The sequence below is a fragment of the Erpetoichthys calabaricus genome, chromosome 13, assembly GCF_900747795.2.
Source record: "Erpetoichthys calabaricus chromosome 13, fErpCal1.3, whole genome shotgun sequence".
In the NCBI taxonomy this organism is placed as follows: Eukaryota; Metazoa; Chordata; class Cladistia; order Polypteriformes; family Polypteridae; genus Erpetoichthys; species Erpetoichthys calabaricus.
Window position 1 is genome coordinate 83,370,982 of NC_041406.2, and position 72,089 is coordinate 83,443,070.

Consider the following 72,089-nt stretch of genomic DNA (forward strand, 5'->3'; position numbering starts at 1 on the left):
TTCTGTGTTCAGAGGGCGAATCTCACTCCCTGCATTACTGTCAATGGACAAAGACGACACTGAGGAGGCCCTTCAGAAATCTGATTTGCTATCTGAATTTCCAGAAGAAGAGGAGAGAGAATATGCCTTTAGACATATTTTTTTCACATATGGAAGACATGCATCTGTTTTTAGATTAACGTGAGAGGAAACAGGAAAATGACTGAGTTTTGTGAGAAAATGTGACAAACATACATGTCCCTCATTGTTCAGTTACAACCTACAATTCTTGTTCTATATTTTATATATTCTTTAACTTTTTTGTAATAAATGTTGCAAACCAAATTCATCTTTACAGTCCATTGTCTTAGTGTTATGTATTAAAATAATGTTTTATAAAGCAGGGCAAGGCAATATTTATTTATAAACCATATTTACAACAGCAGCCAGAACTGAACTAAAGTGCTGTACAAGAAAGGGTAAAAGAAGCAGTTCAAATATACTGTATGTACACATCACAAAACTGCAAGAATAACCAGCCATTACATAAAAGGTAAACTTAAAATACCCATATATACAGTACATATTTATAATCCTGAATGTACGTGAGCCAACATATACAAAAAATGTCAACCTTTTGGAGGGTCAAATGGCAGCAAGAAGAAATAAGACTTTAATGATGACTTAAAAATGGCCTGTGATGGAGCAGACCTAATATAATAAGGAGAGCCATTCCAGAGAAAAGGAGTAGCCACCACAAACACCCGATTCCTCCTTTGCTTCAGCCTCAACCTCGGCACAACTAAGAGCATCGGGCTAGTAGACCACAGGGATCTTGTTGGCACATACAAGTGAAGAGGTTCCAAGAGGCAAGATGGGGCTGATCCACTCAAACATTTGAAAACAAGAAACAGAATTTTAAAATCAATTCTGAAATGGACCAGAAGCCAATGAAGTGAGGTCAGTATTGGTGAAATATGGCCACACTTACCAGAGCCTTCAATAAGCGAACAGCAAAGTTGTGGAATAGTTGTAGGCGTCGTAACAGGGCCTGACCAATACCTACATACAAAGAACTGCAATAGTCCAAACGAGATGCTGTAAAAGCTTGGATGGCCTTTTCAAGATCACAGAAAGAAAGAAAAGCCTTTACCTTAAAGTCTCAGCTGGAAAAAGCTTCATTTAACTTCACAGTTTATCTGTCTGTCGAGTTTGAAGGAGCTGTCACAGATCACACCTGGGCTAACTGAAGCTTTATGATACGTATATGGAAAGGGGTCCAAGAGCAATATCAGAGACACTCAAACTCTCTTAACTCTTGGACACCATGATCACAGTTTTATTATCATTTAGTTTAAGAAGATGCATTGCCATTCAGGTTTTAATATCATTCAAGCACACATGGAGGGTCTGTATTTTCTTGCTTTGATTTTAGTGGCAAATATATTTAAGTGTCATCAGTATAGAGAAGCCATACTTGTTAACAGTGGAGCCTAAAGGTAACATGCCTATCAAAAAGATAGCTGGTCCAAGGATGGAACCCCACAAGTAAGAGGAGCTACAGAGGATGAGAACTCACCCAAATGAATAGAAACGCTCCTATTCCTTAGATAAGATTTAAACCATTTCAGGGCATTACCTTGGATGACTACATACTGTTCAAGGCAGGATATAAGAATCATAAGATCCACAGCATCAAAAGCTGAAGTAAGATCTAGCAGTACAAGAATGGCAGAATCTCCAGGATTAGTAATTGGGAAGAGGTCGCTGTTAACCTTTAACAAGGATGTTTCAGTGCTGCAAGAACATCTGTATCTGGATTGGAATTTTTCCAGAATACTATTTTCATCTAGAAATGTTTGAGTTAGGACAAGTTTTTCAAAGACTTTAGCTAAAAAAGGCAGTTTAGAAATTGGCCTGAAATTTAACACATTAGAGGGTCTTTATTTTGTTTTTTATAATATGTTTCTGCACCACAGCGTGTTTCAAGGCAGCAGGAACACAACCAGAAATCAAGCTAGCATTTATTAAGGTAACAATACTTGGTCTGACAGAATCAAAAAAACCCTTAACTAATCAAGAGGGGACACTTTCAATTGAAGACTCCTCTTCAATGAACTTTACTTCCCTTTGCTAGTACTCAAGACTGTTAATTATATCTAACTGATTTTATTTATGTTTTTATTTTACTTGAACATCATTTTTAACTCAGAATTGCAGTAACTCAAAAATATTATCCTGAACGCAAGAAAACCCCAAAGTCTGCTTTACAGAAAAGCAAATATAAAATCCTTCTCGTTTGACTGCTTTCACATGCCTGTAAGATTTAGTGTTTGGCGCTTTTGAAATGTTCACATGCGTAGTTTCATTGTTTTATTTCAGTTTCCCAAACCATTAATTATTTCACCTCCAATTGTTTAATTAGCTGGTCTTTTTTTCTTCATCATCTCTTATTCTTCTTTCAAAAAAGTACTACAGTGTGAGATTCACATTTATAAGAAACCAGTACAGTATGGCGAATAAATGATTTAAAATCACAAAAAAATTGATTTGTAATTATTGTATCGACCCAAACAAAACATTTTTAAAGTTAAGTTTAAAATCTGTTAGTTCAGTTCCAAAATAAATAAAAACGACGGTTTATGGATGTGCAACTTTCAATAATGCAAATGTTTGCATTTCTTTAGAAAAACAAACGATATAATATCTATTAAGCAATTTGAGAGATTCGCTTCACTTTTTTTGATAAGTACATATTTATAAGTTAGGGTCCCAGGGAGAACCTTATGCATTAAAATTAAAAATCAGGTAAACGTTTGAAAGTTTAATAACTCCACTTGAAATTTATCAACATTATAGCATCAGCGTAGAACAAAATTAAGAAAACACAATTCAAGACAGACAATGGAAATGAAAGTATGAACTGTATTAGTAAGCTGGATCATTTAAAAAATTGTTCAATATAAACAATTTTAAAAGTTTCTTTTGAACTCGAAAGTTTAGACCTTCATTTTCATGCCTGTTGATTGCTTTGTTGTGTTATTGATCATCATTTATTTTGTAACATAATAAATTAATGTCATTAACGGAATTTTCCTTTATTGAACAAGGTTCCAGAAATAATGTCAGACATGCCGTTTAGTACCATAAAAATAATTTCAAATATTTTGAATGATAGAATTCACTATAATAGCAGTTAGAGCATCCACATTCATATTTAGTATGGGGTTTCCTTAATCTAAAAATATGTAATGCCCTCTTTCTTTTAACTATCGAATACTGACTCATAAATTATAAAACTGTTTTTTGTTTCTAAAAGTAAACACGACAGTAATACCATAAAGAGAAACTCGGATTCTTGCCTCGTGATTGCAGGAAGTCATATTAATATCGTCTTTTACGGTTACATGGTAAATCAACGTTACTAGTTTTTCAACGAAAGCGATGTGACAGAGGAAGCACGCGAATGATGGGGGCGTGGTGTGGAAGGCAGGAGGCGCGGAAGGCCGGGGGCGTGGAAGGCCAGGGGCGTGGAAGGCCAAGTCTGCGACCTGCAGCCGGATACTCTTGGGCTCGTTCACGAACAATACATCGGACTAGGATCGTACCATTATGTGAAAGAAGGAAGGGGGGCAGACGCTCCGAAGACAGACGAGGAGCCAGATTTAAATACAAGCGCATCGTGAAGAAAAAAAGAAGAGTGAAGAAATGAGTGAAAGCCGAAAAAGAAGCAGCATCTGGCTGCATTTCAGTGATATTGGAGACTGCAAAGCTAAGTGCAGAATTTGTAATATGAAAATATCCGTTAGAGCAGGGTCAACAACAAACCTGCACAGACATATAAGAACCACCCACCCATCCGGGTGGGCTGGCTCCCTGCCTGAGGTTTGTTTCCTGCCTTGCGTCCTGTGTTGGCTGGGATTGCCTCCAGCAGACCCCCCGTGACCCTATAGTTAGGATATAGCGGGTTGGATAATAGATGGATGAAAACGGAAAAATGAAGACCTGCAGTGTTCGTCTTCAAGACCTTCGAAACTGAAATCAATAAAAACTCATCTGAGATCTTCCATGTCACGAGAGCGTCTGACCAACCTGACTTTAATCAGCATTGAAAAAGAATTCCTCACATAGTAGTTGTAGTAATTGTTTGTACAGTTGATCTAAAGGGGAAACGAACTTAAATGAATATTTAATTTGAATAAAGTGTTTATTTCTTATTTAATAAGCCTTTCTTTATCATATCCACATGCCTTCCTTACCATTCTCTTTGACAGCACCTCACCTAAGGGGGCATACAATCAGAGAGTTTGCCCCGGGCATCTTCTAGCCTCCATGCCACTGCCTCAGTCCTAAATGCACTTTCTCTGGATTCTGCTTCATTGCGTTTAAGAAGTTTGAAGACCTGGATGATTAAACAGGTTTAACTCTCTGAGTCTGTCATACTAGGAAACGTCATCAAGTCCCATTATCAACTTGGTTGCTCTGCACATCCTCAAGTGCCACCATGTCTTTTTTGTATGGCGAGGTGTCCAGAATTGCACATGGTAGTCCAGATGATGTCTTATGGGTGCATTATAAAGTTTGAGCATAACATCCCTGGACATAAATTCAACAGTTTGCATAGTCAATTAGGTTATTGGCTCACCTTCATCTGAAGATAGTGTTTAAATGGAGAGCAAATCTTGGGCTTTTCGTTACAAAAGTAAAAAATAATAATAATAATAATAATAATGGGGCGGGGCGGCACGGTGGCGCAGTGGGTAGCGCTGCTGCCTCGCAGTTGGGAGACCTGGGGACCCGGGTTCGCTTCCCGGGTCCACCCTGCGTGGAGTTTGCATGTTCTCTCCGTGTCTGCGTGGGTTTCCTCCGGGCGCTCCGGTTTCCTCCCACAGTCCAAAGACATGCAGGTTAGGTACATTGGCGATTCTAAATTGGCCCTAGTGTGTGCTTGGTGTGTGGGTGTGTTTGTGTGTGTCCTGCGGTGGGTTGGCACCCTGCCCAGGATTGGTTCCCTGCCTTGTGCCCTGTGTTGGCTGGGATTGGCTCCAGCAGACCCCCGTGACCCTGTGTTCGGATTCAGCGGGTTGGAAAATGGATGGATGGATGGATAATGGGGCGTACTTACTTTTTCATATGGCTGATATACATTTACTTTTCTCCATGACAAATATAGCGTCTTTCGATGGTGATCACCATTGCAAGGCTGCATGAGAGTATTTTTATGGAAAAGACCAGGTAAACGGCGTGATTATTGTCAGCTTATGGTATTACACATGCAAAAAAATTGCATATAGTGCCTTTCAAGAGGCAATGCCTTCCCAAGGCACTTTAAAAGAAAACAAATCTATACCACCAAGCGCTTACTTTTCAAATTCTACCAGGCATTTCTCAGTACGGGAGTTTAGTAATTTTATAATCTCCCGATTTTTTTAAGCAGATTAAAACATCAGCCCTCATGGCGCCACCGTGCCGCCCGAACTAAAGCAATACAATGCAAACCTTTCTAATGCTATTCTCGAATTAATTGAATTAGCTTAACTAATTGGCTAGGGAGAAATTCCTTCTGAGATTTCAAGATTTTCTTCTTAATGTAGAGAAAAGCCAAGCAAAATGACACCTTTTCTTCTTAATAAAAGTTTAAAAGCAGTACTTCGCCGGTGCCAAGCGCGGGGATTTCAGCGACTGACACATACAGATATATTCATGAGTGTAATTGTTGAGTGTCTTTTAATACTGTGTAAGCATACATATTAACAGATGTGCAATTAAACGATGCATTTACGGGGTGATTTCTCAGGCTTAAAGCTCGAAGTGATCACTCGAGTGAAGGCAGCGTCACAAAAAAACATCCTTAACAAACTGTTATTGGTATATTTTACCTCAATTTTAAAAGGTTTTCTTTTCTTCTTCATAAAAATTTAAAAGCAGAACTTCGCCGGGTTGAAATGATTTTAGAAGGAGAGTAATATGGACTAAGTTAAGGACTTCTTGATCTGTTAGTATCTTGCAAGGTTTCATACTATAGGCATTAATGATTTGTTTTTTTTTGTCCCTATATTAAGAACTTTTTCAAAGCCCAGAGAACCAAATTCATATGCAAAAAAAAAAAAAAACCCTGAATGGTTGTCAAGCAAAGGATCTACAAAAAACCACACAACTCAATAAAATGGCATTAAAAAAAAATCATTATTTTTAGAGTGTTTAGGATCAGGTCTGAAGAAGAATCTGCATTTCTTTACAATTTACAGCATACTCAAAATAGTTCAAGTAAGGAAGGCGAAGTACTGCAAAACGACAAAGCAGGTAATCCCTCCGAAAAAACAAAAAGAAAGATCAGAGACCCGATGTTTCGACGTTATGTCTCCTACTTTCTTTTGTATGATTTTAAATAAATTTTGTAACATTAAACATATTGTGTTATGGATTGATGAATCTGCTACATGTCTCATAAACGTGCTGGCATCAATACTGTTGACAATCAATTTTCAGACCAGGACAGATAGCAATTATGTGCGTGATACAACACGAAAGCATACTAAATTCATTTACACTTTTTAAAAATGTAAGCGAAATGTGCTTTCGAATCAGTCCAAAAACACAAACAAATAAATAAATCACAGTTAAACAAAAACGTTTTTTTTGCGTTTTGCTTTTTAAGACAGTTTATAATATTCAAACTACAACATGACGTTTATTTTACGAATTCGCTTTAGGATACTTAGTGAAACAGAGGAAATGCAGACCCTTTTGTATTGTCTTATTACACAAATCCAAATGGCGACTTTTAGCATTCGCTGGTGTCGCGTTAGGCTGCCCCAAGTGACAAGTGTATTTACCGTTGTTGATCGTCATGAAAAAGTCAACGCGCCTTTAAGGGCAGACGCCGTTCAAATCCCGGTACTGACACCGCATGACCATGAGAAAGTCACTTCACCTGCCTAAGCTACAATTGGAAACTAAAATCAACAACTGTTATCTCAGCTGTTGGAAGAAGTCTTGGCTAAAGGCGACAGTCAAAAAAGTAAATTCACATGAGGCTCGGACGGCACGTACTCGGCCAAACGAGGACAGTAGTGATGTACTAATGTTTCAACGTAAATTAGAAAAAAAAATGCTTAGTATTATCATATTTATTAAAATTTGTTTATTAAACGATGGTTATATTTGTTGGTGGCCATATCAAAGCATTCCGTTTTACTCAGTGTCTCACAGATGCCCATCTGTGTGTGCTTGTGCAAAAGGGACATGCGGCTGAAGGTTCGAGATCACCTTGTGCACTGGTACTTTTTGATGTCCAAGTGAGCCTGCAGGTTAGACTGGTCAGCAAATGCCCGGCTACAGTGTTGGAAGATTTTTGCAATTTTCTACAAACCAGGCCACAGAACTGACCAAACTCCCCATACTTGTTCCTTGGCACCAACACTTAAAATGTTAACAACTACAACAGCATTCGTGTGTTTAGAATATTTTATTGAATAAAGCACCAAAAGACAGTTACAACAATACAAAAACAATTCAAATTACATGGAAATAATTAAATAGTACAAAAAAATACAAAAAATAAATAAGGCCCTTTTTTCAATATTCCAATGGTGAGTTTCAAAGCCATTCCAAGTCCATTCCTTCACCTTTGAAGGATTTCCTCCTCACCCCATAATCAAACAGAAGTTCCTTGTTGGTCTCAATGTCGTTTTTGGCGATGAACAGCACAACATCCCTCGGCCCCTCTCCGGTGTCAATGTTGAAACACTGGGGCTGTAGGTTGGCTCGTTTACCTGAGTGGTCAATTAGACGCCCAAACGTTTCCATATCTGGGTGACATGGACAAGGAAATGTCTGGGCGTCGATGCAGAAGGCCTCCTGTCTTGCGTTCTTACAAAAGTAGAGGTAGCCCATGTCACCAGCCTCCACATTCTTCATCTTTGTGAATTTCCCATTGGGATTAATAAAGTATCTATCTATCTATCTATCTATCTCTTTAATTCACCCTCCTTGCGGCTGATGTTCTGTCCATGGTAATCACAGACTACCTCCCCCTTCTGGAACCTTCTGCTGGTGTAAACACCACGTCCTTTACCTGGGATGTTGTCGCACACAACCAGTCCTTTCCATTTCTGGTTGGAGACATACCGCTGAATATATTTATCCCGTGGTATATCCTCCATGGATCCTTCCGGCTTCCACATTTCATTGATTTTCGTAGCGGAAGGGATGTTGTTTGTCCACCCTTGCTGACCTATCCTCTTCTCAATACGATGAAGGGTCGGCAGTCTTCTGCAGAAAGATGCTGAAAAACAGGAGAGAGAGAGAACTGTTACTTTGACTCACACAATTCATGAAATAGTGTAAATTACCAATACTCTAGTTTGTTAAGGACAGAAACAATAGAAGAAAACTTACAAAGAATGTGCTGGCACCGGAGGGCTTCCTGCTCAGCTCTCCAACGGTCATAACAAATCCTGTCATGCAACCCAGTGAGGTCCTTCCTCTGCTTCTTCTTAGGGACAACACCATCCAGTGTCACTGGGAATTGCATAACAAGATTTTGATATGACTGTTGCTCACTCAGCTTTTCATTGAAGAAGACTGCAGCGACCCCTCTTTTCCTGGCTTAAGAACTCTCACATCTGTAAAGAAAAACAAAGAAACAATTTAAGACACAGATTCAAAAGAAACTCAATGAATCATATGGAAGTATGTCGGGCACGCGCTTGTTCAGCCGCTTTCAGTTTTCCTCTGGCGATGGTGTCTGGCCGGGCAAGACGGTAATGTTTCTCTGCCGTGGCATTACTGTGGGCCACGGTGCTCTTCTCGATGTCATTACACGATTTCATGGCGGCTGTTTCCAAGACCCTCCTTGCCACACCGGCGGTGATCTCCTTGATCTTGTACCTGTAAGCAAATGTTTTGTGCTCCTTTACCCCAATGATGGCAAATCTTTTGTCTTCATCCCCGACTTTAAGGAGCTGCTCCTTTCGGTTTACCCATTCGTATACCTGGAATGAAAAAAGAGGAATGACAGTTACACTCAAAGAATGTGACACTATAAATTGTCAGCTTGGGAATACATGAAATAAAGGCATTTTAGGTCTCTTTCATGAAATTAAGTTTCAAAAGCGTGATATCAAATTTAATCACCAACGATATCTGTTGATACCATGGAAAATGGATTAAATGTTGAAAACGGCCTGCCATAAAATAAGTGGGCAGTTCATCCTTGCAGTGGGCGTGTCGTGGTGTTGTGGGGCCCTTGGGGAAAAATGTTATGGGCGTGTCGTGGTGTTGTGGGCGTTCCGTGAATGACGTAGTAGCTACTGTATCTATCGCGTGCCGCAGTTCCTCTCTCTTTGCACGCCTTACACCCTCGCGCTCAGACTTTTTCACGGCCATAAGATCAAGCAAAGATGCAGAGGGTGAGACAAAGTCAAACGTGGGGATCGCGTACGGGTGGGAATGTCAGCAGCGAGGAAGATCGCGACATGCTGAGCGGCTTTAATTTTGAGGAGGTGCCTGATGCCGCGTGGTTCTCCTTTAACTGTTGGGGATTGAGCGCCACGTGGAGGAGGCGGCACAGCAATTCGCACCTTCACGAGTTTATTGTGGTTGAAGGGAGTCACGCACTTTTTTGCTAGTGCTACGTTACTTTATTTCCCGGTCGGTGTCCCGTGAAATGTAATGCTACATCTGATTTGGAACAGGCGCGTTAAGTCGGGATCGCTTCTTCTCTGTTCGCGCTCGTGCACTTCTCCGCGCCGTTTCTCCTTTTGATTTCGTGCATGCTGCGAACTGTGCTGTTCGTCGGGCACGCGCTTGTTCAGCCGCTCGCTCCCACACGGCCCCGTCGTTCATTTCTGATTTTTCTCGAGCTCTGCGTGTTCTTTGTGTTTTTTCCTTTTTCCTCTAAAGCCGTCATCGGGAAACTTTATTAAAGTGGCGGCGAACGATGTAACCTTACAGTTCGCGTTCAGGTTTCATTACTAGCAGTTCGTGTCATTCTGAGACCCATTGAAATAATTTAAATTACTGTATTTCTTTTTTTTCTCATAAGGAAAGATGATCGTGCGGTTTCACTGCAACAGGGAGACTGATTTGTTTAAGGGGAAATAAAAAATACAAACATTACACAAGTTAGTGCTGCTGGAGGGATACAGTAAAATCTACAGCTGCCATGGCATACGTTGTTTAGTGATAATTGAAATGGTATTGTTTTATTTAATTTCTTTTAGCCTTTCTTGGCGACAAATGGTTCGTGAAAACAGCCGTGTGCAGAATTTCCTGAAAACCGCACGACTCACAGAGGCTTTGAACCCTCGGGAATCTCTCTTTGGCGGCCGAACAAATGCAGCACGTTTATATTACAAGGTTTGCGCTGGTGAAAAAAATCCATTACTATGATTTTACGAGTTTATATCCTTATGTGAATAAAACCAAAAGATAATCCAATCGGTCATCCAAAAATTATTTATAAGGATTTTAGACCGTTAGAAACGTATTTCGGATTAGCCTGGGTGAGGGTGTACCCACCCATAAATCTTCTATTCCCTGTTGCTGGACAACACCGGAATTGTTTGCAGCCGTACAGCAGGGGTACAAAATTGAAAGCATTTATGAGATATGGCACTTTGAACAAAGTTGTACTGAACTTTTTTCAGAGTATATCCGTCCGTCTGGCCGTCCGTATGTCTGTCCGACTGTACGTCTGTCTGTATGTCCATCCGTATGTATGTCTGTCCGACCGTACGTCTGTCTGAATTTCCGTGTGTCCGTCTTTCCGTCCGTATGTGTGTATGTACGTACATATGTATGTGTGTATGTACGTACAGTCCGTCCGTCCATCTATATGTCTGTCTGTATGTCCGTCTGTCTGTCCGTCCGCCCAGGGAGGCTGAGGAGTGTGATCCCTCTGTAGTTGGAACACACCCTCCGATCCCCCTTTTTCAAGAGGGGGACCACCACCCCGGTCTGCCAATCCAGAGGCACTGTCCCTGATGTCCATGCGATGTTGCAGAGGCGTGTCAACCAAGACAGCCCTACAACATCCAGAGCCTTCAGGAACTCCGGGCGTATCTCATCCACCCCCGGGGCCCTGCCACCAAGGAGTTTTCTGACTACCTCGGTGACCTCAGTACTGCCCAGAGATGGGGGAGCCCACCTCTGAGTCCCCAGGCTCTGCTTCCTCATTGGAAGGCATGTTAATGGGATTGAGGAGGTCTTCGAAGTACTCCCCCCACCGACCCACGAGTCGAGGTCAGCAGCGCACCATCCCCACCATATACAGTGTTGACACTGCACTGCTTCCCCTTCCTGAGACGCCGGATGGTGGATCAGAATCTCCTCGAAGCTGTCCGAAAGTCGTTCTCGTATGTATGTGTGTATGTACGTACAGTCCGTCCGTCTGTATGTCCATGTGTCCGTCCGTCTGTATGTCCATATGTCTGTCCGTCCGTCTATATGTTCGTCTGTCTGTCTATCCGTCCGTCTGTATGTCCGTCCGTCCGTCCGTGTGTCTGTCTTTCCGTCCGTATGTGTGTATGTACGTACGTATGTATGTGTGTATGTACGTACAGTCAGTCTGTCCGTCTGTATGTCCATATGTCCGTCTGTCTATCTCTCTGTCTGTATGCCCGTCCGTCCGTCTATCCGTCCGTCTGTCTGTCCGTCCGCCCAGGGAGGCTGAGGAGTGTGTACGGTGTCTGTCTAGCGGAGGAGACACTGCCAGATACGCCCCAAATTCAAACGGAAAGCAACTCAGTTTTGAAAATCAAATGTTATTCTTCTCCAGAGTTTTCATTGGACAGACAGAGCATTTCGCGGGGTATGTAGTGCCCACCCCGGCCCCCCCGTGGTCACGCCTCTGACTAGGACACCTGCAAGAAAGGACGTTTTCACCACCCTATTATCTCCCTTTATCAGTTCAAATTCTGGGACCTAAAGACTAGCACAAGCAACAACACTTAAATGGCCAATCAAATTTAAAACAATAATATGAAAACAAAAAACAAATTAACAATGTTTTCCTTCTCTTTTGGGTATAAGAGTAGTCTTTAGCCTGATCCTCCACTCAAGAGTCGTCCTCCTCAAAAAGATAAGCTGCAACAAATAAATCAGGAAGTGTCGAAACATCCGAACGAGTACGAGTATTGAATGTGCTGCTAATTAGCTACCATCCTTGCCTCAGTACAAGTTTAAACATAACAATGGAGGACACAACCTTTGGTGCTACGATGTCCAAGCTACACGCTGTGTGACGACAACATTTCATCTTCCAAACTCTCCCACTGAGACACTCTGCTTGCCGAATGCTTGTGTCTCAACAGAAGTCTCACCTCTTGTCTGCCGGCTTTGCTCGGTCCTCTCATGAGTCTTATAATAGAAAGGGGATAGGAATATACCTGTATTTAATCGAATGAACATTTACTGTCTAATTTTATCCTACTTTACACCATCATGAGCGAGGGCTTATGATTTATTTGTCATCTCTGGTGTTATACTGTATATTCTCTCTCGGTTCAGTTATCCAAGTCTGTATAAAACTTGATTGATTGAGATGTAACCTTATCTACAATTAACACATAGCTCAATAAAAAGAATCTTAATATTCAAACACATGCCTCGCCCATCACTGGTTAGCTTTTCTGACACTTGTGCAGGTCGCTTTATGCTGATATACTGTATTACTGTTTCAATATAATATAATAGAAACAAATAACAACGTGAAGAACACTTTGCACGGAGGAATAAGAAACATTCGTGGGGCAAAACTTGATAACATCTTCGAAGTACTCCCGCCCCCGACCCACAACGTACCGAGTCGAGGTCAGCAGCGCACCATCCCCACCATATTCAGTGTAGACACTGCACTGCAGACTGACCGACGGGTGGACGGACGAGCAGGCGGAGTGAACGTGACCTCAGATGCAGTTAAGCTGGGACTTCACGAGGCGTTTTCTGTTGGCGTAACAGCATCTGAAAGTGCGGCGGTGGATCTCAATCCCTCTTTCCTTCCATCCATTATCTACGGCCGGAGCAGCCATCGTTTAGTAAACTAATCCTACTTTATTAGGTTCTTTTTATTATTATTATCATTATCTTCAACTTTGTGACGCAGCCTTAGCTTTAGTGTCATCGTAAGTTGCCATCTGTGGCTCGGAGTCTCGGGAGTTTGTGACATCACTCATCCTCAGCCGTGAACGTCTACCTCAGGGTGGCTGCAGGACGCTTCACGACTTCTTCTCATCTTTTGACAAGTTCAAATCCCGGTGCGCCTTTCAGTATGTAGGTAGGACGCTTGGTAAAATACGGGCACAAAACTCATAGACGAGATACAGGGGATGAGAGAAATCAAGCAGTGTGCCCCCTAGTGGTGGGACAGGTAGAGTGTGAGGTCACAGGTTAAACCCTGATTTAGAAGTGCCCTCTGCCCGCCACGTCCACCTCAATCCAGTTACACGTCGCCACTTTCAGATGACCGGCACATCATGGAGTCCCAGCTCTGAGACATTAAGGAGGCCCCCACATGACTCCCAGGTGGCCAGAGACCAAGCGAGCACCGTGAATTCAGACTCCTGAAGATGGACGGGACATCAGTGTTGGGCAGACAGCTGAGGTGCTGAGGGGCTCCATTAATACCTGGAAAAGAAAAGTGCAGGAACCCCAAGTAAGAGCCGAGAAAGAAGGGCAAAGCAGGTGGGCAGCAGGCCTGGCAGGGCACACCAGGAATCCTCAACTGTCCAAAAGTCCTGAGACGTGACATTTTGAGCAGGATGCCAGGTTGGGCCCCCGAGAGAGCCCACCAGAGGGTTTAGGTCTTCTCGCTTTGAGGTTACCTGGGTGTTGTTGCCCTCTCCACTGCTTTACCCGTTCTGGTAAGTACCCCAGGACCGGGCACAATGGAGTCAATAAAAGCAGCACTCGTTTGCCCAGCTGCACCTCCCGCCTGCACCAGTAGTTTGGCATGTCAGCCACAGTGACCTACATAAGCCATGAGACTGATGGCCATCTAAGGTGGCATTGGCTGGTCACTCTGCTGTGGTCACGCTGCTCTCACATGGTGAGTGTGGCTGCTTGATCAGGTGCCACTGTCCATGCGTCCGTCCTTGTCTTGACTGGATGTTCAGATGAGGCCTGAGTCTCCATGGTGGGTGGCACTCCTGGGCTCCACATTCACTTCACTTTATTCTTCATTTATACTTCATGCCAGCATGCTGCACATGGCAGAAATCCAACAAAGAATGAAGACAGGTGACTATGTGACATGTGACCAGTAATCAACAAATTTGTCACAGTACAAAGAGAGACCAATGAGAGCCCTGAGTGACCAGCAGCAGGCTGGCAGCTCCACTCACAGCTTAGAAATCAGTGGGCAGCAAAGGTCAGCGGCACTTAAGGGAGGATGGGTGTGATCAGCTAACTGGAGCCAGAGGGCATGGCTACAGCTGGCAGGAGCTGGGTGAGGTAAACAGACACTGACCTGATTTGGGCATTTTGTTTTCCTTCCTGCAAGTCTAACTGCCCACCCCAGGATGACGTCCTGGCAAAGCCACTGATGTAATGTGTAGTCACGGTCAGCTGACAAGGGGATGCTTATTCGATTGGCTACTTCATGAGAAAGGGGGCTGTCCCAGGGGAGTAAAATGACTGAACGCGATGTGTGGCACTCGAGGCTCACCTGAAGTGGACATCTGGGCATCGAGGAGCCCACCAGAAGGCCCTGCTGTTGCCCTACAGCAGTGAAAGGGGCAGTCAGAGGACGACGTGTCCTTGTCTTAATGTCACTGCAGAGGGAGGCGATGGCTTTGTGGCCCCGCCCAATGACCCTGCTTTTGTGTTTTCTCTTTGTCTTGCTCTTTTTCCACACTCCCTTCTTTGTCCCCATTTGTTCACTTCTTTGTCATTTTGTCACCAGAGCCTCCTGTTTCTGGTCCCCTGATTGTCGCAGTGCCACGCTGAGCCGTTTGTTGTTCGGCTCCCTCCTGGTTCTCGTTTTGGCTTCTGTAGCTTTAATTGTTACTGGCTTTCTGTTCGTTATTTTATTTGGTATTTGGTGTGCTGGTTTTCGAGCCTCATGCTTTGTCCTTAAATGTTTGTATTTTGAGTTTTGTTACTTCAGCATATTGTTTTCAGTTCATGTTTAGTTTTCAGTTTCTCTGCTGATTAGCTACGCTTCAGTATTACACCTGTGATGGTCTGTCGCCCTGTCCAGCCTCGCTGCCCGGACAGGCTCCAGCCCACCGTGACCCTGCGCAGGACACAGTAGGTCCAGAAGATGGGCAGATGGATGGATGGTCATCAGGTGTTCATCATTGTGCTGATTTGCACCAGGATTTCTGGAATTCCCTAACTTTTTGCGGGTGTAGGCCTTGAGGCCTGCTTGGTGTAGTTGGGTCTTCTTTGCACTTTGGGTTGCGATACTTAAAAACAAAAAACTGCGCCCCCTGGTGAATGTATCTAAATATGAGCGACAAAGGGAGGTCCATAGCCAGACTGAGGGAAGAAATGGAATTATGGGAAGAGGAAAGCAAAATTCTGATCCCAGAATCCAGCTGTTCCAAGTTGTCCACTATTGGGGTCCGAAGTGGGGTCATTCAGATTCTCAAAGATGAATTTGTTAAATTAAACAGCAAATCACATGTGCGAGGACACCTAGTGGAAGTCAAGGGGAAATGCATTTAAAATGCAGAACCTCTTCACAACAGATTTGTGTAAAAAAGCCACATGGAGTCATGGAGTTGAAATGACAAATTTTGAAAAGTACCTGGAGGACACATCAGGCCAAATGGGCACAATGGACTGCGGGGGCTCCTCTCGTCTGCCAGGCTTCTTGTGGGCCCTCATGAGTGGAGCCACCATACCTCAATGAAATCAGGCAGAATAAGACAAAGGACGGACTCCAGGATTCAAAGCCAGGAAGGACAACCCGACTGAAATGACAGTCACATCAAGTGTCACCGCAGGACGCTGTGATGAGAAGGAGGATGGGACAGGCGTAGTGACAGCCAATCACAATCACTGAGAGTACAGAATGGGTGCAGTGACAGCCAATAAGACAATTAGTTCAATTCATTAAAGCCAATGTGAAGAGCGGCAGGGTAGGTATGGCGGGCTTACATTGTGCCAAAGTTACGGCGAGCCGTCAGGTGTTCTTTACATGAATTGGGCCTCCCCACAGTTGGGGGCTCTCTGCCTCCTACAGGACGTGGATTTCAGGAGGCCTGGAGAGTCGGCCTTCGTGTTGTCAGTAGGGCATGGGGCGTGGCTGCTCTATTTGCCAAGAGAGGGTGCCTGCGTAGTGGACTGTCCTGGTCTGGCACAGGCCACGGTATACTTTAGCCATGTGTGGTAAGCCGAAAGCGGCTGGAGTCGGCCTGGCACTGTTCATTACGCATCACTAATCTGTCACCCCAGTATCAGCATGCCGATGCTCAAAGTGCGATTCTTGCTGCCATGTTTGAATGAAATGTGGTGGGCAAGTCGATGAGCTGGACAATGAAGGATCACAACTGCCAGGTCAGCCACTTTAGTTCTGTGGTGGTAGAAGCAGGCCTGAGTAACCCATGTCAGACCAAGCAACCTGACATACAGATTTGGAGTCTAACACCTAAAGCTGTCTTAGTGACAATTTATGGCCCCCCAGGTGCCCACCTCCAAACAGCAGATGCCTGGGTTGGGTTACATTTCTCCAACCCCTGTACCACACAGACCACCACAGGTGAGGAATGAGAACACACTAAAAACTACTCACCTTCTTTAAGGCCTTCACTCCAAGAGACTTCTTCTCCAGGCCGATATAGAGTCTTCCTAACTTCAGCCACATCGAGGCCATATTTAGAGAGTATGCTGGATAATGCTTACTGAAAACAAAAAAAGGCAAAATGGCATCTTAATGTCAATCCAAGAAACTTCCTTGAGAATGGGAAAGGTGCTATATAAATAAAATGTATTGCTATTATTATTTGCATTATTTCTGGAGAATAGCCTGCAATGCTCATCTAGCACAGAACTACCATGACATTCTCTTTTTACTATAACGTTAACAGTCAAAAAGACTACTGGGACCTCACATAATGTCACAGTGAGACAATTTAATTAATTACACTTCAAAAGTCTTAAAAGGTGGCACGGTGGCGCAGTGGGTAGCACTGCTGCCTCGCAGTTGGGAGATCTGGGGACCTGGGTTCACTTCCCGGGTCCTCCCTGCGTGGAGTTTGCATGTTCTCCCCGTGTTTGCGTGGTTTTCCTCCGGGCGCTCCGGTTTCCTCCCACAGTCCAAAGACATGCAGGTTAGGTGGATTGGCGATTCTAAATTGGCCCTAGTGTGTGCTTGGTGTGTGGGTGTGTTTGTGTGTGTCCTGCGGTGGGTTGGCACCCTGCCCTGGATTGGTTCCCTACCTTGTGCCCTGTGTTGGCTGGGATTGGCTCCAGCAGACCCCTGTGTTCGGATTCAGCGGGTTGGAAAATGGATGGATGGAAGATTCTTAAAATGAAAGAAATACTAAATGAATTAATTCAAACCAGCAGATCAGACCTAAATGGAAGGCACTTGGATTAATCCAGTTCTCTTCAACTGGGCAAAGAGCCCCTCGGGTGCTGAGTGATCAGTCAGTTTGGGATAGTGCAACCTTCCGGAAAAGTGTGGAGGAGCCAAGGCCTGGGACACTGGGAGCCAACCTGATGTCACGTATACAGGAGCGACACTTACTGCTAAGAAGCTGTCCTGTCCACAGAGTGCCTGACACTTCTCATTTGCCTCTCTACGATATTTAAGGTCTTTGTAACCTGAAGGTGGCTGGTCGAGGAGCCACAAAGTGAATTCTCAGGGTGAACTGGAGGATTATAGACCTCCCATACCTGTAAGGTTTGATGATCTTCTCCCCGTATCGCATCGCTCCTTCCCAGTCCTGCATGTACAGACAGACTCCCATCGCTTGGTACATCATATGCAACATACAGACATTGCTGTCCTCAAACACGGCACCCATCTTGTCCAGGCTGAGTTCGCAGATTTCCAGAAGCTCACTAGGAGGTTCATCGGAGTAAAGGAGCATAGGAATATGGTAAAGATGTCATCAGGCACTACATTTAACTAAATTAACCCCAAAAAGAAACCACACAAAGAGAGATGTTAATAAAAAGGATACCTTTTAAAACAATAAAATTAACTTAAAACTGTACAGCAGGTGTAATAAAAGGCAGATCATGAAAATGAATTTGAAACGTTAACCGCAATACACTTGAATGCACAAGATACGGTAGACTAGGAGTGGCCGATTGGCAATTGGGATGATGTTGATGTTGTTATGCTGGCAAAAGGCCTCCTTGCATTTCACAAAAGCCAGTCAGTAACTTTCATGGTACACCAAGGCCTGCCAGGATGTAGTGCCTGTGATATGAATGTCACGTTAGCAGCATTTGAACTAGAAACATGTTGGGTAAATGAGTGACGAAAGATCAGAGGAAGACACAGAGATGCCTCACATTCTGAACCTTCAACTGTAGATGGCTCAGCTCTGTTCACAAGGAGGTTGCCTGGTTGTCACATTAAACAAGAACAACAATTTACAAAATATGTCAAAGGTCAATGTTGGTTAAAGAGAGTTCAACAACCCATCTTTTTCCTTATCTTCGTGTTGATCACCGGAAAGAATATGAAAAATATAAAAGGCTTTGCAAGTCGTCGCAGCACATGAAGAACCACAAATTGACCATACAAGAACCTTGCACAGGGCACAATGAAATCTTTAAAGGAGACACAAGATAAGCAACTGGTGACAGGACATCACAAACACCGTCCTTCAAAAGACACGGTATACTGTCACAAGTGCAAGTCTGGAGAGTCTCTCAAGGAAAATTCTTGGAGAGGGTATAAGGGGAGTTGCACCAGTTCTACCTCAACATTTCTGTTTTCGTCCTCCAGCAGCTAAAGTCCTGCCCAACACCAAGTCACATCACGTCTGATCCCACTAAGCTCCACACATTCTGGTCTTCTAGATATAAAGATGCCCAGGTCTTGGTCATTTGACCAGCACACTCCTGAACTGCAGGGACTCTGAATTGTGAAGACGGAACATCCTTGGATTCGTCAAGTTTATTTCAGTCTTGAACAACCGTGCATTTAAATTGGAATTTTGCAAGCTGGGGACACACCACTCTTTAGGCCATTGTGTTTACGTACGCGCACGACGTACGTACGCACACACGCACGCACGCATACGAACACACATACACACATACGTACGTACGTACACACATACACATATACGTACATACGTACGTACACGCGTACACACGTACATACGTACACACATACACACGTACGTACGTACACACATACACACGTACGTACACACTGTGAAGGACAGCCGGGTCCCATGCCCGGCAGGGACGCCCCTACTGCATCTGTTCCGGGGGAGCCTCCATGGACAGCTCAATACCTCCCCCGGGACGCTTGGTGGCAGCCTCCATGGCGCACACACATACATACACAAATACATACGTACGTACACACACACACATACGTACGTGCGTACGCACACACACACACGTACGTGCGTACGCACACACATACACACGTACGTGCGTACGCACACACACATGTACGTGCGTACGCACACACATACATACACACATACATACATGTATGTGCGTACACACATACATACGCACACACGCGTACGTACTACGTACGTGCGTACGCACACACATACATACACACACACATACGTACGACATACGTACACACACACACGTACGTGCGTACGTACACACACACATACGTACGTACGCACACACACATACGTACGTGCGTACGCACACACATACGTACTACGTACGTGCGTATGCACACACATACGTACTACGTAAGTACGTACACACACACATACGTACACACATACATACGTATTACAAACGTATGTGTGTACGTACGCACGTACGTAGTACGTATGCGTGTGTGCGTACGCACGTATGTAGTACGTATGCGTGTGTGTGCGTACGCACGTACGTACGTACGTATGTGTGTGTGTGCGTACTCACGTACGTATGTGTGTGTACGCACGTCGTACGTATGTATGTGTGTACGTACGTATTTGTGTACGTACGTACACACATACATACGTACTACTTACGTGCGTACGCACACACATACATACACACATATATACGTACGACATACGTACACAAATACAAACGTACGTACACACATACATATGCACACACACACACACACGTACTACGTGCGTACGCACACACACACATACGTACGTGCGTACGCACACACATACATACGTACTACGTACGTGCGTACACACACACATACATACTATGTACGTGCGTACGCACACACATACATACGTACTATGTACGTACGTACGTATGTATGTATGTATGTGTGTGCGTACGTACACACATACATACGTACTACGTACATACACACATACATACGTACGACGTACGTACACAAATACATACGTACGTACACACATACATATGTACAACGTACGTACACACACATACATACGTGCGTACGCACACACACACATACGTATGTGCGTACGCACACACACACATACGTACTACGTACGTTCGTACGCACACACATACATACACACATACGTACGTACACACATACATACGTATTACAAACGTACGTACACACATACATATGCACACACACACGTACATACGCACACACTCACACACGTACTACGTACGTACACACATACATACGTACTATGTACGTACGTATATATGTATGTGTGTGCGTATGTACACACACACGCACGTACTACGTACGTACGCGCACACACACACGCATACGTACTACGTACGCACACACACGCATACGTACTACGTGCATACGCACACACATACATATGTACTATGTACGTACGTACGTATGTATGTGTGTGCGTACGTACACACATACGCACGTACTACGTACGCACACACACGCATGCGTACGTGCGTACGCACACACACGCATACGTACATGCGTACGCACACACATGCATACATACTACGTACGTGCGTACGCACACACACACATACGTACTACGTACGTGCGTACGCACACACACGCATACGTACTACGTACGTGCGTACACACATACATACATACACACATACATATGTATTACAAATGTACCTACACACATACATACGCACACACACACGTACGCACACACATACGTACGAACGTACGCACACACACACATACGTACGCACACACACACACATACGTACGTGCGTATGCTCACACATACATACGTACATACATACGTACGTACGTACGTACACACATACGTATGTACACACATACATACGTATTACAAACGTACGTACACACACACACATACGCACACACACACATATGCACACACACACGTACGTACTACGTACGTACGCACACACACACACAAATACGTACTACGTGCGTACGCACACACACACACATACGTACGTGCGTACGCACACACACACACATACATACGTACGTACGTACGTACACACATACATAAGTATTACAAACGTACGTACGCACATACATACGCGCACACACACACACACACACGTACTACGTACGCACACACACACGTACTACGTATGCACACACACACATACTACGTACGTACGCATACACACACACACACGTACTACGTGCGTACGCACACACACACATACTACGTGCGTACGCACACACACACGTACTACGTGCGTACACTCACACATACATACGTACTACGTACGTGCGTACGCACACACATACATACTACGTACGTGCGTACGCACACACATACATGCGTACTATGTACGTACGTACGTATGTATGTGCGTACATACACACATACGACATACGTACTATGTACATACACACATACGTACGTACGTACGCACACACATACATACGTACTACGTACGCGCACACACATACATACGTACTACTTACGTGCGTACGCACACACATACACAGATACATACACACATACGTACGTGCGTACGCACACACACACACACACACGTATGTGCGTACGCACACACACACACATACGTACTACGTACGTGCGTACGCACACACATACCTACACACATACGTACGTACGTACACATAAGTACGTACACACATACATACGTATTACAAACGTACGTACACACATACATACGCACACACACACACACGTACTACGTACGTACGCACACACACACATACATACTACGTACGTACGCACACACAGACACATACGTACTACGTACGTACGCACACACACACACACATACGTACTACGTACGTACGCACACACACACACATACGTACTTTGTACGTACGCACACACATACATACGTACTACGTACTGTGAAGGATTGCCGGCATTTTACTCCGGCCCTCATCCCCAGGTTGCCAGGAGGAGCTCTCCCGACAGCATGAACGTGCCCCGGATACCATGGGGGCCTCCAGGAGTCGCTGTAGGGAGGCTGTCGGACTCTAACCTCCATGTACAGACGATCGCTCTAAGGTACGTGCCGGGAATTTAACAAATAATCCATTTAAAATAACTCATTTTGTCCCGTGCATGTACCTCGGAAAAGATCACTTGGAGGCTCCACAGGAAAACGGGGATATTTCAGAAGATAGTGACACGCTACTGTTCGAGCCAACGAGCAGTAAAGGCAACTTCCGCAGGTCGGGTGCTGGCGAGGGACACGTGATCAACCCCGGTGTGTTCTCGAAAGGAGGAGGTCCGCGTCCCGCTGTTTGCGCCTCCGTCTCTGAAGAGATGGACTTGGACTTTCCGAAGGGAATGGGGGAGGCGAGCGAAGCACTGCTCACCCCGCAAGAAGGTAAGGAGGGCCGGGAAATGGCTGATTGGTCTGCCGACAAATTAAAAAAGACAGACCGCAGTCCGCCAAAGAAGGCAACCCGGTCCTCAGACGAAAAGAACTGTAATTCCCAGAAGCCTCCGCGAGACCCGTCAGAGCACGTGCCGACAGCGGACGTGCTCATTGGCTCCCGACCGGCAGGTAAGGCTAACAAGGAAATAAGCTTGCCTCTGGCCAAAATAAATAACTTTATAGACATGCGGGAACTCGAGAAATTAATCGAACCCGTACGAAATATTTTACAGATGCTACAGGCAATAAAGAAGATCATCGGAGACTTGGGAGCGACGGGCGAAGCGCCGGTAAAGAAGGTGGATGACTACCTACGGCGACTAGGACGTGAGCGTCCCGTCTTATATGATTTGGCGGTACAGGTTAGTAAAGACGGTACCGTATATAATAATATAGGGACGCAGTGTGAAACGGGCCCGTGTTTAATAAGTACCGGGTGCCAAGTCACTGCGCGCCCTACAAAAGATTGTGGTACAATGATGGAAGGGGCAGTGGAAGCGCCGGTTGAACTGGGGCAGCTGAAAAGTGCTGGCTCTTGAAACGATGCGGGGCTGAAGACGCCGCCTCGGGTTAATTTAAAATCTAAAAAGCACTTTGACAGTTCACTGACAAGTCTGTCAATTACAGGGTGGAAACAATAATTACAGAAATCCTCTGTGCTTTTGGTGAGGTTGGACAATATGTGGTCTGAGTATCAACCACAAAGTGCAGCAGGGCATATCTCCTGTCCTGCTGCAGCCGAGTTGAAATGCCACTTTTTTGCGCACTGGACACTGTGCTGTCTCCAATGTGTCATGCCATGACTCCTCGCAGCACTTCTCTTCAATTGTCCGTGTTATTGACTGAACTAGATCAGTTGTGACCCAAAACATATTCTCAAATAAAGTAAGCTGCAGAGTAAATTCATTTAGCAATGTTCGACTGACAAAGTATGTGTCTTTTGAAGTATCACAAATTGCATGGATTGTTTTCTGAATTGCCCATAAAGACAAATGCTAAAAAGCCCACCTTGCTTCTGAAAGTTTCTTTAGTTTAATGGGAGCTCGTGTTGGTTTGATTTCTTTCTGTCTTTTAAGCAAAAAAAACGACTGTGAGGAACAGAACTTAGAATTAATAAATAAAAAAAAAAAACGTACAGCACTTGGGCTGCTTTAAAGAATTCAGCTGCCAGTTAGACATTTTGAACACAGTCCACCAAAACGAGAGTTCAATGGCGTGCATGACAAGGAATGCTCTGTGCCTGTGGAACTTCTTTTTCTGAATTACTCTGCTACTCCATTGTGACAGAACAGCTCCTCCATCGTAGCACTGGGCAATGCTGCATTTACTCAAAAGTACTTCTGATTGTTCTTAAAAGTGAATCGGCGTCTAATCCGTCAGCTGGAGTGAAATGCAGAAATTCCTCCCATAGAGCATCACTGCAAAAGAGTGGACCACCACAGACACCTGATCTTTTTTGTGAATGTCTTTACTTTCATCTGCTAATCACATGAATGGCACAGCTTCTTCTGTTTCACTGCTTATTTTCTCCCATAGCATATTTATCATGATTTCGATTAACTCATTCCTTACATCATGGTTGAGTATATTTAGCATTTCTAGGATTATCAACGCTTTTGTCAAACTCGCCAATAACTTGTAAATGTTTGAGAACATTACCATTGTTCATTTGCCCTGGTCCCTCTTTTGGGCAACTGCTTGACAAGCTAGACTGCCCAAGTAGTCCTTGATGTGGGACAGAGCAGAGATGGAACTCAAGGGTTGGGACACACAGACAGACATGGTCGAGGTTAGGATTTCATCCCGGCCTACTGTAATAAAGGCTATTCCTAGAGAAATACTGACTAAGTTAAGAGGATGTAGTAAAAGTCCGATAGAAACGTTTAAAGAATTTACGGCTTGTATTAAACGACAGGGAAAAGATATTTTCAATTATACACATAATAATCCATTTAAATTTAAAATCTCTATTGCAAGATGAACACACCCTCATTATTACAGTATACTGAAATTATTTATTTGGAAAGGACTTTAATTGAGAAGAACTATGGACAAAACCCAATAAGTACTGTATAACTAATAAAGTTAAAGAGGCCACATACAAGATAATTCACCGAATTTATCCTGTAAAGACTTCACTTTAAAATTAACACTAATGATAAATGCACTTTTTGTAACAATATTCAGCATTTGTTTTGGTTACATCCGAATGTAAAAAAAAAAAAAAAAAAAAAAAAAAAAACAAGAAAAAAGTTTTGGACAGAGTTACAAACTCACATTAAAAAAGAAACTAACTAATGTGGATATTATTTTTCAAGAAATTGATATTATGTTAAACTACATCCCCACTGAAAACAAAAAAAAGTCATTTGTAATTTAATGTAAATATTATATTGGTGGCACAGTAGTAGCACAGCTGTTAGTTAGGAGACCCGGGTTCGCTTCCCGGATCCTCCCTGCGTGGAGTTTGCATGTTCTCCCCGTGTCTGTGTGGGATTCCTCCGGGTACTCCGGTTTCTTCCCACAGTCGAAAGACATGCAGGTTGGGTGCATTGGCGATCCTAAATTGTCCCTAGTGTGTGTGTGCTTGCCCTGCCCGGGATTTGTTTCCTGCCTTGCACCCTGTGTTAGCTGGCATTGGCTCCAGCAGACCCCCGTGACCCTGTAGTTAGGATATAGCGGGTTGGATAATGGATGGATGGATATTATATTGGCAGGCTATTATATACTCAAAATGAAGTGGTCTGAATAATTCCTACATTTGAACAGTTTAAAATGGATGTTGGGGAATATCAACAAACTATTTCGGACTGTAAACATTTGAAAGCAATGCGGACTTTATCCCGATTTAAATCATTTAATTACTCATAATAATCTGTCCCTAAGGGCGGCACAGTGGCGCAGTGGGTAACGTTGCTGCCTCGCAGTTAGGAGACCCTGGTTTCTTTCCTGGGTCCTCCCTGCGTGGAGTTTGCATGTTCTCCCCATATCTGCGTGGGTTTCCTCCAGGTGCTCCGGTTTCCTCCCACAGTCCAAAGACATGCAGGTTAGGTGCATTGGCGATCCTAAATTAGCCCTAGTGTGTGCTTGGTGTGTGGGTGTGTGTGTCCTGCGGTGGGTTGGCGCCCTGCCCGGGGTTTGTTCCTGCTTTGCGCCCTGTGTTGGCTGGGATTGGCTCCAGCAGACCCCGTGACCCTGTGTTCGGACTCAGCGGGTTGAAAGATGGATGGATGAATCTGTCCCCAATTCTAGTCAGTACCCTTAGCAATTTTTTATCTGAAGATAACCAGTGACGTGTGCTCTTGCCTGTATTTTATTTGTTTTATTGTAATTAATGATTAGTTTGCTAAAAAAAAAAAAAAGGATTTCATCCCTGCCCGTGTAACGTTATGCTAGCTTGCGTTCGCCACCGCCTCATCCCTTCCTGCTCGCCGCGATGAGGTGCTTAACTGGAGCTGCCAAAACACTTCCTCGTTATCCTCGCGAAAGAATCGCTTCATAAAGTGCGGCATGAGCTCTAAAATAGTCGTATCAAAATAGCTTAATTGACGCATGAGCAACTTCTATTAAATAATTGTTCGAGTCACGTCTTTCTGCTGTTGTCTATGGAGATGTACAGATACTGGGAACTCGTTACATGATTTGTACCAGGGCAACGCCTAACTAACGTTGCTTTATTTCACACAATGTATTGTGCTTTGTTGCGCATTAGGTGAAGGTTCAGACTGTGATGTATTAACTTTTAAAAGATGCATTTCTACATTATTGTGTGTCAAGGTTAAGAAAACGTACTTCGTTGCAACTGACATAAAGACACTGGACATTGTGTGTCCTCGACCCCAACTGCTCGCATCCGTAGGCCTATATTCCCGAATGTCTTTTACCGTTTTTCATTTCAGAACCCACTTCTTTCCTAAATTCTGCCCATCCACCCATTGAATACGTATGCCCTGTATTAGTATTCTTTGTTTTAAATGAGACGGTTGCTTTCCTGCAGTTCCCGTGTAAATGCCGTCTGTGTGCCCCAAAACACCCGCGCGTAAAAAAAGTGTCGGCAAGGAAAACAAAAAGACGCTCTCCTTAAAATACTCAGTCCAGCTGTAGTCTTTGTTCAATTTGCGACTTAATAAAACGTACCTGGAGGTCAGTTTTTCGTCCTGGTTTTTTTTTTAAGAAAACAGCGCCTAAGTCCTTCCCCTGGTGACAGACGTAAATCAGCCGGACAGCTGCCTGTGCTAATGGAGGTCAAACCGCAGCTGGCGGGTCCGGACGGAGCATCAGTTACCACTACAAAGTTAGCATAACTAGCTCTAACAATTCGATCCAAAGGCACAGATAACGGTTCCCTGTCGTGGTTTTGCAGCTTGGCTTCAAGTGGTGGATGTTGGTTTGTGTTACCATCGTCCTCAGAGGGTTTGACACAATTCCGTGCCATAGTCGTTCGCTGATTATTAGAAGGCGTTCCATCCTCACGTTGAATTGACTCGCGCTCTTCAGGTGAGGGGCATTAGCCCGCTAAAAATCCTCTCGCGAGATCCTATCATCATTAAGTATTGATAGTGATATCATCTCACGAGAGTTTGTTTTTAATATTAGAAAAACATTATTAATTCTAACAAGAAGAAAATTCAGACGCATACAGCAGCAGAATTATAAAAAAAAACAAGGATACAGACTCACAGAACTAATATGACAGCCAAGCAAGCAATTAATCGATAATTAAATTAATAAATAAAAATAAATTTAACGAGTACATCGGGTAGAAGCATTGAATTGCCCACTTAGCACACCTTGGTGGAATGAGCCTACGGCTGCAAGAGAGCGCCTCCTGGTGGGGATGGAGGGCATTTTTTCATGATGGCTTCCAATTTTATTTATTTCTTTCAACTACTGTATATCACACAATATTTCACTAAGGAACCTATTCAAAATAATTGCACAGATACAGGGCGACGTTACATGACAATGGGAAGATCTTTGGAGGTGCTAAGCAATGTACCTGTGCAAAATCCAGGGGGTGCTATAGCACCAGGTAGCTCCAGCTTAATTTAGCTCGTTTCCTGTTTCTTATATTAATCCACCAAAATGTAATATATATATAATATGTATATATTTGGATTTGCAGACCTATAAACTGTAATCATGTAAATTATATTTAGACTTTTGAACTAGGTGGCATGGATCGTGGACTATCTTACAGACATACCTCAGTATGTGCGTCTTGGGAACTGCACGTCTGACATTGTGGTCAGCAACACAGGAGCGCCGCAGGCGACTGTACTTTCTCCGGTCCTGTTCAGCCTATATACATCGGGCTCCCAATACAACTCGGAGTCCAGGCACGTGCAAAAGTTCGCTGACAACACTGCTATCGTGGACTGCATCAGGAGTGGGCAGGAGGAGAAGTATCCATATTACTAACCGAGAATGCTAAACCGGATGATGGACGCAGGCACATCCGGCAATGGGCCGTAGCTGCAAAAAGACGTACTGCGCAGGCGCAAAAAGAGTCCGCGAGGGTCGGCTGAGGAGCCGAGAAAGGCGGATAGAAGAGGGCGAGAGAGGCGGATGAGGGGCCGCGAGAGGCGGACAAGACCACAGAAAAAAGGAGTGAGCACAGGAAAAATTGAGAAATGAGGCACAAAGAGCACCGAAAAAAGGAAACGGCACATAAAAAAGTATTCAAACGCAAGCAAAGCACGAAACACATTGCACACGAAACTAGACCCAAAAAAAAAAAAAAAAAAAAAGAGGCTCGCGCACAACAGCAAGGCACCCCCCCCCCCCCCCCCCCCTACAGGCACTGGACGGGACACACACCAAGAGGGGGATTCAACAAGCCCATGGAACACAAAAAAAAGAACACAAAACCACCCCACAGACCCTTCAAGCAAGGGACGGGACACACACAAAGAGGGGGATTCAACAAGACACAGGAACACAAAAAGAAAGAAGACGCTCGCCTGCGACAACAATCCTCAACCCCCCCCCCCCCCCCCCCCCCCACACACACACACACACACACACATCCATAAGAAGTGACACCCAAAGCCACATATTCTAAAGTGAACATCAACACCTTCACACTAGACAGCATAGGTGTCAGCATTGGTGGATCTCCTTACAATAAAGCACTATTAACCGTTCAACTACAGAAAAGGAAACATATTAACAGTGACTGCGATCCTTCTTATTACTTATCCATACTTCGCATGCTGAGAAAGAAACAAGTCATGAATACACGGTCACGGGTACAAAACGAAAAGGAAAGGATAACAGGAACAAACACACGAACACGAAAGAAACAACAAAATAGACGGCTATGCAGCATAGGTGGATCTCATTACAATAAGGCACTATTAACCGTTCAACCGCAGAAAAGGCTCCATATTAACAGTGAGTGCAATACTCCTTATTACTTATCCATATTTCTAAAAGAAAAAATGTCTCGACTCCAAAAACGCAAAGCTCAACTAAAGCTTCTAACTAACGATGTACCTAAAAGTAAAAACTTTATGAACTGCATTAGATCCTACAATGGTTCATTTGCTTTTGCATATACCAGAGTAAATATCAGGCCACCAAAAGGCAATGGCCCATACTACTTTCGCATATGTGCACAAATACTGCATCGCATTGGAACAGTGCACCCTGAAACTAATCAACAACGCAAATATGCACAAATCTACATCCTAGATCCACATGACGCAAACTATCAATCAAAGTGCTGCATCGCAACAGGCACGGATTCAAAACGAAACACCTCCCGTCTCAGACATACGTTAATGGCAGCGAAGGCTACAACGGGCTTCTCACACAGCACAGCCAAATCGATTACAGCTCCAAAACAACACGTCCCAAATACTACACATGCAACAACGCGCCTCTCAAACGGCACAAGAAAAACATACACCAGGAAAATTCATTCGGATTAATGAATGTCATTTGCAATCATTGTCATTCAGTTCACTTCCCTGAAGAAACAACTGGAAATACAAGTAATACATTTACACGTTGTTGTCAAAAGGGTCAAATTAGACTGCCTTCTTTACATTCATATACTGAATATCTACAGAGGCTTATAACTGACGATGTACCTGAAAGTGAAATCTTTATCAACTACATTAGATCCTACAAATCGGTATCCACTATGAACATTAACGGTGGCACTGCACGTGACATCCGTCTTGAAAAAATGTTGTTTATTGATGAATGTTCAATGGCATGAAGTCACTTACTCAACACCATTCATAAACTTCTACAAACGTTTATGAATAATAATATTCGATTTGAAGGAAAGGTACTTTTATGAGGAGGAGATTTTAGACAGTGATTAGCTATTCTTCCAGATGCCATACACTCAGCTATTGTTCAGTGCACCTTAAAATACGCAGACAATTGGCATTGCTTTCAAAAGATACAGTTAGTAAAAAAGATACGATGTCCAGAACCAGATCATAACAATTGCTTATTACAAATGAGAGATGGTACACTCACCAATACAGCTGGACTTCAGGCACATATTATTACAATTCCTCAAGCCTTTATCTGCGACAACTTAGTTACAGAGACATTTGGAACAGCAAACTCATTAGACCAAATGCCCCTTTTAACACAACGCACTATATTATGTCCAAAAAATATTAATGTGGAAAACATAAATACCCAAGTCATTCCATTACTTCCTGGAGAGACACAACTCTTTCTAAGCTCTGACAAACTTGACTCTGATCACAACAATAACCATCTTAAATGACCTTACAAGTTCTGAGCTGGAATTACCTTTTACACTTAAACGGCGTGTACAAAGAAATTTTCAAATAAACCGTAACACTGTGCCACACACTTTATTGTTTGCTTTCTATTTGCATAATCTACACCGTCACACTATTCTATATCTCATTCATACATCACGCTCTTTGTCATTCCCAACACCAGGGGTTGGCGAGCGAAGCGAGCAGGGGGCAGAGCCCCCTAGTAGGAACCTAATCAAGGACTTTGTTAAATGGTGCAACTCAAACCACCTACACCTGAACACCAACAAAACCAAAGAACTGATGGTGGATTTTAGGAGAACCAGGCCCCTCATGGACCCCGTGATCATCAAAGGTGACTGTGTGCAGAGGGTACAGACCTATAAATACCTGGGAGTGCAGCTGGATAATAAATTAGACTGGACTGCCAAAACTGATGCTCTGTGCAAGAGAGGACAGAGCCGACTATACTTCCTTAGAAGGCTGGCGTCCTTCAGCATCTGTAATAAGATGCTGCAGATGTTCTATCAGACGGTTGTGGCGAGCGCCCTCTTCTATGTGGTGGTGTGCTGGGGAGGCAGCATAAAGAAGAGGGACGCCTCACGCCTGGACAAACTGGTGAGGAAGGCAGGCTCTATTGTAGGCACGGAGCTGGACAGTTTGACATCCGTGGCAGAGCGACGGGCGCTGAGCAGACTCCTGTCAATCATGGAGAATCCACTGCATCCACTGAACAGGGTCATCTCCAGACAGAGGAGCAGCTTCAGTGACAGACTGCTGTCACCGTCCTGCTCCACTGATAGACTGAGGAGATCGTTCCTCCACCACACTATGCGACTCTTCAGTTCCACCCGGGGGGGTAAACGTTAACATTATACAAAGTTATTGTCTGTCTGTATACCTGCATTGTTATCACTCTTTAATTTAATATTTTCTTTATTGGTATGCTGCTGCTGGAGTATGTGAATTTCCCATTGGGATTATTAAAGTATCTATCTATCTATCTATCTATCTATCTATCTATCTATCTGTCTATCTATCTATCTATCTATCTATCTATCTATCTATCTATCTATCTATCTATCTATCTATCTATCTATCTATCTATCTATCTATCTATCATTTACCCTTTAGCCTATCATTGCTGGCACATGCAAATAATGAAATGTTATTATCAAATGAATGCCCGATGTCAGTTTTTCTAGCTTTTGGATAACTTGTTTTTAGCATGCCTAGCTGCACTGAGGGAGTCGGGTATCTCTGCAGCCCAGAGCTTCCATCCTGGAGCTCCAAGCACGTGCAGTTAAACTTACTTGAGAGAACTTGGCATTATTTGATTTTGATAACGCTGCCTCATCTTAACCACAGTATAGGTCTTCAGCTAGACTCTGTTGGTGCCCATTAGAGTCAGCTCCACCTCCCTGGAGCAGCCATTGGCATCAACTCCACCTACTTGGAGCTCCAGTGTGGAAGCTCCGGGCTGCAGAGAAATGTACTTGGGAGCAGGAAAGAATGTGACGAGCACAATCGTCAAGTCATCGATGGTGCTGAAAAACTGTGGACGGGATTTGGCAAATTATAACGTAAGTGCATTTCTGAGATGCGTATACTTAGAATTAGTAGTGCATTTAAAGTCTACAGTTCAAGTCCTGTTTAATTAGACTCCCGTTCTATGTCAGACTGAGGATTATTATTTTAATTATTATTGGTTAATTATTTTCTACATGTTAAAGTCTATTATTTGTGCCCCCTCACATGTATATCACATTGTATATATTCTGATTATACCATTCTGTAAAATGTTCATTTCTGTAATCTGTTAAAGGTTTCTGTTAACAGTTTCCTAAGTTTACACTGCGCCTTTTAGCCTGCAGGACGGAGTCTGAAACGAACAAAGGTGTTTAGGCAAGCTTGCAGGACGACTTTTACATTAAAACATTTGAATTGTTTGTTTAGCATTTAATTTAGCATTTTATTGCCTTAAAGCTAATCTCCTTTTATTGTTTTATATGTTTTATATTTTTTCCGAAAGTAATATATATATATATATATATATATATATATATATATATATATATATATATATATAAACTATTTCAACCATTCTATGATCTGCTTCTCACAACTGAGGGCATCGTGGCGGATGTTAGCCGACTTGCTGGCCAACCACAAGCGTTACCTGGTAGGTAACCACCCATACAATCAGATTGTGACACAGACTACGAATGCAATGAATATATATATATATATATATATATATATATATATATATATATATATATATATATATATATATATATATATATAATCCGTAGTTCATGGAATGCACTGTATCGTGAATCCTGCATAGCAAATAAGTGATATGTGAGAATTATGAGTATCGTCGCATGCCCAGTAAGGAGAAATCTCGGATGCAGTGGTTGATGGTTAAAGGGCAGCACAAATGCTCTTTGCCCCAGATAGAGTTATTCCACGCGCCGGCAGTGGTTGGTTTGGCAGGTGGACTCTCATGTTGTGTCATACCATATACACTGCTTTGATAAATGTACCTGGAGCTATGAAAACGAATGATAAGTATTTCAAGAAATGAGCATAAGTAACTGAGAAAAACCGTGACAGAAAGTTGTGTTGGGAAAAGGTAAAGGTTAGGCGCTGAGCAATTTGCGTAAACCTTCACTAGTTAAGGGGAATAAAATTACGTAGCAATGTATTCCAGTACAAGGCGGTAGAGACGCGCACGACGTTACGTATCTGGAATCACGTGGGCGGGGACAGCGGCCAGATTAGCGAAGATTGTTATTTGTGCAGAGCTGAGACATTATGGGTGGCCCTAGAGGGAGGCGGGATAACTGTCAGTCAAATTCAACTCCGGCGAGCACGATCCAAATGAGAAGTTTTAAAAGTTTGGTGATAGAAAGGGAAAAAAACACATGACTCTCCTAATTCGAGTTCCTTTCACGTTACTACGAAGATCCCAGCGCTGGTCAATGACAGCAGCTCGTCCATACTCCGTAAGTAGCAAAGGAGGCTGGGAGCGTCGAGGAGACGTAACGGCTAATTTTGCGTATTTTTAGTTAGATCGCAGTGCTTGCGGCTTTGTTCCAGATTTACAGAGGTAAGAGACAGCGCTTTTGACATCAGAACAAGTCAGACCTCTACTTCATTATAAGCTAAGTTAACGGTGTCAAACCCGCTGAATCCATTGCAGGTCAGGTATATATAGCGGCAGCACTGGGGAATCTTGAGAAGACTGAAGCCTAAAGTGAAGATGCGTTCTGATTGATATTGCACATACCTGTATAGTGTTCACTAACGTGTGTTGTAGTAATTTGTGTGTCATTTTTGTTTACAGGTAATGGAAAAACCTCACATTTTAGCTTTGCAGCCTGGGGACAAGTCTGGCATCCACTCTGCCTTTGCACCGATTATTGAGAAGCATTTCACAATCATCTCTAATGATGAGTTCACAAAAGACAAGCAACGCTGGGCAGACAAAGTGCAAGCCGTGTTTGTGTGGTGTGCTGTTCCTAAACTTAACAGGGACCTCCTGCAGGCCCTGCCCAACTTGAAGGCTGTAATAAATGGAGGCGTTGGAGTGGATCATCTTGATATCCCATTGATATCCAGTTTTGGGGTAAAAGTAACCAGCACCCCAAATCTGGTCAACAATGCAACAGCTGATTTGGGCATGACCTTGCTACTGGCATCTGCACGGAAGGTCATACAAGGTACCAAATTTACTGTGTCTGTTTGTGGATAGTTTTGAATTAGCAACATATCTAGAAATCACATGTAATGCACCAACACTAGTGCAGTTTTTATTTCTAGTGGTGTTTCTGTTTTGACAACATTGATAGGTTGAAAATGAAACACTGAAAGATTAACTTTAAGATTAACCTTAAAGATAGGATGAAAAGCTCAGTCATCCGGGAGGGGCTCAGAGTAGAGCCGCTGCTCCTCCACATCGAGAGGAGTCAGATGAGGTGGCTCGGGCATCTGATCAGGATGCCTCCTGGACGCCTCCCTGGTGAGGTGTTCCGGGCACGTCTAACCGGGAGGAGGCCCCGGGGAAGACCCAGGACACGCTGGAGGGACTATGTCTCTCGGCTGACCTGGGAATGTCTTGGAATTCCCCCGGAGGAGCTAGAAGAAGTGGCCGGGGAGAGGGAAGTCTGGGCATCTCTGCACAAGCTGCTGCCCCCGCGACCCGACCTCGGATAAGCAGAAGAGGATGGATGGATGGATGAAAGATTTTACCTGCACGCAAAAATATTGGAAGTTTTACCAGGAATAGCTGACGTAATTACCTGATGTAATTCTCCACCGTTTTAGGGAAACCTTCAACAGGATGCTACAGCATAATCCTATTCATGATGTTACCATTCATGTCTTTGTCGATATTATGGTAACTATTTCTATAACAAAGTTAAAAAGTGTGCTCTAGTGCAGTGGTTTCCAAACTAGGGGCCACGGTCCCACTGAGGGTGTGTGCCAGATTGTGGTTGAGGGACTGCAGCACTCCTATCGAGGTTGACGTTGTTAAAAAAATGAATAAATCCATTCCAGTTTTTGAGGATTGTCTTTAAAGTGTCTCACATAGTTTTCAAGTTAATATGACATAAACTGTTGCATGAGAGTAGTGCTGTGTCAGTGTAGTTAGACTACAGTAGTGCTGCAGTTTCCGGCTGATGTGGTACGCATGCAGCTGTGTTGGAGAAAATGCTTAATAAATAAGAAATCCTTTAGCAACTTGGACTCTTAGGCTCACAAGAACTCTCTTAAATAAATTCATATTATTTTAAGAGATGCTGCTGTGTTGAACTTACCCTTGAAGGGATGCCATGTGATCTCCAGATAACAAAAGTGTTTTTCATAGACACTTTTCTATCTGCTTTAAAGAATGCTGATGCTTCTCTCATAAGCAGCCTCTGGCCTTGCGTCTCAACAGCAAAAATGCTTTCCATATTCATGTTTAGTTCATTTCCTTTATTTTTTTAAGTAAACATTCTTACTTACAACTTGCATATTATCAGTTACATGCCAAATATGCCTTTGTGTATTCACATCTATAAACATTTTGTCCAAACAACCCACCACAGGACACACACAAATACACCCACACACCAAGCACACACTAGAGACAATTTAGTATCACCAATCCACCTAACCTGCATGTTTTTGGACTGTGGGAGGAAACCAGAGCGCCCGGAGGAAACCCACACAGACACGGGGAGAACATGCAAACTCCACACAGGGAGGACCCGGGAAGCGAACCCAGGTCTCCTAACTGCGAGGCAGCAGCGCTATCACTGCACCACCGTGCCGCCCTAGTGCAGAATATGCAATGTATAAATATGCATATACAGTGTCCTTGAGATTATATTATATATCCTCATATACACTGTATATACATAGTTATATGAATATACTTACAGTATAATTTATATGAATTTATCTTCATAAATGTAGACTTGTGTGTGACAATGGAGTCCGCAGTTATACATATAGCAACAGGGTGCCCATCGTCATAGCAGAGCCGAAATAAAGAGAGGTTTCAGACCAGGAAATGAATCCAGTCCATTTGATCAAAGCAAACATCATTACCAGAAAGACAAAAAGATCAAAAATAACAAGGCCAAAAACTGTTAAGCATACTTGAAGTAGAAAAAGACATACACAAAAATTGTAACCAGAGTATCAATATAACATAATGACACTTTCCAAGGGTTTTTTAATCCAAATTTGGGTAACAAAATACACGTCTTGCCAGAATAAGACTTTGCACCAATGATGTCACACATCAAACAAACCCCTGCCACCCGGGACTAGCGTCTTGGCAACAGATCCCTTAAAGACAGAAAATGGCCACAGAGCTTTAAAGGGGAAGAAAAGTCAGTCCAGTAAGTGTAATGTTGGGGGGGGTATTGTCATGTATAGGCTGGTAAGTGCAGTAGACATCCCGTATATGAAGCAGGGACCACATCCTCTGTTTAGTTATCCCCATTACAACAGCTAGACTTTGATGTTCTTTTGGTTATATCTGTACCTACAGTACTCCCTGTGATGACCCCCCCTATTTCCTTATGATTTGTTTTTGTTTTTTTCTGTGTCTTGCTGTATTTTGGGTTCACGACCGGGTCACAAGTGTCCCCAATTGACCACACTGTTTATTTATCATCTGAAAAAAAAAATTCAATTATAGCTCCTGGTTCTGCAAATTTTTAAATAATTTACTGCATACTTCATTTTGGCAGGAAAGAAGCAGAAGAAAAAGCTGTAGGCGCCCATTATTATGAAAAAATGGATGACCTGCTGCATGACTCTGACTTTGTGATGCTGGTTGTGGACTTGTCTCCACAGACTTACCATCTAATTGGAAAAAGAGAGCTAAGCTTAATGAAACAAACGGCCACTCAACATAAGCAGAGGTATGGACTGAGAGTTTTTTTGACCTTTGTTTTGCACAAGGAGTATAATGACCAGCATTAATTACGTTTCAAATAAAAGTGAAGTAGTAAGAGGAAATTTGGTGAGAAATCTGACCCAGATGCTGTTAATGGAGCCTTACATGATTGAGTGTGGATGTGAGTTGTCATTTATAGAGTTCCTTCCTTAAGCCCAGGTGCTCTCAAGTTAACCTTTATGCTTGGTAAAGCAGTTTTACACCACAGATGGACTAAAGAACTGAATTTTAATATTCAAACTGTAAAGATCTTTGCAATATTTGGTCAGTTATTTATATCCTTTGCTGGGAATAAGAGAAGAATTTGCCTGGTGAGACCTCTACAATGCTTCTTTAAAGCACATATTTGTAAAATATAAGTGGTGGAACAAATATAACAGCGCACAATAACAGATGAAGTCCCATTCAAGGTATAGATAGCTTTTTGGTGATTTATTTGTCCCAAAAATGAAATATAGCTTTTATAGAAGCTAAAGAAATATTATCACAAAACAGCTCCCCTCTTACACATACAAAAATTACAAAAAAGAACAACTTCTGACTTGGCTCATGAGAACAGAGCAGTCACAGTCAGGTATCCTTATATATAATTTGATAGTATCCGCATGTATGGTGTTCACATCAATACCTCGACTCAATACAAGTTAGAACCATACAATGGGACTCTGTAGTTAGAACATAACGTGGCAAACGCGGACGCAGCAGCAGAATTTTGAAGAAGTTGTAAGCGATGGATAAGTTTTTGTAGGATGCCAGCTAGAATAGCATTACAGTAACCTATACGTGAGGTGACTCGGGCATTAATCAATACTTCAGTACTGTGTTGCGTAAGAACAGGACGAAGTCTAGAAATGTTTCGCAGATGAAAAAAGGCAGTACGCGAAATGTTACTTATATGGGAGGAATTATTTAATAATAATAATTAATATTATTATTATTAGTATTATTTAGTAATTGCCTTTATTAGTGTATAAATGGATCGAAATAATTACATTTAAACGATTCACCAAAATCTGTTGTATGTAAACGATACTGTTTTAAACGTTATTGTTTTTTCATCAGAAAACCCAGTTTCCACGTCTACGTGTATTAGTTTAAATGGCACTTTTACCACTCGCAATAGGGCGGACACGCTGACGTGTTGTGTCGACTGGGCAACACAGTGAATGCGGCGTCTATCTATAGATGTCTATGATTTGTTTGCTTTCTGACATAGTGTAAATAATGTAAATTCATCTCACTGTGGTGTGTATTCCGTACATAATACCATGTAACACAGTATATTTCTCCTGCTTTACACAAATATACCCATGCCACCGTAATAAAGACGTACAATTCCACGGTCCACTTCAGATGCCAGAGAAAAGTCTATTTCAAGGGCGTCTCAAACGCCACAGCAGACACAATCCAAAGTGGACGAACTTACAATAAAATGTGAATCAGAAAACTGTTTGTTCTATTTCTATGTTCTGTTTCTTTCATTTGGGAAATTCACCAGTTATAGATTCCCAGACAATGCCGGGTACTCCTGCTAGTTTATTTATAAAGGCATATGAAGGAGCCACAGTAGTGTTTCTTAACATACTTCTGCTGAAAGATCCATTGGCTAGAAGTCCTCCGTGCTAGTGTGTCATAGAGAGGATGTGCAGCATTGTTCATAATGGCTCTCAGTTTTGCCTTCATTCTCAACTCCACTACTACCTCCAGCAGGTCCAGATGGTGTCCCATGGCTGAATTTGCCTTCTTCATCAGCTTGTTGATTCAGTGGGCCTATCTTGAAGTGATATTACTGGCCCAGCATATTACAGTGTAGAAAATTGTGCTGGCCATCAGACAGTTGTAGAAGATGTGAAGAATGTCACAACCCACATGAAAAGAGAGCAGTCTCCTTAAAAAAAAAAAAAAAGTCTGCTCTGCCGTTACTTCTAGAGTTCCTCTGTGCTACTAGACCAGTCTATCTCGTCATTGACCTGGACCCCCAAGTACTTCTAGCAGTGCGCCACCTCCACATTTTCACTGAATGGTGAATGGGTGTAGAGGCTCCTTGCTGCAGCAAGTGTCAATAAGCAGCTCCTTAGTTTTGCTGATGTTGAGTTTTGGACAATTCTCAAAGTTTACCACCTGGTTCCTATACTTTGTCATCCCCTTGATCGGTACGCTCCATTACTACAGAATCATCTGTGACATGACCTGATGTTATATTAACAGCCTGAGATGTGCAGTGAGAACAAAGAATGGTGACAGGCCAGTTCCTTGTGGTGATCCAGTGTTGCTCACATTCGCATCAGAGACGCAGTCCTTGGGCCTCACTAACGGGAGTCTGCTGGACAGATAGTATCACCTTGACATGTCTGCCAGGCATTCACAGTTTAAAACCATCCTTCAGACAGCACTACTAGTGGGTTGTTTTTTTAGTCTTAGACAGTCACAGTGGAAAAAAGTGCAGGAATTTAATTTAGTGGACACAAAATAACAAAATTTTTGAACTGCACCTGAAAATGTTTTTAGCTTTGTTTTTGCCACATTGTTCTGTTATTTTTATAGAAAATGATATCTTCACTGAGAATAAATCTTTCCACTGGTAATACAATAATTCATGAGTGGTTCACAGTGCCAATAAAAAGTATTCACCCCCAGACGTTTTTACATTTTTTTTGTTATACAACTTTTGTCAACCGAAAAAAGACTCTTTAATATCAAAGTCCATCCATCCATCCATCCATTATCCAACCCACTATATCGTAACTACAGGGTCACGGGGGGTCTGCTGGAGCCAATCCCAGCCAACACTGGGCGCAAGGCAGGAAACAAACCCTGGGCAGGGCGCCAGCCCACCGCAGTAATATCTAAGTGAAAACAGATATCCGCAAAGTTGTACTAAATTAATTGCAAATAAAAAAACACTAAGTAATTAACAGCATAAGTATTCACAGCCTTTATTATGACACACTCAAATCAGCACTGGCACAGTCCATTGGTTTTGGAAAGCACATATTTAGTTCACTGGAGATCACCTTTCTGGGGTTTCAATTGATTGTATATACTGTAGAAGGTCTGTCAGTGTGGTGGTCTAACCGACACAATGAAGACAAAAGAACACTCCAGGCAACTCCATGAAAATAAGATTAAAAGCCAGGAGTCAGGAGAAGTAGACAAGAAAATATCCAAGTCACTGAATATCCAGTCAAATCAACCATTAAGAAATGGAAAGAGGACGGTACAGCTGTAAATCTGCTAGAGCAGGCTGTCCACAAGTCTGAGTGATCATGCAAGAAGAACGAACTCTGAGAGCACTCAAGTTGTTATAAGCTGCAGTGGCTAAGACTGAAGAGTTTTGTCATTTATATACTTACCTGTACATTGACCTCAAAACAGAAAGTGAGAAATAACAGCTTACTTAATGAGGCAGGCAATCAAATTAAAAACAGAAGATGGCTGGAATAAAAACCTGGAGCCACAAGCAGTTTCCAGAACTGAGTTTGAGATCCATTTACTTAGATTGTAAGCACATATTGTATGTACTAATATCTACTGTGTATTGTATATATCATGTATATAATGTATGTGTGTGTGTGTGTTTTATGAACTGCTTTGATACATTGCTTTTTTGCTTTTCTTAATAAAGGTCTTGTGGTAGACCAGGATGCTCTTTTTGAAGCTCTGAGTACAGGACTGATCCATGCAGCAGCTCTGGATGTGACATATCCCGAACCCCTGCCGAGGTTTGTGCTTTCATTGCTTATAAAAGAGAGAGGTGTTACCCAAAACGTTTTGCATCACGGTTTCTAGAACCAGTAATTTAGCATAGAATGTTTTAACATCACCATAGGGTTAACTAACTGTATTTTTAAACCAGTTCCACCTCAATATCGTCAGTCTTATGCCAGTGAGGAGCAGCGAGTGCCAGAGGAAATCCTGCACTTGCAGCCACTTCAAATGTTTAGTAAGCACTATAGCAGAGATTTTAACAAGAGCACTGCTGCCATGTACATTTTTTAAACACATGTGAATACATATTACTGAATTCTTTAGCGCCAAAGCAAGTTCAACAACGTATGGTTTAAAACTTGCGTTATTAACTTCCAATATTACATTATTAACAGATGCCATTGTGTGAAGTAACGGTTTGCTCCATGGGGCTGCACTAGCAAGGAGCACATTTCAAATTAACTGTAAAACAAGTCACAGACATTGTCTGGTAATTTCAGTTTAAGTATAGAAAGTGTTGCCACATTTTTGTGCAACTCTTGTATGTCAAAGTTTGAAAAGCCTTTTTTTTTTTTAAATATACTTTGTCAGGGGTGGATAATGTCGGTCCTGGAGAGCCGCAGTGGCTGCAGGTTCTCATTCCAACCCAATTGCTTAATTAGAAACCAATCCTTGCCAATCTTAGACCTTATTTAATTTTATGGCTTGTTAGTCTGCGCCATGTAAGGCTGTTATATCATAGATTTTTTTCCTTTTCTAGGATATCATCCAAATGATTTAAAGCCTAAAATGGATATTTTTCAGTCTGTCACATTTTTCTGTTAAGTGTTGTATTAAATCAAACAGTCCATGATGAACACACACAGATGTAATTGGAAAAAAAGTTAGCTGGAGAACTGCTGGCTGCTTTGTCATTTTACATCTTATTGCTAATAAGGAGCCATTAAAACAGTGAATACAGCGGTTTAAGATTGAAATAAGCAATTAAGGGTGGAGAACCTTGACAAGCAAGACCACTAAAATGAAGCATCAAAATGTCACTTAAGTAATAAGTCATTCATCAGCAATAATTGACTTCTCATTAAGAAACTGGGCTGGAACAAAAACCTGCGGCCCTCCAGGGCCGACACTGCCCACTCCTGTCCTATGTCAAAAATTTTGACCGTGATGTCCATTAGGCACATTTTTTGAATAGTTCAGAAGAGCAGTGGGAAGTCACTTAGTGTCTGAGGAGTTGAAAAGAATAGTTAAATAAATAATGTTATATGCATGATCACAGAGTGTAAAATAGGTAAAACAAAAAGCCGTCACCCTAGAAAACTATAAATGACATCCTAGTTTGAGAGTATTTGACATTTTCTTCTCATCGGCCTGACAAGAAGCAGCAGTCTACACTGAAAACAAAGCAAATCTTCACATAAGGAAGTCACACAGATGAGAGATGAATGAAAGAGAAGCTCTCAGAAAAGCTAAATAGACTCGTTGGAAAGGGGTGACTCTGTTGTTTGGTTTGTAAGGGGTATGTGAGGAAATCATATTTCATTAACTCTATCTATCTATCTATCTATCTATCTATCTATCTATCTATCTATCTATCTATCTATCTATCTATCTATCTATCTATCTGTCTGTCTATCTATCTATCTATCTATCTATCTATCTATCTATCTATCTATCTATCTATCTATCTATCTATCTATCTATCTATCTATCTATCTATCTATCTATCTATCTATCTATCTAATTGTGAAAAGATCTGTCTGTCTGTCTACAGACATACACAGGAATACTGATAAAACTGCCCTGACACACTCATGAAGCCTGTCATGTTGCAGTTCATTTTAGGTTTTATACTTTTGTGCAGACACATTTCTATTCAGCCATTGGGGAGGGTAGTTAATTCATTCAGATACATGAACAATTGTCTTTCGTCTGCTGCACTTAACCAGTTACTGATAGCATCGGGTCCAACTAAGAAAATCTTAGCCTGCAGATATTGTGGCGCAGAAAATAATTAATCAGCATTGTGGGAGACAGCACTCACTTTAAAAGAATACTTATTTCATTTTCAACCCCAAGTTCCAAAGGACGCATATGAGGGTTAGGTAATAAAATGTACAGATTTTTGTGATCATTTTGTTTTGGTTGATTTTACAACTTTGCCCTTAATCAGTCGGTTTTTCTTGTTGTTTTCTGCAAGTAAACATGGCCGCTCTGCTCTCCATTTGCACCAAAGAAGAGCAGTGAGTGGTGATCCACTTTTTATAAAATCAGGTATATAGATTAGTGGTAGGATTTCATTCTGTGTTTTTCTAAATTTTGCTTGACATTTGGTTTTTGTAGTTCAGTGCCGCTTTGATGGGTTGAGCAGTCCCATGACCCAAAATTGGATTGAGAAGGTTTTTAATATTTTACATCATATATGCAATCTTTCTTGTCCTTTTGGCTGTAAAATCCCTCTTGTTATTTATTGCAGAGACCACCCACTGCTCAAGCTTGACAATGTCCTTATATTGCCTCATATGGGAAGCCATACCTACCAGACAACTCAAGTCATGGTGGAAAGAATGGTCGCCAATGCCCTTGCGATATTGAATGGCCAGCCACCACTTGATGAGGTGAAAGCATCAAAATAAAACAAAAAGAGGAAAAGTATGTTAATGTTTTATCAGTGACGTGATAATTTGTAATTACTTTTTAACTTTTCCATAAATCAATTTTGAAGGTACAATTTGTGATGAGTCATATTTTGGCAACACTTACAGCCTCACTCTTTGAGTAACTTTTGGGACATGTCTGGAATCGCTTGTGGCAGGAAGGGGTGAGGCAAAGAGAGATACCCTCACAGTTAGTAACCTACATTTCTGTTGGGCATACTGACTTTTTGCTTTTCATAGCTGGTTGGGAGGGCAATTCTGTAATGCAATGGTCTTGAGTTAATGCCCTGCTGTAGCTTCCCTCTTGGGGAGCATGAGTGGTATCATGAGGTGGGTATCGCCCCGAGAGAACTGCTGGGCAGATACAAATATTGCCATAACCTGGATTCACTTGGTGGGTGCAAGTGCAATGGAAAAGTCAAACACAGCAGAAGCTGAGAGAAACAGGAGGAAGTTAGAAAGCTAATAACGCAGCTGTCTTACTGCTCAACTGGATAAGCTGCTGCTTATTGACTCCGAGACCCAGAGTTCACAGCTAGCCTCTCGGTGTGAAGGTGTGAAATGGACAGAGGTAGGCCTCTGTGCAGTGTCTCACCAGTGACACCAAATGTATTCATGATGCTCTTCATAAATAAACTAACAATTTACCTGAGACTAATCATGATTCCAGTAGTTTTCATAATGAAAAGACATGAAGTAGTAGATGATTTATTTCCTGGAGTGTCTCCAGTTTGTTGCTGTTTTGTGTTTGTGAGAATCCCCAAGCGTGTGTGACGTTTTCACACACTAACAGCGAGCTGAATACTAAATAACTAGGAAGCGTACAGTTTCAATAAAGTTTCAAAAGTCTTTACATGTATGAGGATGTACTCTTTGGAGCAGATTTTGCAAGTGGCTAAAGATAAGCTCCCGTTAACTAAAACATGCCAATCACAAACCTCTAGCATTGTTGGTTTATAGTGTGTCTTGTTTCAGTAATAAGCCAACATGGATATTTAAAACCACAAAATCAAGTATTGTGTGACTATTGAATTGCTAACGCTAGAGAACATTGTGTCTCTTTACAAATTTTTTCTCACTTGGTAAATGTGTATCAGGGTCGGGCTGAAGTATTCCATTGAAGATGGCCCAAGGTCTGGCCTTCAACACCGACAACAAAAGAAAATTGTAAAGGAAATGCTTTTAGTGCAGACCAAGTACCATATCATCAGTGATCTCTTATTTCTCCTAAAAATTCAACCAGGAGGTAAAACTTCCCATAGCTTGTAAATACAGCACAGGAATTTGGAGACTGCAGCAGGCAACCAGAAAAAGTACACCAAGTTTAGCTGTCCCACAGTTTGACAACCACTAGATGGCGGTAAAATGACAGTCAATCATACCTCCCATGGCCAAGAGCAAATGAAGATGTGAGTTCCAAAATCTGCTAATTACACCTTTTGGTAACATTTAGTGAACACACGATTGTGACTTTTCATGCAGTTGGTCATGCGCCGAAAATATGTTTGAGCTTCAAAACCTGCTATTTGCAACAGTGTAGCGCTATAGTTTTAGGGATTTAGTTTCAAAATCTGTTTACAGACCCAGATTTTCCTATTTATCTCCAAAATTTATCTTTTGTACTTAGCTGATTTTGGAACTGAGCTCTTCAAATCCTACGTTTTGGGCAGCTTTTCCTACTGCCAGGACTTTTTTGTACTTTTAAGTTTACAGACTGGATTTAGTTTGTTTTATGCATCTGTTCAAAAAGGTGGATTTGATACATCTATTAAAAAACAAAATTAATAAGTTATTCCATTGGTCCTTAAAGGATAAATTCAGTATTTTTTACGTTCAATAATAGTAATACATTTTATTTATATAGTGCCTTTCACATGCCGAAGGTGCTTCACAGAGCCTCAGAAAGAACAACAGGATATATGTAACACTGAATACAAATAGTATTTGTATAGAACACTAAGAACAGAGACATACAGGATATGCAACACATTAAACAGAATAAAAGACAATAAACCAGAGTAAAATACTAAATACAATACTAGAAGAAAGCCCTGAAGAAATAAAACGCTAGTGTTTTTTACAGAAGCGGAGGAGATAGACGCAGGATGATCGGCAGAAGTTAAGTCAGCGTTCGTTGGATTAGTCCTCCTCCACTCTGGAGCAATCGGAAATGAGATTCGAGCAGGCATTACAGTTCAATTCTTCCCCGTATTTCTGACCAATCCTATACCAGTAAGGCATGACCTAAGCCCACATGTCTGACACTATTACTCTGTCATATGGTGCCTTCCATATTTATTAATCATATAGAACCTTCTGTATCTAGCCAGCGGCCATACCACATGCACTTCAGAAACTAAGCATGTTTGGGCCTGGCCAGTACTTGGATGGGAGAACATCTATGAAAAGCTTGGATTGCTGCTGGAAGACGTGTTGGCGAGGCCAGCAGAGGGCACTTACCCTGTTGTGTGAATGTGGATGCCAGCACCCCAGTGCGCACTGTGCTGTAGAAATGGTGCCATCCTTTGAATAAGATGTCAAATCTCGTCCAGATGTTCTGTGGCCATAAAAGATCCCTGGGCATCTTTTGTAAAGAGTAGGGTGTACCCCAATATCCTAGCTAAATTGCCCACCAAGGCCTAGTCATTCTGGCCCCTAATCATCCTCTGTTCCCTAATTGGCTAACTGTCTCTCTCACCACTTCACCACCTAAGAGCTAATAGTATATCAATCTATCATTTGGTACCTTTTTATATATTAATCCTTTAGAGCCTTCTATATTTATCAATCTATCAATTAAATGGTGCTGTTTATATCTTTTAATTGTTTATAGTGTCTTCCATATCTATCTATCTATCTATTGTGGCCTAAGGGGCACTTTCTTTGTCCCTGAACCCAAAATAACACTAATGAAGCCAAAATTGTAAGGAACAGAAAGGATGTATTACTTCTTCAAAAGTTAATATAGAAGGCTCCAGGGATTTGCAGACACAAAGTGCAAAAATGGGAGAATAAATCAAAAACCACTTTGCTCCTCTTCTTAACTACTACTCCTAACATTCCATCTCCTCCTCACAGCACTTGTCCTCTTCCTGCCAGATGAACTCTCTACCAGCTGCTGGAGCAATGACCACTGACCTCTGTTAACTCTGATCTCCAAGTACCTCTGAGGTCACTTCAGGTCTCCTTTCAAGCACTTCTGGGACAGACGTAGTCCTGCAGAAACCCTGGGGTGGTCTTCCCAGAGCTCCCTCTGGTGGCCCCATTTATACATACCAGGCTGCCAGTCCAGTTGAGATGTTGAAGCTTCAATACCTATACATAATGCCCACAATATCGATCATGAAACAGCCATCATATGCCAAGTTACACTATGGTTAAGATTAGGGTGGTGCAATGGGCAATTTGTGACTGACGTTGTGGGCATTGCATGATGTCGGGGCGTTACATGACTGACCTCATAGGTACTGCATCAGCAATTACACTTTATTGGTCGACTTCAACCAAAAGGGCTACAGACACCTGCAGGGGCCTCAATAGCAATTTGCTAACTTAGTCTCTGACTGCGCCCTAAAGCTACACCATCTGGACGTTTCCTTACTTAACCGGTTATGCTAATAGGGTAGTGAATGAAGCAAACATTTATGTGCGATAGATGAGCACGATTTCTTTAATTTTATCTTGCCGTTTAATTTTTTTTAATTTTTAATGCTCAGGTTATTTAAGCTGTTACCAGTTAATAAGTATACAAGCAGCCAACGCTGAAGTTCAAGGGTCATACTGAAATTAATGAGCAACCAATTTAAACAAAAAGTGAGTTTTAATGCTTGAAAAAGCAAGTATGAAATCTTAATGTACAAACCTTGATTTGCTTTTCAACAAAATCTCCATTTCTTTGCACACATCTTTTCCATCAGTCCAATAGTTTAAAGGTCCTACTTACCTCCTTGTTGAGAAGGGATCCCACAATAGAAGGACATGAACGGGTTGGCATCCTGTCCGGGATGGGTATGGGACCCTTACCCAGATGGGAGGACAAAACAAAGGAGTAATGCTGGATGCTTCCTTTTCTAGAATATGTTTGTTCCCAATCCTCTGGATGGCAGCATACAATACAATTTATTGTTGTAAAGCCCAAAATCACATAAGGAGGGCCGCAATGGGCTTTAACAGGCCCTGCCTCTTGACAGCCCCCCCAGCCTTGACTCTCTAAGAAGACGAGGAAAAACTCCCCCCCAAAAAATGGAAGAAACCTTGGGAAAGGCAGTTCAAAGAGAGACCCCTTTCCAGGTAGGTTGGGCATGCAGTGGGTGTCAAAAAAGGGGGTCAATACAATACAATGCACAGAACAGAACACAAGTAATCCTCAATACAATATAATAGTGCAATAGAAATATTACAATCCCTGGAGCATCCCAGGACCTCAGTAACCATGTGGACACCTACAATGTATGATGGGAGTTGTAGTGCCATGAATAGTCCTGCTGGGTCCCATAGGTGCAGCCAAGAGGGGTGCTGTGGGGATTCGTGAGTCCTGATTTTTGGGACTTCCGTTTGACCCAGAAGTGCTTCTATCGGTGTAAAAGGATCTGTTGGATAAAACAAAGCCATCCATCCTCCTCCAGTGGAGTCAGAGTCGGGTGGAAGAGGATGAAACTCCCTGAGGAAGAGTGAAGGAGAGGGAAGAGACAGTGAGAAGGAAGAAGACTTTTTCTGTAATTGTGCTTGTTCAAACTTTGAAGAAGTCTGTCAGAGGTATTTGTACACAATAAATCATTTGTTTGTACCAGGACTTGTGTTGTGGTGCTTGTGCCTGGGATTTGGGGTGCTGCAACACTGTTTCACCCACTTTCTCCCAGCACTGGCATCCATGCATGCATCTAATAACAGCCGTGGGAATTTCCTCTTTAACAAGAGATTCAATCGTAGCATGCTGACCAAATGGTAAATCACTATTGGCCATTTTGTCTAACACTTGTTGGTCATGTGATTTAAATTATTGACCTCATTAGTACAGTGTATGGCCATATGTATGTGGAGACCCCTCCAAATAATTGAGTTCTAGTGTTTGGGTTTCATTGTTAAAAGTGGTGTACTATCAAGACACTATTGCAATCTCCATTGACAAACATTGGGTGTTACTGAAGAGCTCCTCAATGACTTTAAATGTGGCACTGTCAGAGCATGCCACCTTTGCTATAAGTCAGTATATGGAGTTCCTGCTCTGCGAGGTCTGTCACAGTCAACTGTAAGTGCTGTTATTGTGAAGCGGAAGTGTCGAGGAGCAACAACAGCTCTGTCATGGAGTGGTAGACCACACAAACTCACTGAAGTACAATACAATACAATTTATTTTTGTATAGCCCAAAATCACACAAGAAGTGCTGCAATGGGCTTTAACAGGCCCTGCCTCTTGACAGCCCCCCAGCCTTGACTCTTTAAGAAGACAAGGAAAAAAAAAAGTACATAGTGTGTAACATGGCATCACTCACGGCAGAGTTCTAAACTACCCCTGGAAGCAACATCAGTCCAAGAACTGTGTTGGGCGCTTCATGAAATGGTTTCCATAGCTGAGAAGGTACATACAAGCCTAAGATCACTATGTGCAACGCCAAGTGTCAGCTGGAGTGGTGACAACCACGCTACCATTGGATTCTGGAACAGAGGAAACATGTTCTCTAGAGTGATGAATCACACTTCGCTATCTGGGAGTCTGAAGGGCTAGTCTGGGTTAGGCAGATGCCAGGAGAACAGTAACCAGACTGCACAGTGCCAGAGGAGGAAGGATAATAGCAGGGATTGGGCTAGTTAATAATAATAATAATAATTCATTACATTTATATAGCGCTTTTGTCAGTACTCAAAGCGCTATCCACACAGGGAGGAACCGAACCCACAATCTTCCACAGTCTCCTTACTGCAAAGCAGCAGCACTACCACTGTGCCACCTGTGAGGTTCTAGTTAGCTCCAGTGAAGGGTACTGTTAATGCTACAATGGACGTTTTAGACAATTGTGTGCCATTTCAACTTTGTGGCTACATTATGTTGAAGGCCTTTCTCTCTTCCACCATGATAGTGTCCCTGTGCACAAAGCCAGACATGGAGGAAGTTGAGTGACCTACACAGAGCCCTGAACTCAGTGCCTTTGGACACCTTTGGGATGATCTGGAACTGATTGTGAAGCAGATCTCACAAATGGAGTCTGTTTTAGCTGCAAAGGGGAGGCAACTACATATTAACAACTGTCCAACAAGCTCATGTAAGTGTGATGTTCAGGTGTCCACAAACCTCTAGCCATATAGTGCATAAGCATCTCTCAGATGGGCTTACAATAAGATTTGTGTTAAAACAAATCGGTGCTATCATCTCCCAAACGGCTGCTGTCATGAGCTTTTCAATGGCTTACTGAGAATGTGTGAAAAAGCAAAAAAGCAAACCTTGTGGATCAAAGGGGTCAAAGGAGAATGTTGAGAATCATACAGGCAGTGTGGTGTAGTGGTGAATGCTTTGGACTTTAAACCTTGAGGTTGTGGGTTTAAATCCCAACTCCTTACACAGTGTGACCCTGTGCAAGTCACCTCACCAGCCTGTACTCCAAATGGAACAAGAACAGGAATGTAACCAATTGTATCTCAAATGTTGTAAGTCACATAAATAAATGTTATACAAGCAAACAGTGCATTCAAATTCAAGGCTGGTGTGAAAATGCACCCCCTGTCAAACCACATTCATTCTTTTATTTCTAAATGTGTATGTGTAAGCCGCCATTGCTCATTTATTTCATAACTGCTGCCCTTTAGCATTCAGTGTCATTTCCACTTGTGTCTCATCATTATTCACATACAATTAAGAAAATAAACATAAAAAAGTATAAATGGCAAAAGAACCTTAAGCATTTAAAGCTATGGAAACAAATCTTAATTTCTTTTTTAAATGGAAATCTTACACTACTGTATTTTCCAAATGCAATATAAGAGAAGAAAAAAAAGTTTGATGATTAAACAATGGAATCAATAAAAGATAACAATCAATCACTGACTATGAAACAACTGCAATGACATGGACTCAACTTGAAGACCCCCAGTCTACAGGGTCACCATGATTCTAGTCCACAGTGCCCACCTGTGTCTTCTTGGCCTAAAACATTTCCCCTGCTCTATTTTTGGCCCATGAGAGCTCGGATGGCCTATCTGACCTGTCTCTTGCTTTTCACATTTACAACAGTAAAGAGCAGGGTTTTTTATGCAAACTGTTAATAATTCTTTCACATGGATGACCAGGAGATTGGTGGGCGGTCAGAAGGGGCCTAGCAGATGTACAAGTTAATGGGAAGCTTTCTGTTCAGCCCATCTTCTTATAAGAATAACTGACTCATTAACCGCTAAACATAAAACAAAGTGAAATGGGGCGAATGAGGATGCAAGACAAAGTCAAATGCTTGGAGTGCCAATGCAGAATAATGGAGAAACTGAAAAGAAAATTATGCACCTCAGTGTGCCTTCTTAATCACAATTGTGGTCCTCTCTGGAACGTCAAACGAGCGTCTCTGGCTTAGCTCAGCACAGAAGGAAGGTCAACATCGAAATGAGACACCGCCATCTGGGACGTTCTACTCTTATATCATTCAGACCAGAAGAAATGAGGTGTCCTTTGCTTAATTGCCCCCAAGAGTAAGCTTCTCAAAGCTGTGAGGTGAAAAAGGAGAAAAGACTGTTAGCAATAGTGCCCCCTCGAGTCCTAGGCAGGGTTTTCATCTGACAATTTGTGATTTTTTTTTGCCTCTTCTCTTTTCTGCCTGAACAAGCAGGCACTTCCAAGTGTGGACTCAGGAATCACTTCTAGAGTCATGGATCTTGTATAAAATGGTGGGTTCATGTGCTACTTCCGGCGGCACGGTGGCGCAGTGGGTAGCGCTGCTGCCTCGCAGTTGGGAGACCTGGGGACCCGGGTTCGCTTCCCGGGTCCTCCCTGCGTGGAGTTTGCATGTTCTCCCCGTGTCTGCGTGGGTTTCCTCCGGGTGCTCCGGTTTCCTCCCACAGTCCAAAGACATGCAGGTTAGGTGGATTGGCGATTCTAAATTGGCCCTAGTGTGTGCTTGGTGTGTGGGTGTGTTTGTGTGTGTCCTGCGGTGGGTTGGCACCCTGCCCGGGATTGTTTCCTGCCTTGTGCCCTGTGTTGGCTGGGATTGGCTCCAGCAGACCCCCGTGACCCTGTGTTCGGATTCAGCGGGTTGGAAAATGGATGGATGGATGGATGTGCTACTTCCAGTAAATACAAGCTTCCCCTATTCACGTCAACACCCTTTGAACAGCTACCTCCTGTTTGGAGAATTCAGAGAAAACAAGGCTACGCTATGCTACAAATTAGTGATTCTTGAAGTGGCTCCCCATTCTCTATTGTCATAAAAACAGTCACAAGACGTCAAAAAGGTTTGGGGCAGCCATGCCACCAGTGTATTATGCCTTGGTTGCAAATGGGTAATTTGGTTTCAGTACTTCACAGGTTTGAGTCCAAAACAGAACTGACTTGAGGGTGACAATATGGCTTTAAAGGGCGGGGCAGGAAGTGACGTCATCGGGACTGGATGTAATGTCTTTGGGACTGGAAGTAACGTCATCAATAGCGCCTGAACCAGAAGTAACATCATTGTTGGTGCTGGAACCAGAAGTGATGTCATCAATGGCACCAGAACCTAGCAGGATTTCCAATGGATGGTCAGCAGAGGATTGAGAAAGAAATTCAGTGCAGCTCGCCACCCCCTGGTCTGGCGTGATACTACCATCATTCAGGCCCTCTAGCTGCCTCCCAATCGCACGTGTGTGACACTAAGTAAAGCACTTTGAGTATGAAAAAACTACTATATAAATGTAAAGAATAGTAATTATGATTATTATTATCATTATATGGTGTAGAACTGCATCTTTGGCACTGAAGTCCTTTTTTCTGGTTGGGAATCTTCCTTCTTACTTTTAGATGAGCAGGTTGAAAACTGAAAAACAAAGTAAAAAAAATCAAAAAAACACTGATCAGCCCTTGGGTTAAGAGAAAAGAGAAAACTTAACACTAGCATGCTGAATCTCTCTCTCTCTCTCTCTCTCCCTCTCTCTCTCTCTCTCTATATATATATATATATAATCCAACGTCTCTCTGTCTGTCTGTCTGTCTGCTTTTCACGAGAGAACTACTTAACGGATTTAGATCGGGTTTTTTCTATAATTTGCTTGAACATTCCAGATGATTTTACGACTTCTCTCATCTAAGTATCATAGTTCGCTTGCGGGAGCAATACAGTTAGGTCCATAAATATTTGAACAGAGACAACTTTTGTCTAATTTTGGTTCTGTACATTACCACAATGAATTTGGAATGAAACAACTCAGATGCAGTTGAAGTGCAGACTTTCAGCTTTAATTCAGTGGGGTGAACAAAACGATTGCATAAAAATGTGAGGCAACTAAAGCATTTTTGTGAACACAATCCCTTCATTTCAGGGGCTCAAAAGTAATTGGACAATTGACTCAAAGGCTATTTCATGGGCAGGTGTGGGCAAGTCCGTCATTATGTCATTATCAATTAAGCAGATAAAAGGCCTGGAGTTGATTTGAGGTGTGGTGCTTGCATGTGGAAGATTTTGCTGTGAACAGACAACATGCGGTCAAAGGAGCTCTCCATGCAGGTGAAAGAAGCCATCCTTAAGCTGCGAAAACAGAAAAAAACCCATCTGAGAAATTGCTACAATATTACGAGTGGCAAAATCTACAGTTTGGTACATCCTGAGAAAGAAAGCAAGCACTGGTGAACTCAGCAACGCAAAAAGACCTGGACGTCCACGGAAGACAACAGTGGTGGATGATAAGCAGAATCATTTCCATGGTGAAGAGAAACCCCTTCACAACAGCCAACCAAGTGAACAACACTCTCCAGGGGGTAGGCGGGCGTATCGATATCCAAGTCTACCATAAAGAGAAGACTGCATGAAAGTACATACAGAGGGTGCACTGCAAGGTGCAAGCCACTCATAAGCCTCAAGAATAGAAAGGCGAGATTGGACTTTACTACAGAACATCTAAAAAAAGCCAGCACAGTTCTGGAAAAACATTCTTTGGACAGATGAAACCAAGATCAACCTCTACCAGAATGATGGCAAGAAAAAGTATGGTGAAGGCGTGGAACAGCTCATTATCCAAAGCATAGCACATCATCTGTAAAACACGGTGGAGGGAGGCAGTGTGATGGCTGCCAGTGGCACTGGGACACTCGTGTTTATTGATGATGTGACACAGGACAGAAGCAGCCGAATGAATTCTGAGGTGTTCAGAGACATACTGTCTGCTCAAATCCAGCTAAATACAGCAGTCAAATTGATTCATGATACAGATGGACAATGACCCAAAACATACAGCCAAAGCAACCCAGGAGTTTATTAGAGCAAAGAAGTGGAAAATTCTTGAATGGCCAAGTCAGTCACCTGATCGTAAACCCAATTGAGCAGGCATTTCATTTGTTGAAGACTAAAGTTCAGACAGAAAGGCCCACAAAAAAACAGCAACTGAAAGCCGTGCAGTAAAGGGCTGGCAGAGCATTAAAAAGGAGAAAACCCAACATCTGGTGATGTCCAGGAGTTCAAGACTTCAGGCTGTCATTGCCAGCAAAGGGTTTTCAACCAAGTATTAGAAATGAACATTTGATTTCCAGTTATTTCATTTGTCCAATTACTTTTGAGCCCCAGAAATGAAGGGATTGTGTTAAAAATGCTTTAGTTGCCTCACATTTTTATGCAATCGTTTTGTTCACCCCACTGAATTAAAGCTGAAAGTCTGCACTGAAACTGCATTTGAGTTGTTTCATTTAAAATTCATTGTGGTAATGTACAGAACAAAAAATAGAAAAAAGTTGTCTCTGTCCAAATATTTATGGACCTAACTGTATATTTGCGCTAATCTGAGAGAGACGCAGCAGACTGAGGGGAGGAGGAAGCGTGACATCAGGAGTGGGGAGCCGGGCAGGGACTCTCCTCACTCACACGCCAGCCTCCGTTCGAGTCACTGTGCCTCTGGCCACGTTTTGGAGTGTTCCTTGCCTCTGCTTAGCTAGCGATACCTGTTTGTTTATTGATTTTTAAAGTTTGTCCTGTTTCACTACCATGTGGGTGGATAGCTAGTATTGAATAACTCTTCTATGTGACATTGCTACAACTTTGGGTAGACATAAGGAGGCCATGAAGACTTCAAAATGATAACAGAGTGCAAAATTCTCGATCTGTAAGGCAATGCATCCAGCAGGGGGTGCACGCTTCCTGGGAATATGTTTATTAGTGATTTCAGCTTTTTACTTAACCAAACTCTACATCGATATAAAATAAAATACTATTTCCCTCCCTAGTGATGCGGCGGAAATTCTATGATAAAGAAGGAAAATAGCACTTAGGTAAAGAGACATATATCTTTTTTTTATCTGCATACACTGCTGTTAAAAACCGCAAATGAAGCTCTTGACAAAGCACAATATTGGTGTGGGGGGGCACAAGTTTCTAGGCATCAGTGGAAATGAGGGCTGGACAACTGGTTTCACGTCTGGATAGCCACTCTCTCTAAATTCTCGGTAATTTTTTCATCTTTTTCCCACCATGCATTGTTATACACCTCTCCATTCCATGTTTCAGGATCCAAGTCACCTCTTATTGTACTTGTGGACTCACACATCACAAACCTTTGGCTACAGGCAGCAGCTCTGAGCGCTGTGCCGCCACACTGTCTCCGAGCAGTGCAATATTAAATAAAAGTCTAGCCAATTGATACATTATTTAAGTATTTTTAAGTGAACTGTGTTTTTTGCTGATCTCATATAGAAAAAAAAAATGTTAAAAGATTATTGTTTAAGTCGACTTTGCTAGTGTTGTAAAAGTGAAAGATTAGCTAGTTAGCCAGACTGTGCCCATCTGTTAATTATCTACTCCTTCACTTCGTGATTTCAGACCCAAGCTGAGCTGCTCTCATTTCTCTTTCCAGTGGAGATCTGCACACCGCAAACTGGTAAGAACCTCAAATGCTGAAACACATAATAGTTAAAGGGAATAATTCATAAATATTGTAGTTTATTTGCAAGGATGTGCTATGCCCAAATTTTTTCAGCAAACAAAGGCACTAAAGGGGCAAACTTAACATATTTCTGGACTGTTGTTACAGATCAGTTGCACTGGAAGAGCCAAAGCACTTGGCCATCGCCTTACATTTGATCAGTCAACTGTTGTTATTGTGTATCAGAGAACGAATATAATCTGGAGAACAGCGAAAAGGCAAAAAAGCTTTACAAGACACAAAAATCTTTTTGTATGGTTCAATTTTTTTTTTTTATGACACCACATTAATTCTGCCACTTTTTGAATTCTGTATTCAATTTGATTCATTAAAGTGAGTAACAAATACTTAAGTAATAGTTGTAATTAACAATTTAATTAATTACTTACATTGCTATAGCGCTTTCAGATAGTAGGGTGAGCCACTTCAACCACCACCAAAGTGCAGCATTCACCTGGATGATGCAACAGCAGCTATTCATGTGCCAGTATGTTCACTACACATTAGCTATTAAGTGGTGAAGGTGTGAGAGAGATAGTTAGGGGGTGGTTAGGGGGCAAGAATGGGCAAAGGCAAAAATACTCTGGGATTTGTTACGATCAGAGAGAGTCAGACCCTCGGTTTTACGTCACATCCGAAGGATGGTACCATGTTTAAGCACAGTGTCCCCTGTAACTGTTCACTGGGGCACTGGGATCCAAACACAGACCACAGGATAAGTGCCCCCTGATGGCCTCACCAGCACCTCTTCCAGCAGCAATCCAAGCTTTCTGTAATTCAGGGATACTCAGTTACAGTCCTGGTGGTCCGTAATGGCTGTGGTTTTTCGTTCCTACCAGTTTTGTAATTGGAAGCCAGGCCTAGCAGGTAATGAAACTTTGTATGGTTTGTTAGTGCTTTCATCCTTTGTTTTCTGAGAAGTTTATACATGAGTTTTGCGGTCTTTCCCTTCTCTCTCAATTATTTCAAACATTGTATTAAATGAAATGCTTCATGATGCACATACACAGGTTTAAATGGAAGCATGTGCACTGAAGAGCTGCTGGTTCCTTTGTAATTTGTAACTCAATACTAACTTATGGCTGGTAAAGACAACAGGCAACAATTAAAACCCAAATGCTGCTGTTTAAATGTAAAATAGAGAATTAAGTGTTCTGAGAAAGAGAGTTCCCTAAAGCTAAGCCCCAAAAATATGTGCTTTATTAGTAAACTAGCTGTGCTACCCGCCTAAGATGGATTGACATCTAAATAATTAAAGTAGACCTCAGCGTTAACATTTGCAGTGCACCATGCAATGTGTATGTCTGTTATATTCCATTTGGAATGGAATTTGTAAAAACCAGAGGCGTAGCTAGGGTTTTCAGCGCCCGGGGACAACTGAAGATTTCGTGCCCCCTCCTGTTTGCCAAAATGCAATGGGGAAGGGAAATTTGGCGCCTCCTGGATGCTGTGCCCGGGGACAGATGTCCCCCCTTGCCCCCCCCCCAGCTACACCACTGGTAAAAACAGTGTTAATGTTAATGTGCCATCAGTTGGAAAGACATGTGCAATACATATATCTCTGTTTTATGTCATTTGGTATGGGGTTTGTAAAAGCAGTGTTAATGTTTGTGGTGTGTCATCTGGTGGAATGAAAAATGCAATTCATATGTCTCTGTTATATGGCATTAGGAATGGGATATGTAAAAACATTTTTCACGCATGTGTGTTGGAGGACTCCACAGGCTCAGCACAGGTATGTAATAACCCACTGAGACAAAAGGGGGAGCTACTGCTAACTTTATCTCCTCATTCTTCTTCCCTTACAGTACAGAGAAGCTGTCCAGTGAGGGCACCTAAGTGTTCGGTCCAACCGCCATAAAAGACAGGCGACCTTGGAAGTTGCATCTTACCAGAGAAAGCCACAAGACAAGGCACCAAGTAGGGATCTTTATTTCTATTTTATGAGAAACTCCGGAGCAGAGAATAGTGCAAGGATGCGTGTATTTCTTTCTTTTTTCAAAAGCATTTTCTTCGTCTAACAACGAATAAAGTGGGTGACCCAAAAATTCTTTGAGACTGCTGTTGCACTGCCTGATCACACAGTGCTAATGTTTGTGATATGCCATCAGTTGGAATGACAAATGCAATGCAAATGTCTTTGTTACAAGCCATTTGATATGGGAGTTGTAAAAGCAGTTTTAATATTTAATCTGGTAACAGAAACCAATTAATAAAGTATCCGTTTGATTAAATATGTTTATAAAACACAAGAAAATTATCTAAGGCGTCATGCTTATTTTCAAATTCACGTTGGCCGAAGATGACATTTAAAATTTGTTGTTTAGTTTACTACTGAAGTCAGAGTATTTTGCCAAAGGAGAACTCTAGAAAATTATTTGCTTATATAAATGTGAATTATTAAGAAACCAGGGTTCTGCCTTAACTAGGTTATTCACCTTAACTTGATTATGTGTGTGCATGTAAACACACTGATTAACATTTTCATTATATTTATACACTCAAGGTCTATGTGTAACAGAATATTTTTGAAAGAATATTACAGATAAAGCCTAAACATCTGTTTTTCAGGAGATGGAGAAGCCCCATATACTAGCCACGAAACCTGGAGAGTACAAGGGCATACCTCAGATATTTGCACCTCTCCTTGAGAAGCATTTCACAGTCGTCCCCTATCATGAATTTGAAAAGAACCCAAATCGCTGGGCAGACAAAATCCAGGCTCTGATCGTATTTTTCAGCATTCCTAAAATTAGCAGAGATCTTCTGCTCTCCTTGCCCAATCTGAAGGCAGTAATAAGTGGAGGAGTTGGGGTGGACCACCTGGATATCCCTCTGATAACTAGCTTTGGGGTAAAAATAGCCAACACGCCCACCATCGTGGATAATGCAACAGCGGACATGGGGATGGCATTGCTACTGGCGTCTGCACGAAAGCTCATAGAAGGTAACGAGAATGTTTGTTTTCTCTGAGTTCTAAATTGGAAAGACCTACGCTGAAAAACAAAATAAGGAGGGTTTTGGAATTTTAACAGGGTTGCTAATTTTCTTTAGCTGTAGTTACACTTATTTTATGCTTTCTCTGCAGTGCTCCATACATGAATTTACTTGGTCAGCCTAAAATATTGAGTCAGGTTTGATTTTTCTTTCTCTCAATCCTCCTCCACATCCTCACGATAAACTTCCAAATGACTGATGAGATGTTTTTCAGAACTGATAGGACATCTCTAGCAGTGTTAAAATGACACAGCCCAAGTCTTATCACCTTTTCAGTGTACCCCTAAACCACGGGTACACATCTCAAATCAACTCCAGGCCTTTTATCTGCTTAATTGATAATGACATAACGGTGGACTTATCCATACCTGCCCATGAAATAGCCTTTCAGTCAATTGTCCAATTACTTTTGAGCCCCTGAAATGAAGGGATTGTGTTAAAAAAATGCTTTAGTTGCCTCACATTTTTATGCAATCGTTTTGTTCACCCCACTGAATTAAAGCTGAAAGTCTGCACTCCAACTGCATCTGAGTTGTTTCATTTAAAATTGATTGTGGTAATGTACAGAACCAAAATTAGAAAAAAGTTGTCTCTGTCCAAATATTTATGGACCTAACTGTAAATGGAAAGTGATGGATCACACAGACCACATTTGGAGTTGGCCATAAACTGACAGTGATCACATTTATTATGAGCAGAAATACAAATGCTTTTTCTATCCACATACAACAATCAAGTCAGCAGAAATGACAAAAGACTCATGTAGAGAATGGTGGCAGCAGACAGATAAACCACGAAAGTGAAGCCAGTGCTGGCACCTGTACAGCTTTAAAAAGGGATGGAGTCGAGCACCCACCTCCTTCATGAGACTGTCACATCTTTGGGATCATGCTAAAACAGTAAAGCACTCTATGGCAAGTGAGGTATGTCACCTTCCTCTTGTTAGGTCATTACGAGTGCCCCATTTCCTTTCTAACTATAGAAACGGCCAGTAACTGTGATGCCCAGCGCTACGCAGATAAACACACTGGAGAATAACAAATTTTGCATCTGTTTGCAAGGCTGTCTCCTCCTCTCCTTTACAGATCCAAGATCAAGCACATTTAAGGAGTCAAAAGTTAAATGAATGTGAGACTATGAATATCTTAACATGCAGTAAATCAGTTAAGCATAAACTGTAAATAGAAGCTAAAATATGTAAATATTATTCCTGTCTCAGTAACAGCCTAGTGAGAAAACTGGCCCTTGAGATCCATTGACGGCTTACTGACTGTGGGAGTATGTGAGGTCAGCACAACACGCAAGCACTTCACAAGCTGCTCATGTGGGAAACGGTCACACTGACTACTCATAACCAAGTTAACCAAGTTCACTGAGAACAAACAGGGTTGCACAGTTAGCTCAATCAGAACATGGTCGGACAACTCTGCCAAGTCCAGAATGCAGCAGATTCAGCATTTCCAAATCTTCTTTTTAAGAAGGCAGAGCTTTGAATTTTTTGCCATCTGTAAGTGGAATTCAGCCTCATTAAGTCTCTAACCTTACATGAAATTCTGAGATTCAGTTAAACAAAGAACAGACAAATCACAAATAGAACACTATTCAAACAAAAGTACTAAGTTGAGCTTTTGATTTGCTTTACCAGCTTTATGACGTTTAATAGTTATTCTTGAAAAGGAACATTTTCATTAGCCATCTATGCAGCAGGGTAAAGGTGTTTTTTGTCAGGAGGTGGAACTATTTGCTTCCTATGGCCACTCCATGTCCCAAAATCAGTTTATACAGATTTATATATTGTATTTACTGTATACAGTATATACTAGGGGGCTTTGCCCCCTGCTCGCTTCGCTCGCCAAACCCCTGGGCCTGTGCTACGCGTTAGCCTCTATGCAGTTCTGTCACTCGCGTATGGGGATGTGGATGTACAATTTAAACAGATTTTTATTTTCATGTGAATTGGTATATATGCATAATAGAACAATTTTACATTACAGCGAGTAATTAGCCATAGTAAAAATGAGTAAAACGTAATCATTTGAAAGTAAATTATGCTTCATGTTGCGTTAGAGTTATTCGTTGTGTAATATGATTTTGTTCTGTTTGGCTTTGAAATTAACACACAAATACTTTTTAAACTTACACTTTTACTGTAAAACTTCAGTAAAAACAATTTTTTGAATTAAATTTTTGTCAATATCGCATTGAATTTTGATTCTGTGTTTGGACTTTCATCGTGACAACACAACATATAACTGCCCGTGAGTGAATTTTGTTTCTTTCTCTCTATTAAATAAAACGACTTTTTTGAATGTTTGGTTCTGAGATTTGTTAATTGTCTTTGCAAAAGCTATTCTAATGAAAAACTGTTAACGTTTTAATACAAATGGAATATCAAGATCTCCTTTGGTGTCTAATGTTTTCCGTGGACTACATTACCTTTCTTGGATACATCCTTCTTTCTACAGTAATTTGTGCAGTGGAAGACTAGATGGTGTTAACGGTTGTGGATATTCTTCATGATACTGTAAGTTGATGTTTTCATCTTCCACACCATCACCACCAACTGTTTCAGCAGAGTCTATTGATATTGCTGTCTAACCGATTGACATTTTTGGTGTTAATTCGTTTGACTTCATCATTTCTCGGTGCTAGGATTGCCCGTCTACTCATTTTTTCGGTTGATAACCCATTGTGATGAAATTCTTCAATAAGATTTGGACATAATACGTCTTCTTTAATTGGGAGCTTAAAGTGAGGTAAACGTTAAAATTTATAAGAGCTGAGAGAGCAGAAACTGTGTCTGTCAAAAGCCTTCACATGAATGAGAGGTGAGAGGACTGCGGGCGTGGATGAAAATGGTTGGAAGGAGTGTGGGACTTGAAAAATTCTCATGGCCAAAGTCTCAACTAGCGGGACTTGAAAAAATCTTCCAAAAAGTCTCGACTTGTCGCAGGATTTTTTTATATAATAGAGAGAAATCACTTTATATATAGGGGTGGGCAAAAGTAGGTTTACAGTTGTGAGTACACAAAACACAGAGTTGATGCTTGTGTTATTATTTATTTATCAATTATTGTATTATTTATTTATATTGTTTGTCTTATTTGTCTTCTTCTTCTTAAAGTTATTGTGTTGATAAACCTATTGCAATAATCAGAACCTGCATGTGTTTTTCCATACAAACAACTGTAAACCTACTCCCTCCCCTGTGTATATGTAGTTTAAAGGTTATTTCTACTCTGGAAAGGAAAGTTGCAACATTTTGGCTCTATAGGCTCTACAAGGACCCCATCCTGTCATTTTGCTGTACAGGTATGTTGACTCAAAGTGATACCCCTAAATAAAATGTCAGTTGTTTTCTGTTAAACATATTACTTTGGGCATTTTGGATTTACATCCTGCCTGCTATTGTTTATTAGAAGTGATTCCGTTCAGTGGAGTTACAACAATAAGCCCTTTTCTTCATTGTTGGCTCGCTTGTTGCAGTTTATCAAATGTCTTACTCTTATTAGGATACAAGATTGCCATTTCTCCTGATATGACAAAATTGACACATTGTGATCTTGGACATGATGTCAGTGGCTCCACTCTCGGCATTATAGGAATGGGCCGAATTGGATACAAGATTGCTAAGCGAGCACAAGGATTCGACATGAAGATTCTGTATCACAATCGAAAACAAAGGTAAGGCAAACATGACATGTGTATACTAATGAACTAAAAACAGGCCAACAAAATGTGTTGATTAAAACTGGTACTGCAGCATCAGTGTGCAGGCCTCCATTTCAAAGTTTACATATTATGTATTATGGCTTTCATTGAGATCATATGCACATTTAGAAATATAATTCATGTATTCTTTATTATTTGTTTAGCTTTAGTGATCCACTTATGTGAACTGGCCCAAGTGGTGTAAGGCCTCTAAAATGAGCATGAAAGCCTCCAAAGACAGCCTAAGATCTACCAACATGGGCAGGCTTAAGCCTACGCTTGAACTAAAATGTGCTTCTAAGTTCAAGGTTCAAAAATATATATCCTTAAATGTCCCAATTATATCATAAATCTCCAACTAGAGAAGGAGCGACCGAAACCCCTTGGCTAGGAGACAAAAAGGGCAAACAATGAATCCTTATAAATAAAAGATTTATTTCAGAAATGTTCTAAGAAAGCTCAAAAGAACAGAAAGGTACAATGCAGTTCAATGAAAAAGGCCAATCCATTTACACATAGATCCCCAAAACACAGAAAACAGAGCAAGAAGGTCAAAAATCCTTTCTTAGCTACCTGGTTTGAAGTCTCCATTGCCCCTTTTCATTTTTACATGTGAAGTGGACAGCACAGCGAACACACTCTTGGGAAGAGGCAAATTGGCACCATACAACCAAACATATTTGGAATTTTTTTTTTGTAGATGGCATTTTAAACCTAAACTTTAACTGCCTTTACTTGTTTTCGAATCTAACTTAGGGAAGCAGAAGATGAAAAAGCTGTAGGTGCTACCTACTGTGCAAAGATTGAAGATCTGCTGCGTGAGTCAGACTTTGTGATGCTCTCTGTGAACCTGTCTCCTGAGACGCACAAGTTGATTGGGAAAAGGGAATTGAGCATGATGAAGCCCACGGCCACACTTGTTAATGTTAGCAGAGGTCAGTGTCAGCACATTTTTAATTTACAGATCAGAGTCTTTGGATATTGGATGACCGACCCCAAATCAGCCACTCCTTTGCTGACAATACTTCTCCCTGCATTCAACTTATTCAGAGTGATGAAAGACCCTCAGCAAGAGTCTTTGGGTAGTGTTGTTAAACACACCTGGAGAACATGTAAACTGCACACAGAAGGTAGTTTTTATTGGAGAGTGGTCCAAACACAGAAGAGACACTATAGATAGATAGATAGATAGATAGATAGATAGATAGATAGATAGATAGATAGATAGATAGATAGATAGATAGATAGATAGATAGATAGATAGATAGATAGGTTTAGGTTTATTTGTCATATATAGGTTAACACAGGGTCAACATACAATGAAATGTGTATGACGAGAAAAACAAGTCACTCAGCCTAGATCCAATAAAGCTAAAAAATAATTTAAAAAAAATTACAAGTTAAAAATAGACAAGCCATATAAAATAAAATGTGTACGTTTTAAAAGAAGTTATAGAACAATATGAATTGAATGAGCAGCAAGTATAAATGACAGTTATTGCACAGATAATGTTTTATGAGTACAGATGCATATTCCATAAAGTGCAGATTCATGTTCCAGTCAGTATTCAGAGTGTGTGCAGGTACAGTTTGTGTGTGAGTAGTGCAATGTAGGTGTCATGTAGTGTATGTAAATGTTCAGGTGGTGCTGCTGAGGAGTCGAATCGCCTGGTGGTAAAAACTGTTCTTAAGTCTTGTAGTCCAAGCAGCTAGACTCCTGTATCGTCTGCCAGACGGTAACAAGGAGAACAGCTGGCGTGCTGGATGGCTGTGGTCCTTTATGATGCTGCTTGTCTTACGCAAGCACCGATGGAGGTAAATGTCTTCAATGGCAGGGAGACTCTTGCCTGTGATGTGCTCTGCTGCCTTCACCACTCTGTGTAGGGATTTCCGGCTGCTGGCAGAGCAGCTCCCATACCAGACGGTAATGCAGCCCGTCAGCAGACTCTCGACCACACTCCTGTAAAAGTTTGAGGTGATGTTGGCATTCATGCCAAACTTCCTCAGCCTCCTCAGGAAGTAGAGCCGCTGGCGAGCTTTCTTGACCACAGTGTCTATGTGAAGGATCCACGAGAGATCCTCGGTGATGTTTACTACGAGGAACTTGAAGCTATTAACCCTTTCAACTTCTACGCCACTGATGTAGATGGCCTGGTGTTCTCTGCCTTGCTGTTTTCGATAGTCCACGATCATCTCCTTGGTTTTGCTGACGTTAAGAGACAAGTTGTTATCCAGGCACCAATTACTCAATGCCAGCACCTCCTCTCTGTAGGCCGTCTCATCGTTGTCAGTGATAAGGCCTATGATGGTTGTGTTGTCTGCAAACTTGATGATGGTGTTTGTGCTGTGTTTTGCAACACAGTCGTGGGTGAACAAGGAATACAAGAGGGGACTTAGCACACAGCCCTGCGGCGCTCCTGTGTTTAAAATGAGTGATGAGGACATGTGTTTGCCGACTCTCACCACCTGGGGCCTGTTTGTGAGGAAAGAGAAAATCCATCTGCAGATGGTCGTCCCCAACCCAAGGTCATCAAGCTTCAAGACGAGTTTTGAGGGGATGATGGTGTTGAATGCCAAGCTGTAATCTATGAACAGCATTCTTACATATGTATTTCCTCTTTCCAGGTGGGTGAGGGCAGTGTTTGTTAGCGCAATGGCATCCTCTGTCGATCTGTTTGCTCTGTAAGCAAATTGGAGAGGATCCAGCGTGTTGGGGAGGGAGGAGCAGATGTAACCTTTGACCAGTTGCTTGAAGCACTTTCATAATGACCGATGTCAGTGCAACCAGGCGATAGTCATTCAGACAGGAGACCACCGGTTTCTTTGGGACAGGAATGATGGTGGATGCCTTGAAGGAAGTGGGGACCACTGACTGGATCAGGGAGAAATTGAAGATGTTGGTGAACACACCTGCTAGCTGGTCAGCACATGCCCTGAGGGCACGGCCTGGGATGCCATCTGGTCCCGGAGCTTTGCGTGTACTGACCTTTTTGAAGGACCTTCTCACGTCAGACGTTTCAAGGATCAGAGTGACAGACTCACTGCCCCCTTGAGGATATAGCACCTGTTCTTTGTTGGCTGCATCAAAACGAGCATAGAAAGTGTTGAAGCTGTTAACCCTTTCAACTTCTATGCCGCTGATGTAGATGGTCTGGTGTTCTCTGCCTCTGCCTTCACTGCAAGACATGCAGTGCGCTGAGCACTGACTGTGTTTTTCTTTAGATAGATAGATAGATAGATAGATAGATAGATAGATAGATAGATAGATAGATAGATAGATAGATAGATAGATAGATAGATAGATAGATAGATAGATAGATGCTTTAATATTGCTTTAATATTCCTTGACATGTGTCGAACTTGATTGGAGTCCACCTGTGGCAAGCTAAATTGATTGGTCTAAAAAAGCACATACGAGCCTGCATGTCAAGCCACAAACAAGCCATGATGTCCATGGTACTCTCTGTAGACCCCCATGACCAAATTGTGGCACAGATCAGGGCAAGGATATAAAACCATTTCTAAAGCTTTAAGTGAGCACAGTGACCCCAACAATTGTGTAAGCAAATAAGTTTGGAACCACCAGAAAGAAGTCTTCCTTGAGTTGGCCATCTGGCCAAACTAAATAACCGGGCAAGAAGAGCCTTGGTTAGGAAGGTGAGCAAGAACCCAATGGTCATTCTAACAGAGCCTCAGAAGTCATTTTCTGAAATGGGAAAACCTGCTGGAAAGACAACCATCTCAGCAGCACTCCATCAATCAGTGACTAGACAGACGCCACTTTGGAGTAAAACGCATGTGACAGCATTTTAAAAGACACGAAGAAAAGATTATCTGGCCTGATGAGACAAAAATTGAACTCTCTGAGCAGAACTCCAAGCACTATGTCTGGTGAAGTCCAAGCAAGGCTTGTTGCCTGCCTAATACCATCCCTATAGTGAAACATGATGGTGGCAGCATTATGTTATGGGGGTGCAGGGACAGGGAGACTAGTCAGAATTGAGGGAAGGAGGAACATAGACAAATAAAAGAGAGGTTCTTGAAGAAAACCTCCTGTGTACATAGCAGTTCAGACTGGGGCGACACCTCATCTTTCAGAGGAACAATGACCTGAAGCATACACCCAAGACAACACTGGAGTAGCTTCAGGACAAGTCTCTGAGAGTCACTGAGTGGTCCAGCCAAAGCCCAGACAGACACGTCTGGGAAAGACCTGAAGATGGCAGTTTACAGATGCTTCCCATCCAGTCTAATGGAGAGTGAAAGGATCTGCTAGGAAGAACAGAATAAACTGGCCAAATCCAGGTGTGCAAAGCTTGTAGAGACTTAGCCAAGAAGACTGGAAGCTGGAATTGGTGCCAAAGGGGCTTCTATAAAAGACTGAATTAAGGGTCTGAATACTTCTATGAATGAGAGATTTCAGTTTTGGATTTTCAATAAATGTCTGAACCTTTCTGAAAACATGTTTTCACTTTGTCATTATGGCTTATTGACTGTAGAATGATTGGCAAAAATAACAAATGTATCAATTTAAAATTGAATGTACAACACAATTAAATGTGTAAAAAAGTAAAGGGGTATGATTAACTTCTAAATCCATTGTAGATATAGATATAAGCAGCAAAATGAGATAACTGTAAAAAAAAACTTTAAACGCAGTATTCCTGAATGGATCAAAAAAGCTCATTTCAAGTCAGAATGGTTAGGTTCTGTAAAGACACAAAACTAAAATTGTCCACTAGGTGGCACTGTAAGCCCATGAAGCAGAAGGCTTTAGTTGCCATCCTGCTGGTCTTCTCATTGCTGCTGAAACGTTAGGAGACTCAAAAGGGTTCTTTAATATTTTGATTACCTTTCCTTTATAATAGCCAGCAATAGGTAACATGGAGTGCCTCTCTCCCTTTGTGATTCTTTCTCTCACACTGGTGCCCCCTGTTTATCACCCTTGTCTACACTCACTATGATGTAAAGTGTCTCTTCTTTCAGCGGTGTGCATGTGTTTCATTCACATACTGTCCCTATGAGGTCCTTCAGCAGTCTTGTGCTTCTTTTCTACCTGTGACAACTCCATATCAGCAGTGGGTTTTAAAAGGACTCAAAAGAAATATGATTCTGCTTTTAAAACACTTTAGTGTGAACTGCCTCTTATATTTTATTATTTTATTTTTATGTGGTTGGGCATGAAGGTCTTGTAGTGGATCAGGATGCACTGGTTGAAGCACTTCAAGATGGCGTAATTTACGCTGCAGCGCTTGATGTGACATATCCAGAACCCCTTCCAAGGTCAGTCATGTGCTTATTGGTCTTAATGTATCATTTTTACTCATTAATAGAGCTTAATTTTGGAAAATACACCTGCATTTTTAACCATTTCAGTATATTCCATAATGGCGAATGCTGATTTGGCATTATAACTCAACCACATATAGATTGGTTGGTTGGATATGCAATTAAGAATTTCACTCTATTAAGTACATGGGGCAAGACTAGCACCACTACTACTAAACTGGCCCAGTGGATGTGCGCATATGAGAGGGGGCCAATTTGTGCCTTGTGTCCATGGAGCTGGGATGTACAAGTAATAGAGTAAGATGGTACAGAAAAGTAAGATCCATAGGGTGGAATGCTGACATAGTGGTTAGCACTAGCTTGCATGTTCTCATTTGGTGTATGTAGGGATCTTCCCCTGGTATTCCAGTTTCACTTCCATGTTCCCAATTAACTGGTGATTGTGAAGTAAGCCCTTTGATAAACTTGAGCTACATCAACAGATCCTAAATTGCACCCATGTCTGTGTATGCAACAAGCCCCTGCAACCTTGAACTGGATTGAAAAGTTGAAAAATGGATGGATGAATGGAAATACAATATATGTTATATGTATGGTTATATGCAAATAAATGTGATATACAACATAGTGATAGGCGACATGGATGTACTGACAGTGGGAGGCGACCTCTCATGGCCATGTTTCCCCTTTGACAACTATGGGGATGAATGGTAATTGATATTCTAATTGGCAACCATGCTGGACTTCTTGAGTACTGCTGAGGGGAGCTGCCAAACAAAGGGCTCCCCTGTCATGCAAAGGTTCTGTGTGACCCCAGAAGTGCTTCCCAGATTCAGCACGGTCTTGGAAAGAAACCTCTCAACTCCAGCTATGTGAGATGGAGGGTAGAGTGGTAAAGGGTAATGCTCACCAGGAGAGGAGTGGAAAAGAAAGTGTTGAGTTTCACTCACTTAATTCTGTTTGCCAAGTTAACGTTTAAAATACTTGTCTACTGAAGATTTATGGTGGAAAATATAAAAAAGTTGTTTGTTGGATTAAACCTTCAAACCGAATATATTTTGTTTATTGCAGAAATCATCCACTGCTCAGGCTGAAGAACATCCTCATTCTCCCACACATGGGGACAGCCAGCTATCAGACGACTCGGGCCATGGTGGAGAGAATAATCGCCAACACCCGCTTAGCATTGGAGGGCAGTCCATTGTTGGATGAGGTGAAACCTAATTAAGTAGAAACAGAATGTGAGGGGAAAAAAGCATTTGGTACTTCTTTGGATCAATAAAATGAAATTGGAAAATCTCCAAAATTTGTTGTGATGAGAAATTGTAACTAATGTACAAGATTACCCACATATTAACATTTATTACACATATAACACCAATTTTAACAGGCGCCTATCCTGGCAGCATTGCACACAAGGCATAAACCAACCCGGGACCCTATTCACTCACAGGGCCTAAACCTGCACACACCCACACTCAGTCTGGTGTGGCCAATCAAACCAAAGTGTTCCTCACAAGTAGTCCCAGTCTGGACACCTGCAGGGCTGCATGGCAATTGGAGTCCAGAAGTGCAGCCATGTAGTGGTCCTTGGCTGACAGTAGAGGGCGCTGCTGCGGGAGGACATCCCTGGTTTTTGTACAGCCCAGAAGTGCTTCCAACAAGCCAAGACGTGCCACTGGAAGTACTCATGGGTCCAGCTTAAAAGGAGCCTGCCGCCATACCTCATGGAGTCAGAGTCAAACTCTCATAGAGGACAGAAGGAAACAATAGAGAGCATCAGTGTTCTGTTTTTGACTGTTTGTATTGTATTATTGCAGCTGGTTGAATTAAAAATGCGTTTATTTAACCCAGAGTTGTGTTGGGTCCTGCGTGTCTGGGGTTTGGGGGATCAGTGGCACCCCCTGCTGGTCACAATATGTTTGAGGCGCACAAAATGTAAAATGTAAAGCTAACGTTGTTTTAGTATAACTAATAAAGTGTATTGAGAATGTGTAGTGAATATTGCACATGTTTCTTGTGTTACTGATAGATTTAACAAAAGACAGAATTACAAAAGTTATAAAAAGGTAGAAAAAAGCTTCACCCTTCCAGGATCTCAAAGATATCATAGATGCTTTTTTTTCATCCGGAAGCCTTATTTATGGTTCAATATAAAAGAATGAAAGATAGTTCTTACCTGCTTTTTAGTGCAAAGTCCACTTTGCTGCAGGTTTTGCAACATCTCAGAAATACTAGGGAGCTTTGCCAAACTCAGCGAAATGTCTTGAAATCAACGGAGAAGAAAGAACTGAACTAAGCTGGAGTGGATGATAATTGTGCAATGGTCTTTTAAGTGACCCAAAGTTACTGTCTAGCAAATTCAATTAAATTTGTGAAGAAACAAAGGACAATGTAGGTTTTTCTATCAATTGATTTATTCATCCATCCTCTTCCGCTTATCTGAGATCGGGTCGCAGGGGCAGCAGCTTGAGCAGAGATGCCCAGACTTCCCTCTCCCCGGCCACTTCTTCTAGCTCTTCCGGGAGAATCCCAAGGCGTTACCAGGCCAGCCGAGAGACACATTCCCTCCAGCGTGTCCTGGGTCTTCCCCGGGGCCTCCTTCCGGTTAGACGTGCCCGGAACACCTCACCAGGGAGGCGTCCTGGAGGCATCCTGATCAGATGCCCGAGCCACCTCATCTGACTCCTCTCGATGCGGAGGAGCAGTGGCTCCCTGGTTTATTCATTTTTTTTGTAAAATCCAAACAATCAATCTACTATGTAATAAAATACTAAGGTCTGTGTGTCCAGTCTCACAGAGCAATCTGATTGGTCAACTTGGTTTTCGTGATGCAACGAATGAGGAAGTGCAAATCTGAGGAGGAATCACAGCATATGAGGCATACTGGGAGAGTTGCCTTCAAAGACGGCATTTATAAAACCGGATAAGAGGCGAGGAAGGCACCTTATAAATAATGACAAACTCTGAGAAGCAAGCTTTACAGGAATGTATTTGAGAGAGGAAGCACTGATGAAGAGACATCCATACATGTGAATACAGAGGAAAGGCGCTGAAGGTACATACTGTAGGACAAGAGATACCATTTACTTTTTAATTATTCTATTGTCTTTCTTTGAGAGGTAATATGGCTAGTAAATAAATAAATACTTTTCACATCTGTGTGGCACAGTGGTTAGGGTGTAGGAGTATAAACTAAATGGGTGCCAATTCAATCATCACCTTTGACTGTGTGACCTTCAGTGAGCCATTTAACTTACATGTGCAGTCATTGTAAATAACGATACATACATAATACATATGAACAATTGTAGCCTATAATTGCAGTTAAAGACCACTGACATAGTAATGACAAAACTGAGCATTCAAATAAGTGGAAACCCTTGACAACTTTTAGAAAGTTCTAGAAGGGGTACACAATGCTTCCCAGGGTGTGGGGACCAACTAAATTTCGTAACAAAACATAGTCTGTGGTGTCCTCCTGTACAAATGGTGAATCTGTGCCAAGTTTGGCGGAATTACATATCGGACAAACACAAGCAGGGTTAACCTGCACTGTCTAGTGTGGGGGCACCAACTTACACTTCCCAGTTGGTGGACACCAACTAAAATTTAGAGCAAAATATACTCTACTGCATTTCGTTGTAAAAATGGAGAATCTGTGCAAACACACATTTTGCTTTAAATACTAGACATGGATGTGATATTGGAACAATTTAGACATTAGCTAACCAAATCAGCTTGATGGGCTGCGTGTTCTCCTCTTGTTTGTCATCCTCTGATATTCTTATGGCAGTAATCTGTCCAAATTGTCAGAATGTGCTGCGCATTGTAGAATCACATTCTAATACATTATGACTTTTGCGTGAAGAAGTTTCAACAGTTTTCAGCCTAATGTCAGTTACAATCATTTAAATCTTTAAATGGCTTTAAGGTACTTGCTCAACAATATCTGGAGCGGTTTATATACTATGGACCCTTGCGTTACTGGCATTTTTTCATTACTTTATTCCATTTTGTTAAAGAAGATGTTAACATTGACATTTCAATGTGAAATTGTTATTACACCATGAAGAACATGGGGACTGCTTCTTTTTCATCTGCTAATTCTAAGACTTAAACACTGACAGTTTGTTTTGAGAAAATGTGGCCCAAACTTTGATACCTGGGAAATTTATTTACACAAATAAAAACATATATCTGCAAACATTAACAGTTTTTGGGTAGGACAACAGTACATGTTGCTGTCTCACGGATCCCGGTTTGTATTCCGTTACGGAGTCTGCACCTTGTTCTAGAGCGTCCATAGAATTTTTCTCCAGGTACTCTGTTTTTTCTCTTGCATCTCAAAGTCATGCAGATTAGGTGAACTGGCAGTCCTAAATTGGCCCCATGTGAGTCTGCACGTGAGTGGGTCCCACAATGAACTATTGATCCATTCAGGACTGCTTTCTGCCTTTCACCCAATACTAAACAAAGAGACACACTGGCCCACCTGAACCATGATATGGATTAAATGGGTTTCAAAATGTTATGTTGTATTTTGTTAATAGTTTTCAATTGTATCCG

At 42.0% G+C, this 72,089-nt stretch overlaps 2 protein-coding genes across 2 annotated transcripts; both read left to right on the plus strand.

Moving 5' to 3' along the window:
* The first annotated feature begins 23,048 nt into the window (after nt 1–23,048).
* On the plus strand, nt 23,049–43,519 carry LOC114663443 (probable 2-ketogluconate reductase). Its single transcript, XM_051935556.1, is given in 8 exon segments — nt 23,049–23,190; nt 31,845–31,914; nt 32,023–32,200; nt 33,970–34,345; nt 36,859–37,030; nt 37,032–37,045; nt 40,706–40,802; nt 43,265–43,519. Coding segments are annotated over 8 exon segments (1,209 nt in total). The 3' UTR covers nt 43,425–43,519.
* A 14,578-nt stretch (nt 43,520–58,097) lies between these two features.
* On the plus strand, nt 58,098–69,019 carry LOC114663774 (glyoxylate/hydroxypyruvate reductase B-like). The gene is made up of 5 exons (XM_028817698.2): nt 58,098–58,470; nt 62,033–62,204; nt 62,988–63,166; nt 67,418–67,514; nt 68,592–69,019. The coding sequence occupies exons 1-5, from the start codon at nt 58,098–58,100 to the stop codon at nt 68,746–68,748; spliced, it is 978 nt and encodes a 325-aa protein (XP_028673531.2). The 3' UTR covers nt 68,749–69,019.
* Nucleotides 69,020–72,089: the final 3,070 nt, after the last annotated feature.

Bases quoted from the DNA above. Each gene is read 5' to 3' on its own strand.
- LOC114663774 (XM_028817698.2), top strand. From the start codon at position 58,098: ATGGAGAAGCCCCATATACTAGCCACGAAACCTGGAGAGTACAAGGGC. The intron at 63,167-67,417 runs GTCAGTGTCAGC...TTGGGCATGAAG, and splicing joins ACTTGTTAATGTTAGCAGAG to GTCTTGTAGTGGATCAGGAT. The intron at 67,515-68,591 runs GTCAGTCATGTG...TGTTTATTGCAG, and splicing joins TATCCAGAACCCCTTCCAAG to AAATCATCCACTGCTCAGGC.